At 48.5% G+C, this 70,502-nt stretch overlaps 4 protein-coding genes across 4 annotated transcripts; 2 read left to right on the plus strand and 2 right to left on the minus strand.

The window, feature by feature from the left end:
• Positions 1 to 16,643: 16,643 nt before the first annotated feature.
• On the plus strand, positions 16,644 to 20,165 carry LOC136521043 (uncharacterized). The gene is made up of 9 exons (XM_066514760.1): positions 16,644 to 16,890; positions 17,467 to 17,515; positions 17,769 to 17,857; positions 17,965 to 18,021; positions 18,114 to 18,176; positions 18,265 to 18,330; positions 18,865 to 18,951; positions 19,050 to 19,143; positions 19,502 to 20,165. The coding sequence occupies exons 1-9, from the start codon at positions 16,786 to 16,788 to the stop codon at positions 19,960 to 19,962; spliced, it is 1,071 nt and encodes a 356-aa protein (XP_066370857.1). The 5' UTR covers positions 16,644 to 16,785; the 3' UTR covers positions 19,963 to 20,165.
• Positions 20,166 to 20,612: 447 nt separating this feature from the next.
• Positions 20,613 to 27,192, minus strand: LOC136521032 (probable pectate lyase 5). Its single transcript, XM_066514753.1, has 4 exons — positions 26,703 to 27,192; positions 25,682 to 26,585; positions 24,535 to 24,740; positions 20,613 to 21,119 (listed from the first exon to the last, which is right to left on the minus strand). The coding sequence occupies exons 1-4, from the start codon at positions 26,834 to 26,836 to the stop codon at positions 20,918 to 20,920; spliced, it is 1,446 nt and encodes a 481-aa protein (XP_066370850.1). The 5' UTR covers positions 26,837 to 27,192; the 3' UTR covers positions 20,613 to 20,917.
• Positions 27,193 to 46,493: 19,301 nt separating this feature from the next.
• Positions 46,494 to 48,561, plus strand: LOC136538336 (SHUGOSHIN 2-like). The gene is made up of 8 exons (XM_066530316.1): positions 46,494 to 46,901; positions 47,000 to 47,037; positions 47,158 to 47,245; positions 47,387 to 47,410; positions 47,501 to 47,569; positions 47,689 to 47,875; positions 47,970 to 48,039; positions 48,119 to 48,561. Exons 1-8 carry the CDS (start codon positions 46,638 to 46,640, stop codon positions 48,351 to 48,353), a joined length of 975 nt encoding a protein of 324 aa, XP_066386413.1. The 5' UTR covers positions 46,494 to 46,637; the 3' UTR covers positions 48,354 to 48,561.
• Positions 48,562 to 49,096: 535 nt separating this feature from the next.
• LOC136538337 (inosine triphosphate pyrophosphatase) lies at positions 49,097 to 52,347 on the minus strand. The gene is made up of 8 exons (XM_066530317.1): positions 52,055 to 52,347; positions 50,589 to 50,653; positions 50,420 to 50,483; positions 50,328 to 50,337; positions 50,120 to 50,151; positions 49,920 to 50,032; positions 49,468 to 49,544; positions 49,097 to 49,390 (listed from the first exon to the last, which is right to left on the minus strand). Exons 1-8 carry the CDS (start codon positions 52,176 to 52,178, stop codon positions 49,270 to 49,272), a joined length of 606 nt encoding a protein of 201 aa, XP_066386414.1. The 5' UTR covers positions 52,179 to 52,347; the 3' UTR covers positions 49,097 to 49,269.
• Between the last annotated feature and the right edge of the window lie 18,155 nt (positions 52,348 to 70,502).

Here is a 70,502-nt window from a genome sequence, read left to right on the forward strand (position 1 = left end):
TTCGTCTACCGTGCGGCCCGCACTGTGTGGTCCACGGTGAACTCAGGTTCACGGTCCATGGACTGTTGGTAGGCCTACGGTGGACCGAGTCCACTGTCTTTTCCTTTCGGCTCGGCTCACATGCACCGAGTGCAGGCGCATGCGGCCGGCGAGAGGAGGCCCTCTGCTTCCCTCCCGGCGTATTCCCACTGGTGGTGTGCTCACCGGCGAGTCTTCCACAGCGGTGATGGCGTCCAATTAAGGTGGGGGAAAGCTCCCCCAGGCCATGGCGAACATGATGGTGGGGTCTAGGTGGCGACCGGGGCTTTCTAGGGCGCTGGCCACAGCGGTCGGCAGCTCGAGCACGACGGTGTACGGGGATGGCGTAGTTGCAGCAGCCAAAAGCCGGTCATGTGGTGCGCATGAGCGTCATGGTGCTCTAGCGGGCTCGTCGGGCAGGCCAAGGGGATTTCTAGAGCCTACGGTGGCCTTGGCCACGGTGGCGGCTTGATTCGGCCATGGCGGCGGTCCAGTGGTGAATGGTGCAGGCACGCAGGAGCACTATGGGGCTCCGATGGGGTGGTCACGGCGTGGTCGCAGATGTGCGCGTGAGTGCGTGTGTACCCAGAGGCCAGAGATGGCCCTAGCCTACGCGCTCCTGGTGTGGAGCGCCATGGCCAACACAGTGAGGTCCAGCGGCAAGCAAGGGAAGGCTGGGGCTCACCTTTGGTGTCGTGGAAGATAGGATGGTGACACAGAGGTGAGTTGCGGCCATGTAGCTCCAGAAGCAGCACAGTGCAGTGCAGTGCAGCGCAGCGTCGACATGCTTGATCGGGGCGACGTCCTCTCCTCCGGCGACACCGGCGACGTCACGCGGCTTTAGCGCTCCCCCCTTCTTCCTCCTCTTCTCCCTCTTCTCTCTTGGCTCAGGTGCACAGTGGATGGCCACACAGTGGCGGTAGGGCAATGAGAGAGCTCAGGGCTCCCAGGGTCGGGGCTTTTATAGCCGAAGCTCCGCCATGGAGCTCGGTGAACGGTGGATGGAGATCGAGGGGCGGAGGTGCATGCATCGCATCCAATGGCCCGCGCGTGGTTGCGTGGGCACGGCGCCAAGGGGACAAGGCCATGCCCTAGGCGTGACCCCCCTGGCCCACTCCTGCCAGCGCTGTCGGCCTCTGGTCACACGAGCAGTTGAGGCGTGGGCGGAGAAGATGAACTAGAAGGCTAACGGGTGGGGTCCAGTGGCAGCGGCAGTAAGCAAGGCAGACGGCGTGCGGGCGTGAGCGGTGTGCTGGGCTGGCTCGTGGGCCGCGTGTGCGCACGCTGAGTGGAAGGCGGGGCGCGGTTGGGCTGGCTGGGCCGCGAAGCCGAGCAGGCCTGGCTACTATGAGGCTTCCTTCTTCTGGTGTATGACACTTATCAACACATGGGAGTTTTTGAGAAAAAATTTGTAGTTGGTATTTTTGGTGTATGGATTTTTGGGTTGTTACAGTCCTACCCCCTTAACAGAATCTCATCCCCAAGATTAAAGCGTAACGTACTCTTCGAAAAGATAAGGATAGTGTAGCCGGAGGTCAGACTCTTTCTCCCATGTTGCTTCTCTCTCTGTGTGATTGCTCCATTGGATCTTGCACATAGGAATAGTTTTGCTTTGGGTCTCTTTGGTATCTCTGCCTAGAATTCTAATAGGATATTCTTTATACTCAAGTGTATCTTGAATGTCAAGTGTATTAGTTGGAACTACTTCATCAGGCACTCTCAAACACTTGCGTAGCTGTAAGACATGGAATACGGGATGTACACCCATTAATTCCTCAGGTAGCTCAAGTTTGTAGGCGAGCTTTCCAATCCTCTTGCAAATCTTGTATGGGCCAACAAATCTAGGGGCAAGCTTTCCTTTCACATGGAATCTAACAGTTCCACGTAGCGGGGATACCTTGAGATAGACAAAATCTCCCACATTGAACTCAAGTTCTCTTCTCCTTTTGTCAGCATAGCTCTTGTATCGACTTTGAGCAATTCTCAAATTCTCCTTTACTTGCGCAACTCCTCCTTCTGCATCTTGAATCTTAGCGGAGTCAAAGAATGATCTTTCTCCTGGTTGAGACCACATCAAAGGTGTCTTACACGGTCTGCCATACAAAGCTTCGAATGGCGACATCTTGATACTGGCTTGGTAGCTGTTGTTGTAAGAGAATTCTACATAGGGTAGACATTTCTCCTAATCAGAGCCATAATTCAGTACACTAGCGCGAAGCATGTCTTCTAAGATCTGATTCACTCATTCAGTCTGTCCATCTGTCTGTGGGTGATAAGCAGTACTGAAATCAAGTTTGGTTCCAATGGACTTGTGCAGAGCTTCCTAGAATTGGGACACAAACTAAGGACCATGATCAGATACGATACTAGAGAGAGCTCCATGCAGTCTAAGAATATGCTCAACATATAGATCTGCTAATTTTTCGGCATTGGTCTTGGTCTTAACTGATACAAAGTGAGCAATCTTGGTCAAACGATCAACAATCACCCAGATGGAATCATTGCCTTTCTGCGAACGGGGCAATCCAACTATGAAATCCATGGATATGCTCTCCCACTTCCACTCGGGAACGTCAAGAGGCTTTAGCAAACCTATAGGCCTTTGATGTTCAGCCTTGACTCTATTACAGGTGTCACATCGTGCCACATGTCCTGCAATGTCTATCTTCATGCCATTCCACCAAAAGTGTTTCTTCAAGTCTTGATACATCTTTGAACCTCTAGGGTGAATACAGTACTTGGAATCATGAGCTTCTGATAGAATTTCCCCTCATAGGGCTAGATCGAAAGGGACACAGATTCTATCCTTGAACCAGATGGTTCCTTGTTCATCTTCTTGGTGGTTGGTCTTGTAGCCTAGTTTCATCAGACCACAGAGATATTCGATCTCTTCACAACTTTTCTGAGCTTGACGGATGCGATCTGTGAGATCATATTGTATGCGGAGCTTATTCAACAAGCCATTCGGTAGTATCTCTAGTTGGAAATCATCAATCTCTTCCTTAAGCTCAGGTGGTACAGATTCAGTGATCAAGGTGTGATAGTAACTCTTGCGAATGAGAGCATCTGCGACTACATTAGCTTTTCCCAGATGATAGTGAATTTCTTGGTCATAGTCCTTGATCAACTCTAGCCATCGGCGTTGCCTCATATTTAGATCTTCCTGAGTGAAAAAGTACTTCAAGTTCTTGTGATCGGTATAGATATCACAATTGTTGCCTATCAAGTAGTGCCTCTAGATCTTCAAAGCATGCACAACTGCTGCTAACTCAAGATCATGGGTTGGGTAACGATTCTCGTGTTCTTTTAACTGTCAAGACGCATATGCTATCACTCTTCCATCTTGCATCAGTACACAACTAAGTCCTTGATGGGATGCATCACAATAGACCATGAAATCTTTGCTGATATCAGGCAATGCTAGCATAGGAGTTGTGGTAAGCTTTTGTTTCAATTCCTGGAAGCTTTGTTCACACTCAGGCGTCCATTCAAACTCCTTAGTCTTCTTCAGAAGGTTGGTCATTGGACGGGCTATCTTAGAGAAGTTTTTGATGAATCAGCGATAATATCCAGCCAATCCCAAGAAGCTTCTGACTTCTGTCATGTTACGGGGTTGATCCTACTCTTTCACAGCTTCAATCTTGGTTGGGTCAACTGCGACACCTTCAGCTTATAGTACATAGCCTAAGAAGGCAACTTCCTGTAGCCAAAATTCGCATTTACTAAACTTTGTGTAGAGCTGATGTTGGGCTAGTTTCTCAAGCACCGTTCTCAGATGATGTTCATGTTCTTCAGCGGTGGATGAATAGACAAGGATGTCATCAATGAATACTACCACGAACTTATCCAGATCGTCCATGAAAACCTTATTCATCATGTTCATGAAGTAGGCGGGAGCATTCGTGAGTCCAAAGGACACCACGGTGAACTCAAACTGCCCATACCTCATCACGAAAGCTATTTTCGGAATGTCACTCTCTTGAATCTTCATCTGATGATAGCCAGATCTGAGATCAATCTTAGAGAAATACTTAGCACCTCGAAGCTGATCAAGCAGATCATCGATTCTTGGCAGAGGTACTTGTTCTTGATGGTGACTACGTTCAAGTTCCAGTAATCAATGCACATTCTCATCGAACCATCCTTCTTCTTAACAAACAGAATAGGGGATCCCTAGGGTGAAGCACTGGATCTGATATATCCCTTCGAGATGAGCTCATCAAGCTGTTTCTTGAGCTCGGTCAGTTCATCAACTAACATGCGATAGGGTCTCTTGGCAATAGGTCCTGTTCCCGGCAAAAGATCAATGATGAACTCTACATCATGGTCTGGTGGCATACCCGGTAATTCATTAGGGAATACATCGGGATAGTCTCTGACCACAGGCACATCATGTATTGTCTTCTCCTCTTTCTTTGATTCTGAACTGGCTTTAAGGGCACATAGGATAGAGGTGGACTTTTTGGACTAGGGTTCACATCTAATGACTTGGCCTGATGGGTGGGTCACTTGGACATATCTAGGTGAACATGATATGATACCTCGGTGAATGGTTAACCAATCCATACCTAAGATGACATCTAGGTTTGTGGAAGGTAATAGGGTTAGGTCGGCTTTAAAGGTAAGACCCTCAATGGCAAGACTCACTCCCTTATAGATGTGGGTGCACTTTAGGTCTCCTAAAGGTGAGCTGGTGATGATAGGCTTTCCACGTGGGGTTATAGGTAGGTCATGCTCTCATGCAAACTTGGATGATATGTAAGAACAAGTTGCTCCAGAGTCAAATAGAACTGATGCAATATTGCCATTAACTAAAAATATACCATACACAACATCAGGGGCAGCCTGTGCTTCCTCGGCGTCCAAATGGTTGAGACGTCCACGAGTAGCAGATCCCTTGAACTAAGACTTCTGAGCAGCTGAGGTCTGTGGGCACTAAGCGGCTTTGTGACCTAGTTGGCCACAAGCAAAGTAGGTGAAAGGTGCACCGCCTGTAGGGGTTGGCCCGGGTGCCTTCCAGTTTCCCGTGCTTGGTGCGGAGCGGTTCTGTGTTGGGCATTCATTCACCGAGCGGGAACAATTGAAATGGTCCTGAGTGTTGCGGTCCTGAGCATAACGGTCCTAGGTGTAATGATCCTGAGAAGGGCGGGAGTATTTGGCAGTGTAGCCTCCACTACCCCTACTCGATCCAGGGTTGTCATCCCTATTGTGGCGAGAGCGTTCCCTAGATGGTGCATCTCTACGGAACCTCTTACGATCACGGCCATGGAAGGACTCCTTAGGCTTACGCTTCCTCTCCCTATACTCCTCTCTAGCTTCAGCACGATCTTTCTCGATCTGGATGCAGTGATCCACCAGAGCACACAACGTGTTACTCTCAATACCGCCAAACTTTAGCTTGATGTGTGGGTTAAGTCCCTTGCGGTAATAGTACAGCTTCTCCTTCTCAGAGTTCACAACGTAGGAAGGTGAATAGTGCAGAAGGTTGGTGAAATGAGTAGTGTACTCAGTCACCCTATCCTTTCCCATCTTGATGTTGCAGAACTCCTCGGCTTTGGCCTCCATGATACCCTTGGGAATGTGGTACTTAGTGAATGCTTCAACGAACTCATCCCACGAGATGTTGGCAGGGTCCTCATGGGAATCACTGAAACTATCCCACCAGGCGCGTGCTGCACCTGTGAGCTGGTGTGTGGCAGCTCCAACACACTCATCGTCGGTGAAAGTAGTGAGGTCAAGCTTCTTCTCCATCTCCTTGAGCCAGTCATCGGCTACAAGCAGGTTAAGGTCGGTGCCATCATAGGTAGGTGGCCTTAGCTTCAGAAATCCTTCCAGCTTCCTCTAGAAGTCATTCTGCTGACCTCCCTGGCGCTGGTTTGCTCCGTCAACAAGAGCTGCGAGAAGCTGAGTCTGTTGCGCCATCACCTCTGCTAGGTTCGGTGGAGGTGGTGGCAGAATGTTTTCCTCAGGCGGTGGGGTATTCTCCAGGTTGAAGGGTATCCCTCCACGTCCATGGCCACGGCCACGGCCACGGTTGTTGCCACCATGCCCCCCATTTGGTTTGACTGGTTTGGGGGTGGGCGCACGTCCATGATTCATTAGACGATTAGATCGGCGGTTCGGCATCTGCAATACAGATCATAGGAATTTTAGTGCTTATGCCATAAGTGCTTATAATTTAGTATGATTACATGATTTTGATGATTTAAAGAAAAACATTTATACTATCCAACACTCATTATAAAGAAGCAATAAGATCCATAAGATGCAATAAGATCCAAAACATTCATTACATGGGTTTTATTACATAGCATCATCTCTAGTAGCTACACCTGAAGACTTGTGAGAATCATACTATGCATAGTGTCTCATATTACATCTCATAAGGGGTACATCATGGGGTACAACTTACGAAAGCTACTGACATGACTCATGACCACGTAGGGTCATTCTACTCTAACTCGTACACCGTAGCTGGGATACGACTGTTCTCGATCTCGATCTCCTCGTCAGACTTGTGAAGTCAGGACACGTACTTCAAGGCCTCGGTGAGCTCCTCAGTAGGCTTGGCTTCAGGTAGGGTAGGGCAGGCATCTAGGTTGAGGCGAGTCGGGGCTAACTCGAACTCCTCTATCCTAGGCTTCGTCTTGCTGCGAATCTCCTTGGGTAGCTGATCCCACATTCCCTTCATCTCCCTGAGGCGCTTCCTGTCAGACTTCTACCAAGCCTGCCATGTCCTCTCACACTTGTCTTGTAGGTACTCGATCTGCCTGAGTGCCTCGATCAGGTGACCCTGGTTGCGAATGACCTTCTTCCTGAACTCCTCTAGCTCTTGAGTCATGGTCTTGTTCTGAGATTGGATTTTCAGCATATCAATCCCCTTGGATCTCTCTCTATCTCCTCTGCGGTTGAACTTGGTCTTCTTGTCATCCAACTCTCTCTGCAACTCCAAGACCTTGCTGTCGAGGTAGCAGTTCCTATTGCCTAGGTCGGCGGCTTTGTCCTGTAAGTCTGCGACCTCGGTTCTGTAGACTTCTTCATGACGATTGAGCTCACCCTGTAGCTTGGCAACTGTCTTAAGTAGACTAGCTCGCTCCTGTGCTCCCTGCGAGTCTCGCTCTTGGTACTCCCACAGAAGGGCTTGGTCCTGACGTCTCCTCTGCTCCAGCTGGGTCACGTACCTATCCTGCTCTAGTAAGTGAATAGCCGAGACACGAAGGCATCTGTCCTCCTCAGCAAAGATAACTCTACCGGCTGTGAAGCTCTGCTCACTAGGGGTAAGGCTGAGGTCGAGGGCCTAGGGAAGTAGATGGAACTCTGTCACCTTTAGGTGCTCGTAGTGGTGCCTCATCACTCTACGAAGTGCCTTATGTGAGATAGCTTGCAGTCCCTCCTCGATTGTGTCCTTTATAGTCAACTCGGTGAAAGCTAGGATAGAAGGTAAGATAGTGCTAGCTGGGAACTCGATTGAGGTGACAACCGGTCCTTCGATTCTTCCTTCCTGAGCTGGCTTCCTGGTGCAGGTGACCTTGACAAGCTCGTCGGGGACTCCTAACGTGACGAGAGCTCGGCAGAGGGTCTGTGCAAAACCCCCGAGCTCACGTAGGTCGAAGGAGAGCTTGGCATGGTCCAGAGGTAGCGGTCCTAGAGGCGGCCAGTCGACGTTCGTTGCCATCTGGATGTTTTAAGGAACAGGTGTTAGCAGGTCAATAATAGATAAGCCTTGCATAAAAGTAAATGCAGGGTCGGTATATAACCGAAAGAAGGGCTGTTCATGTCCTATTCTATTGTCCATTTCCAAGGGTTTCGTCCTATGGTCAAGTATGGCTCTGATACCAACTGAAACGACCTAATTTCCGTGAAGGGAAATCCACAGAGTCGAAGTGTAATAAGACCGTTATAGATCATATTACCCAATTTTCCAGTCGAATACCACATCCATACAACGTTAATATCAGAGTACAAATAGTGCGGAATTACATAATTTATTACATCGCCGCATTAGCGGAATCAAAAGTAGCATTCATTCAGAACAGCTTGAAGGTAAGATCACCAAACTCGAGCATAGGCACGAACCCCTCAACCGTCAAACTCCTCGGAGCTATACTCCTCAGCAGAACCTGTGTGCCAAAATTTATCAGTACGATTTGTACTGGCCACTCCCACCCTATGAGCATTGCTTTATGGAAATTGGATGCAAGTTGGATATATTCAAAAGGAACCTATAAGGCTGGGGTTTCCTAGGTCTTAGCATGTCAAGTATATAATAATAGTTGGTCAAGTTTTAACACCATTCCCACACACATTCCACCCTATTCCCTTTCCAGAGCCAGGTTTTGATCCTAGGATCGATATACCACCATCCACACCAACACCATACCATCGCTCAGTCGACAGGCTAACTCCCTCTCGGCACTGTCTCAAGGCCCGTAGCCCCTAGCTACGACCGACACTCTCTCACGGGGGAAGAAGAGAAGGACTCATCTCGTTATCTAGTTTAAGCGAAACCCAGGAAAGGTCCATAGCCGACAAGTCGGCACATGTATCGATCGATCAACCATACACTCTGCAGAGGTTTTACATAACCACAAGATCCGCCTTCTTCGCTGACCGACGTCAACTAGGCTGATTCCGGCCGCTTGCTAGCCTAGGATAATGCCACTCTACCATTCAACCCTGGTACACCCTAAGTCTAGTCTGGGGTGGCTGAAACTATGAGTCATGAGCCGGGTCCACAAGGTCTCCATGAAGTCTCGGAAGGGTGTGGGGGAAATCCTCTATGCCCTGTACCTTCTTACACTGTCCGCTATCAACCTAGCAGTAGTGGCAATATCCTACCAAGTAGTCCGGCCGTCCCGCACCATATAGGGCGAGTGGTACGTAAGGCTTCCTGGTGAATCTGAGTACTAGTAAGTCCTTAGGGATGACCAAGCTAGAATGTCTCTATCAGGGTTTCCATTTACTGTGCCACCATAGCACCCTTCATCCCGGGCTCCTCCCATCACAGGTTCACACCCAGGACCACCTCATATACCATTTTACCCACCACAGGTATCCATTCTAGGGGTGCCCAGGTAGCACCCCATTTCAAGACTTGCCCCAGGCTCATCGCATACTCCAACTTGGTCGACACGACCCTCACCCTCCACACACCCAAGTCACACACGCCGCACTCTCCCCATAGTCTGGATAACACCAGTTTCCACCATGCATTTAATATAGTATAAGCGTAGTAGAAGTATAAGCAACGAAATATAGCAGTGAGCGTGTGTCTAGCCTAATAACAGGGTATGTAGGGGTAGGGTTGCGTTAAGGTAAAGGCCATCAAGTAAGCATGCTACCATGCAAGTCCTATCTTAGTATGATTATAACAGTAAAGTAAAGCAATAGCAGTTCTATATTAGCCATGCATAATAGGTGCTACAATATTGGGTGGGATGTGGCACCTTCAGTGTAGTCATCTCTATACTCCTCACGGTACTCACGATCCTCGTCCGTCTGGTTCTCCTCCGAGTCTACAACGATCGCATTATAGTCGCGTTAGCGACGTTTATAGAATAGCACAAAGAAGCAATGAAAATTCAAAAGAGCCAAATGCACTCAAACATAGGTTCATTGTGTAGAGCTCGATTTTAGATGAATTTTGGTCCTGGTTTCATATTTTTCTGAGATCATATGAATTAGTTATGAATTTCCAAAGATTAAATCATCTCTGAAAATGGAAAAGGCTGAATTAATCCTGGGTTGACACGTGTCACGCTGTGACTGGTCCATGTGGCATGCTGACGTCAGCATGACGTCATTGGCTCAGCTCTGAGCTGACAAGTGGGGTCCTACTGACGTTAGCATGACTTCAGCAACATCATCGTTCTAACAGGTGGGTCCAGAGGCTCTTGAGTCACTGACATGTGGGTCCGGTCAAAGTCAACGTCAAGTCCACAGGCGAGTCAACGGTCAACGGGTAGGGTCACTGACATGTGGGGCCAGTGCTGCTGACGTCAGCAGCTGACGTCATCGTGACGTCAGCATGACGTCACCGTGGCTGTGCTGTTACTAACAGGTGGGACCCGCGTGATGTAGTCATGACGTCAGCATGACGTCACTCACCGACATGTGGGTCCTGAGTCTTTGTGACACTGACATGTGGGTCCGGTCAACTGTGAACATTGACCAGTCAACGGTCAACTCGGACTGGGTCTCAAACGGGCTCTGGCGGGCTCACGTTGGGCCGGTCTGGGCCGGGCCGACCCAGACACGTGGCATGCTGTGGCGCTGCCACGTCGTTGCCATGGGCTCCCACTGGGCTTCGTCTACCGTGTGGCCCGCACTATGTGGTCCACGGTGAACTCAGGTTCACGGTCCATGGATCGTTGGCAGGCCTACGGTGGACTGAGTCCACCGTCTTTTCCTTTTGGCTCGGCTCACATGCACCGAGTGCAGGCGCGTGCGGCCGGCGAGAGGAGGCCCTCTGCTTCCCTCTCGGCGTGTTCCCGTCGGTGGTGTGCTCACCGGTGAGTCTTCCACAGCGGCGATGGCATCCAATTAAGGTGGGGGAAAGCTCCACCAGGCCATGGCGAACATGATGGTGGGGTCTAGGTGGCGGCCGGGGCTTTCCAGGGCACTGGCCACGGCGGTCGGCGGCTCGAGCATGACGGTGTACGGGGACAGCACGGTGGTAGTGGCCAAAAGCCGGTCATGTGGTGCGCGTGAGCGTCACGGTGCTCCAGCGGGCTCATCGGGTAGGTCGAGGGGACTTCTGGAGCCTCCAGTGGCCTTGGCCACGGTGGCGGCTTGATTCGGCCATGGCGGCGGTCTGGTGGTGAACGGTGCAGGCACGCAGGAGCACTACGGGGCTCCGGTGGGGCGGTCACAGCGTGGCCGTGGATGTGCGCATGAGTGCGTGTGTACCCAGAGACCGGAGACGGCCCTGGCCTACGTGCTCCCGGTGTGGAGCGCCATGGCCGACACAGTGAGGTCCGACGGCGAGCAGGGGAAGGCCGAGGCTCACCTTTGGTGTCGTGGAAGATAGGATGGTGACGTAGTGGTGAGTTGCAGCCGTGTAGCTCCAGAAGCAGCGCAGTGCAGTGCAGTGCAGCGCAGCGTCGACGTGCTTGATCGGGGCGACGTCCTCTGCTCCGGCGACACCGGCAACGTCGCACGGCTTTAGCGCTCCCCCCTTCTTCCTCCTCTTCTCCCTCTTCTCTCTTGGCTCGGGTGCGCAGTGGATGGCCACACAGTGGCGGCGGGGTGATGAGAGAGCTCAGGGCTCCCGGGGCCGGGGCTTTTATAGCCGAAGCTCGGCCATGGAGCTCGGTGAACGGCGGATGGAGATCGAGGGGCGGAGGCGCATGCATCGCATCCAACGGCCTACGCGTGGTTGCGTGAGCGTGGCGCCAAGGGGACAAGGCCATGCCCCGGGCGTGACCCCCCTGGCCTGCTCCTGCCAGCGCTGTCGGCCTCCGGTCGCGCAGGCAGTTGAGGCGTGGGCGGAGAAGATGAGCAGGAAGGCTGACGGGTGGGGTCCAGTGGCAGCGGCAGCAAGCAAGGCAAACGGGCGCGCGGGCGTGAGCGGCGTGCTGGGCCGGCTCATGGGCCGTGTGTGCGCGCGCTGAGTGGAAGGTGGGCGCGGTTGGGCTGGCTGGGCCGTGAAGCCGAGCTGGCCTAGCTGCTGTGAGGCTTCCTTCTTCCTTTTCTTTTTCTATTTTGTTTTTCTTCTTCTTTGTTTTGAATTCAAATTTAGTTTGAAATTTGAATTCCAAATTGGTGTACCTTTTAGATATGATGCCCATATCATTATTATATATATTAGGAATTTATTTAGCTATTTTGTATAACAAAAATAGGTGTAGTTTTGTTATACACAAATGAAAATAGTTTTGTTTTTAAACATTTATTCTTTGATTTGAGTAATAATTACTTTATGGTGTGTTTCTTTAAAGGAGTTTTTTATGCATTACATAAAATAGATGAAAATCCAAATCACCATTTTAGTTAACATTATATGCTATGTTTCTTTTGTCAGCATTTAGATAAACATGATTTAACATATGGCATGCCATGCTTATATGTTGACTTGGGTTGGGGTTAGACCTAATGCATCTCTTTGGTTGGGTTTCTATACATGACACTTATCAACATATGGGAGTTTTTGAGAAAAAAATTGTAGTTGGTATTTTTGGTGTATGGATTTTTGGGTTGTTACAGGGCCCACACTGACGCACCTCCTTACAGGTGCTAAGTGACTATTTGCTTGAAAGGACAAGAAGACAGTATGACGTGCTATACCTGTCTACTTTTTTGACCAGACGTGTCAGATTGGACTTGACAGAGTAAGAAGATAAATAAATACACCAAATAATAGTACAAGTGGCATTTGGTTCTTTGCTGCACGTCTCGTGCTCAGGGATGGTCTAGACCACTATCGTGTTCGGGGGCTGCCCAGACCACTACCGTGCTCGGGGACTGTTCAGACCACTACCGTGCTCGGGGACTTTTCAGACCACTACCGTACTTGGGGATTGCTCCGACCACTACCGTGCTAGAGGACTTTTTAGACCACTACCGTGCTCGGGGACTGCTCCGACCACTACCGTGCTCGGGGACTGTTCCGACCACTGCTCGGAGACCGCTCTCCTCGGCTACATGTGATTTGTACTCACATACAGTCGAGAGGCATTTATTTGGACCTTGCTACAAGGCTTATACTTCGTCTTCCAGCAAGCTCAGGGACTACATCGGTACGATGCACCTGCCGGTGCATCTCGTATTGCTTGTACGACTATTGGATTCTTAACTTTAGTGGAAATTCTTTTTAGACCCTGGCACCACGTGCCTACGTCACCTACTACCAGGCTCGGGGACTAAGTGGGCATACTTCACCTTGCGGTGAATGTGTTTATCTTATCGACCCTTACGCTTTGACAGATTGCCAGAATTACTATTGTCCAAGGGTCACTTACATTTATTTTCAGAAATACAAGTGGGCACACTTGATAAGAAAAGAAATCTTTTTCTTTTCTCTTTAAGAGCACCATGCATTCTTTAGACAACCGGAATCTTCGACTATAATCGTGGTCTACTGCTCTCTGTTCTGACCAGAATGCTGACACATTCGATTGGTCAATGTTTCAATCAGTTGGAGATGATATGAAGACGGATCGCATTAGTCGAAGGAGATCGAACGGTGTGTCGCAGCATAATACATGGTGCTCGGGGACTAGCTGTGGGGGTATTAACCCCTATACCCTTACGGCTAGGCTTGGGCCGGCCCGGATCAGGGGGTCCGATCCACTAGAAGACGACGCGCGGCCCGGCCAACCTGTTTGGAATCCCGCGCAAGGAATCAAGACAGATTTGGAGATCAAGCAAGATCCTGGTCGGTTATAATAGGAATCCTTATCCGGCCACCTAAGGCAATTGTAACTGGCTAGGATTAGTTTCCAGATCTGTAACCCTGCCCCTCGGACTATATAAGGCGGACAGGGGACCCCTCTAAAAAACATCTCTCATTGACATACAGCAATACAATAAGACGCATGACGTAGGTATTACGCCTCTACGGCGGCCGAACCTAGATAAAATCTTGTGTCTGTCTTGCGTCAACATCTTGTTTGTAGCTTGCGCATCTGTCTACAGATAATCTAATACCTTGGGCATACCCCTAGGTAGACTGCCGACCATATTTCGTCGACAGGGTGGCAGTGCCCCAGAGGCAACACCTCGTCCCCTTCTTCGTCTCATTTGCTCCATTTGTAAATGTGCCAACACCACAAGTGTTTCACCATCACGTGTAAGTGTGCTAGCATTTTCATAATCATTTTTCAAAGGTTAATCACTTCTCATCGATTGTGCAGCAGGTCTAAAATGCATATGCAAGTTTTTCAACACATAGTGGCACTAGATGATCGAGTTATCCGATAAGAGCTCCTCTCTCAATAGTACGACCATCTATTCTAAATGTGATCACACTCTTTATAGTGTCTTGATCATCAAAACAAAATGGTCATATAGATATCACCTTTACCTTGAGCCTATTTTATTTTTCTCTTTCTTCTTTTCTAAGTCTGAAACACTTAATCATCACCATGGCCTCCACCATCATCTTGATCATCAGCCTTTGCTCCACCACTTAGAATGTACTACCCTATCTCATATTCACTTAGAGTAAATGGGTTAGTACATAGGATCTCATTAATTCACCAAAGCTAAACTAGAGCTTTCACCAACCCAGCGTGTGCTGCTTGGCAGCTGTAACAGAGAGTATTAAAAGAGGGGAGGAGAAGAGCAGGAACTTGACTTGGTTGGCGTCGGAACTGGCGTTGAGCTACGGCTCGAGAATTGCCGGCGACTACCAATTCCGCCGTAGTTTGTATCCACGTACATATTTTCAGGCCTTGTTTAGATTACAAGTTTTTTCACCCTCTCTCCATCACATCAAATCTTTGAACACATGCATGGAGTATTAAATGTAGATAAAAAAATAACTAATTACACAGTTTGATTGTAAATTACGAGACGAATCTTTTGAGCCTAGTTAGGCCGTGATTGAATAATAATTGTCAAATACAAACGAAAGTACTACAGTGCCAAATACTGATTCCTAACCCCTATCTAAACAAAGCCTCAGTTCTAAAGTGATCTCGTAGCACTAGTATCAATCAGAGGAGGATGGACCTGCCTCGTATACTGTATACTTAAGTCAACCACGGTGGGAAATTGATCTACTCAATGGCCCCGTTCGCTGGTCTGAACTTTGGCTGAAACTGGCTGAAAAACACTGTTCCGGCTGAATTGTTGTGAGAGAAAAACACTATTCCAGCTGAAAAAACAAGCCGAACAAGCCAAATTTAAGACAAGCGAACGGGGCCAACTGTGAGCGCACCTACACTAATGTATAGCTTCGCCACTATGGTTGGCCAAGGAACTTCGTTATTTTTTCCTTTAACCAGGGGTATATTTGCTATCCTCTCCATTTATCAATTTTACAAGTATCTCTACATTCTATGAACACACAGAAATTAAATAAAAAATCAGTTCTTGTTTCAAATAAAATATCATGCATACCAAATGAAAGGTCCATGGCAATGTCTAGAAATCACCGTGCCTTGAATTAATCCGTGATTATAGGTATATTCATGGGCGGAGCCACGTGAGGGCCATAGGGGGCTACGCCCCCCCCCCCCCCCCTTGGTCAAGGGAGTTTTCTGAAGATCGAAACGTGAGCAGCTGTGACGTACATTATTAAGTGCAATACGCTTGAGTGAATTCTTCGTCTAGTGCTATCCCAGCACCTCTTGCCGAACTCAGCACATGGTGCTTCGATTAAAAAATTAACTTGCACTGCTATATATGCACCTGAAGTCTTTGAACTGCTCTCCTCCCTCCCTCCTTCCCTCCCTAGTCTACGTGTAGGAAGGTGAAAAGTGACTTTTTATTTGTTACTAATGCTTGATACTTGATATGTTGGACTTCATGCTAGCTTGGTGCAATATGCTGGACTGAAATTTACTAAGATATATAGCCTCTTTGACGTGGACTGTGGCTAGCAATACCTTCTATTCTAAACGTTACAACTGCTATTACGCACTATAGATTTTTTTTTAGCTCCCATGACAGTTGGCTGCTGCTGCCTACAACAATTGCTATACTACGTAAAGACAATATATGTTTCGCAAGCATTTCTCTTCTTAAAGCATTGGCAGGCATTGTATTGAATGATGTTGGAGCTCATCCACGATGTCATCAAACGAGTTTTACATATGCACAAGCACTTCATCTCGTTTTTCATCTTACTTCTTGGCTTCGCTTGTTCATAGCATCTAGTTAGGTGTGGCATGAGCTTATGGAATTGGCCCCATCTTGATTTTAGCTCAGGCTCGGCCACTGGGTATATTAACCTCTGGCAGGTAAAGCCACATTTTAGTGTAAGCTTAAAATCAAAATTGAAGAATCATCGATTCATTATATATTTCAAGCATTCAAGACCACTGTATATATAATATAAGAGCAAGTTAGCCTACTAGTTTTTTTGTTGTTGCAAAACACAGAGAAAAAGCAAGACACACTAACTATTTGTAAGCCGCATATTTTATAGCATAAAAATATAGGATAAAATGATGGAAATAAGATATCTGGATCTAACATATGCAATAAAAATCACATTAAAAGAATATTTAAATGCATAAGAGGACTCTAAAACTGTCACGAGGTAACACTTAGGTCCATAAACTTTGATAAATGTATTTCTATGTTATTAAACTTGCTAAATGGTGCTCCGAAGATTCGTACTAGCCCCTTTCGTTAAACTAAACCACCTCACCGCATGCAACTATTGTAGCCATTATGCAAATGAATTGGGAGTGCTACTTCTCTTAACTTGTTTTTTTTATCTTTCAGCCAAATATTTTAGGTTTTCAAATTGAAATCTACTGTGTAGGTTAGTTGGTGATCTTTTTTTTTTTTTTTTTGCTTTATCTTTTTTCAGAGCTGCAAAGTTTTTATCTTCTTCATTTCGGGTCGTCTTTAAACATTTGGAAGGCCCATGGACCACGGTGCTAACAGCCTGGCCCAAAATCACTTACCGCCTTCTCCGCACCGACTCGAGGTGGAAACTGGGCCAGTAATCAAGGGACTCAGGCCCGACACGAGAACCTCAACCAAAACCTCACCTCGGCACCGCCGCGACGCTCCGCGCCCCGTCCAGCTCCGCCGCCATCCAGTGACCCCGCCGCTCCTTGCAGCGGCGACGGAGGGGCCAGCCAGCCAGCCATGACGACCCGCATAGCGCCGGGCGTGGGCGCGAACCTGCTCGGGCAGCACTCGGCGGAGCGCAACCAGGACGCCACCACCTACGTCGGCAACCTCGACCCTCAGGTTAGGGTTCCCCACAACCTCTCGCTATTGCGACGCTTAGTAGATCCCCGCCCACGATAAAATATCCCTAAAGCACATAATTACTTGTGTGAACTGGTGACCGGATGAGTAAGTCGCTGCTCCTTAATCGAAGGTACAGTGGCGGTGGCGCAACCATTTTGCAAGGACAGCGTGAGTGACGGCAGACGCTAGATGTTAACAAGTAATGAGACTGCGATTGAACGGTCGCTGGGAAAATTGTGCGTGTTTTGCTAGGTGGTAATGTTACAATCGTTGTTGTTAAAGTACATTTCATCTAGACTATATGTGAAGTGTACTGCTTATTTGTTAGGTTGGGATGAACATTGCTGTTTACTCTTTCAGATTCATATCAATTTCTCTGTACGCTCTATACAAATAGAACCATAGATTCGGAATACACATAGTAATTACATTGACAGTTACCTGATGGAGCACACCTTTGCTCCTTCTCCTGTATAGGAAACAATGAACATCCTGTAGTATATGGTCATATATTGTTTCTCCGGTTTCTGTAAATTCATGAACTGATGCTGATAGTTCTTCCATATCTGATAGGTTTCCGAGGAGCTTCTATGGGAATTGTTTGTCCAAGCAGGCCCTGTTGGTAAGTGGACTTTTTATGTATATATTTTTCTGTAGTGAGATGAGAGTTTTTCTGTATGTAACACTTTTGTCTTGCCCTATAATAGCATTTGTGTGTTTTGTTGCATAATTGCCTTTCAGCATTTCTTATTCTTGGTTTCTTTTGGTTTTTGACAGTCTATATTATTATGTAATTGAAGTTTTTTATTTTGGATATCAAACAAATACATTTGTTTTTGGTTTTATTAACAGAATTAACATTCTTCCATTTGTAGTTAATGTGTATGTCCCAAAAGACAGAGTTACGAATTTACACCAGGGATATGGATTTGTAGAATTCAGGAGTGAGGAAGATGCAGATTATGTAAGTCTATTATTTTGCGAAGTCATAGTTGACCTCTTATATTTCCTCTAGCAGATCACCACATCCATATTTAGTTACCCTTTTATCTAATTGTTTGCTTTCCACAGGCCATTAAGATTTTGAACATGATCAAACTATATGGTAAGCCCATAAGAGTAAACAAGGTATTTTCCCTTCATCTGTAGTACTTTATCATTATGGCTTTGAAAAAACAAGTATCATTTGAACATAAAATGATTGTGTTTTCTTATTCCAGGCTTCCCAGGATAAGAAGAGCTTGGACGTTGGAGCAAATCTGTTTATTGGCAATCTTGATCCGGTGAAGGCCTAAATCCTACTTTCTTTATTATCCGCTCTTCAATTCATCTGAATACTGAGTAATATTTTCATGTTTGCTTTGTTAACAGGATGTTGATGAGAAGCTGCTATATGATACCTTCAGTGCATTTGGAGTGATTGTTACTAATCCTAAGGTGACACACAGCAACTTTTATCTTCATGCAAAGTTATATTGATTTGTTGTTTTCTGCTAATGATCTAGCAGCCAAGCATAATATCTGATTTACGAGCAGCAGTCTTATATAAACGCCTGAAGCAAATACAAGTGATAGTTTATGCATAGAATAAAATGAATTCACTATAGTCATTTCATAATTCAATTACTTTCAAGGTCTTGTGTCACTGGAACTTCTGTGTAACAGTGTTTAGTCAATTTGAAATTATTAAGCGCTCATCAGATGATAGCACTATCTGCTTTCATTTGTACAAAATACAATAATAGCTGAGAGATTATCCCGTTTGATATTGCTCATAGATCTTTTTGGGTATTCTGTGCATGTCCCTGAGATAAACTCATCTAACCAGTCGTCTTGTAAGATGTCATGTGTCTATTATAAAATTGATGGTTTTAGGAGTAACACATCATCTGTATGCAGTGTCTGTTATTTTCTGATGAAACTAGTTGTCACCTGCAGTAATTTATTGATCTTCTTTTTCTTTTGTCAAAGATAATGCGAGATCCTGAAACTGGAAATTCTAGAGGCTTTGGTTTTGTGAGCTATGACTCCTTTGAATCATCTGATCAAGCAATAGAGGTAATGTATCCATCACACTGATTTCCTGTATTTCAATTTGCAGTGGTTCTGGCTGTCTGGCATTTGTTTCATGCTACTTTCTCTGCTATATTTTTCAGGCCATGAACAACCAACATTTATGCAACCGGCCAATCACTGTCTCTTATGCTTACAAGAAAGACACGAAAGGAGAGCGCCATGGCACACCAGCAGGTAATGTGTGGTCTAATTGATCCAGTTGATTCCCTGGCTACCAGCACATGGGTTACTCTTCAGTTCACTTCAATACTTATATTTCATCCTAGTCCAAACAGTCTCCAAGCAAATCGTATTATATGTATATCCAAGACAAATTTCCATTCTTGGTCTTGAGATCTGCTTGGTTCAGCTTTAAAAAAAAATTGAGCTGAAGCTCCGCCAAACAGGAGCTAGTTCGCGAAGAAGTTATTTTAGCTCTTAAAAACCGGATACATATGAAATTCTTCAACTGAATTATCCTTTTACATTCTAGAGTTCCTTCATGAATATTTTTACACTCACAATGATCTAATATGTTGTTTACCATTGGCAGAGCGACTGCTGGCAGCAAACAATCCAGGATCTCAGAAGAATAGGCCACACACAATGTTTGCAAGTGGTCCGCCGACCCAAGGTCTTCCAAATGGTGGTCCCCCTGTGCCACGGCCTTATGGCAATGGCACAATTCCGGGACAGATTCAACACATTCGACAACCACCTCCACCTGTTGGACAATTCCCCCCTCCAATGCAGATGCACGGGCAACCTGCTTGGCCCGCTCCTCAACAATCTATGCCGCCCCCCATGACATCGCAACTCCAGTACAGGCTCCCAGTGAGGCCACCACCACCAAATATGATGCCCCCTCCGGTTGGCATGGTAAGGCTGCCACCTCCTCCCACTGGTATGTCAGCACCACCTATGTGGATTCCACCCCCACCCCCGCCACAACAAGGTGGAATGCCTCCGCCTCCCATGTCTATGCCGCCACCGCCTCCACCACCATCTGGTTAAGCACATGCAAAGGAAAGTACTGTCTGGTCAATGTGCAAGCTGTAACTGTAGACTAAGGATGCTGGTTCCTTTCATATATCTTCCCTGTAACTTGTCAACACTGGGTGAAAATGAGATTTCAGAGTTTACCTGACAGATACAACCTCAAGATTAACAACTATTTATGTTATGTTGAAGATGAATGAATTGTGATTGTCTACTCACTTTTTGTGTTCTCGGATGCCATGATACGTTTAGAATGACCACGACGCATGTTCTGTTGCCACTGAATTATTGAAGGTGGGAATTTCAAACAAAGCTATTTGGGTCATGATTTTAGCCAACTTTTAGCTCTTAGATTAGATCGTGGTTGTGATGCACTTGATGGGAGGGTAGAAAGGTGGTTCCAGATGCTTCAGCGCTGCTAGATATGATCGGTATCACCAGTGGTGCAAGCGGCAATAGAAACTCTGTTTGAATTTATAGTCCTGATCTGATTTAGATGCTCTGTTGCTATTTTTATATTATTCATATGCCATGGCTTTTATATAGTCGACGAAGCAGTGAGTTTTGGAAATTTTGAACAAGTGTTGTAGTGTTATAGTGTTATTATGTGGCTAACCATGATTTAATCATGGTGCTACTTCTCTGTCACCTTTTTGTTGGTTGAACTTGCTTTTCCATTTCATTTTTATTCCCAGAATTATAATGTCTTAGATATCACAGAGAGACCAGAGACCAGAGGTAGAATGAATCGTCCATTTCTCCTTGTAAGAAGTACAGTGACTAGCCTGGCAATATCCTCCCACCCATGTGCAACTTTACACATGGTTTCTGTTGCCTGCCTACCTCCCTACTAGGCTGCTGCTACTACTACTACCACCCCACTGCTACAAACTTTCCCTTCTCCCATTTTGCTACTACCTTTCCAATTGAGAATCATAGTGATGCTTCAGCGCTGCTAGATATATATATGTTACAACAAGCGCAAGCAGCATCCGAGCGCAATGAGGGTGATAACTGAAGAAATCAATGACAGCGCCGAGTGTGATCTGCACCTCTGATCGCCGCCGCCGTTGGCGTAGACCATCCCGAGGTAGCCGTAGCCGTTGCCGCCACCGCCAGTCCCCACGCCGGCGTAGTTGACGCCCCTGTACCCGGTTTCTTCGGCGTCGTTCCTGCCAAAACAGAATGAGTAACTCACTGCTCGTTACAAAAACAAAACACATGCATAAACAAATATACACCGCGAGAATAGCATCTACAAGTGCAAACTGAACGTGACAGTGCGTTTAAGTGCTGGTGAAGCTTAGATATCTACCACAGCTGTCACGAGCGCGCAAGGAATAGGAATTCGATTCCGAGGAACGTGGTCTCTAGGACTGGGAGAGGGAGGGTGGTGGAATAGAACGTCCGAAAAAGCCAAAAGCCACAAGTTTTTCGCTGGGCTGGACATGGACTCTCGCCATTGGGAGACAGTGGGGGCAGGAGTGAACCATTCGGTCGTTCTGGTTGGACCGTTCCTAAAAGGCCACTTGTACTAGGATAACAATGATGCTAGCAGCAAGATTCACTATTTTAGCAAAGGACACTATTGGGATCAAGAACGCTAAAAGTGTATAGGGAAAAAGTGTACTTAACCCCCCACCTTTCATATTTGGTCTACTTCACCGTCTGTTTTACCTCCTGAACTTTCTAAAACCCTCTATTTTACCCCTGGACGGTTTTCAGCACGGGTTTGCTACAGTAACAGCGGGTCTGCTACAGCGACGGTGGGTTTGCTACAGTGGCGATGGTTTTGGATTTTCTTTTTTTATTTTCGGTGACTTTTTGCAAAATCATAGTAAATCATAGAAAAATCATAAAATAAAAAATCTAATTTTATTGGACTCCACATGAGTAGATCTACACAGTGAATATATAATACGGTATGTTTTAGTACAAATTTTTTTTGTACCTTTAGATTAATTGGAAAATCCAATTTTGTCTGTAATTAATTAGAATTTATCTATAACTAAATTATACATAGTCCAATGAGTACAAAATTTTTACTATAGTTCAAGCATACAATAATTAGCATACCATAAAAATTTCACCACAATTGGACCATAAAAGCTGCAGCTATGAATTATTCCAATTAATTACAGACAAAATTAGATTTTCCAATTAATCTAAGACTACAGTAAAAATTTTGTACTAAAGCATACCGTATTATATATTCACTATATAGATCTACTCATGTGGAGTCCAACAAAATTAGATTTTTTATTTTATGATTTTTCTATGATTTACTGTGATTTTTCAAAGATTCACCGAAAATTAAAAAGGAAATTCAGACCACCATTACTGTAGCAACTCACCGTTTCTGTAGCGAACCCGCTGTTACTGTAGCAAACCGGTGTCAAAAAAACGGCCGGGGGTTAAAATAGACGGTTTTGAAAAATTCATGATGTAAAACAGACGGTTTCATAGTTGGGGGTGAAGTAGACAATGTATGAAAGTTTGGGGGCTAAGTAGACTTTTTCCAAGTGTATAGCATCCCAGTACCAGTAGAAGGATAATTGCTATATTCTAGGCCATGTGCATGGACTCGTTGCTTGTTCAGATGACAGGTCTGAGTGGTCTGGAATCAAAGTGACCATCGGAGCCCGGAATCATCATAGCCAGTCATACCGCCGAGAGCAGCCTCTCCCCAACCCCAAGCGGCGACGGTGCTGGTCCACATTCCACAGCACAAGGTCACTCACACACACTAACAGGACAAGGGTGAGTGGACAAGTTAACAAAAGGGCATTATTAATTTGATTATATATGCAAAACAGCGCAGGATCCGGGGGACAAAACCAAAACCATCGACCAGTGGCGCGCATGTGGAGGCGCAGAGTGACTACGACTGCCTACCGCCGCACTCGATGTCCCATGCATACTACCCGGCGGCGGCGGGGACTATTTCGTCCTCGCTTCCCGGCAAAATAGCAGCAGATGCTCTTGAGCGTGCAAGGATCTTTTTGTCTAGGGCACGGTTTAGGCCCCGTTTACGTCTAAGCCAAAAACAAAAAATTTTCAAGATTTTTCGTCACATCAAATCTTACGGTATATGCATGGAGTACTAAATGTAGACGAAAAAAAAACTAATTACACAGTTAGCTGAGAAATCGTGAGACGAATCTTTTAAGCCTAAATAGTCTATAATCGGATAATTTTTGCCAAATACAAACGAAAATGCTACAGTAGCAAAAAAACCAAAAAAATTCGGAACTAAACGGGGCCTTAGTCCCCTCCAAAACGTCAAATTTTTCAAGATTCTCCGTCACATCGAATCTTTGAACGCATGCATGAAGCATTAAATATAAATAAAAAATAAAACTAATTACATAGTTTAGACGAAATCCACGAGACGAATCTTTTAAGTCTAATTAGACTATGATTGGACACTAATTGTCAAATAACAACGAAAACGCTACCGTAGCGTTTTGCCAAATTTTTTGCCAACCGAACTGGCCCTAGGTATATGTTTTTTTTAGAAGGGGAGGGGGCCACAGGTGTGCAGAGAGAAAGGTGCAAAGAAAGGAAAACTAGCCCTCGTTTAGTTCGGCGCGGAATCGGTGCCGCCAGAACTGTAGCCACAGTAGCTACTGTATCATTTCGTTTGTATTTGGTAATAATTGTCCAAACGTTGATTAATTAGGCTCAAAACGTTCGTCTCGTAAAGTACAACCAAACTGTGCAATTAGTTTTTGATTTCGTCAACATTTAATACTCCATACATGTACCGCAAGTTTAATGTGACGAGAATCTTCTTTTTGTATAGTGCCAAATTCTGAAAATTGGGGGAACTAAACACCCCCCTAGAAGAAATGTGAAGGACACGAGGATCGGAGTCGGAACATCTGGCATCCCTTGGAAGTCTAATGCTCTGCCAAGCCTGATGTATCTTGACTCCGACAGTAGTAGCACGGCCAGGCAAACTACTCTACTACCGGCCATGCACCAAGGACCCAGGTTTGTCGTCTGGTACTCTGGTCTGGAGGAATGCGGTGGCCGGTAGGGACGTAGGGTGCCGATGGATTTGCGTCCTCTGCAGTGAACTGCACTGCTCGAACTGGTGTACTGGATCGGCAGGATTTTGATGGATCAGGGAAAGCCATAAACGAGGGGAAGGGTTTTGTTTCCAGCTTTCCACCACGCGGACGGCACACGCGGGAGCCGGAACGGCGAATTCCGCCGGAGAGTTCTCTCGCCCAGAGGCCAGAGCGTCTATATATGTAGAACAAAGGACCGATGATCCGGGCCGCCGTGAAGCGCGCGGAGCAGTCTGTCGAGCACTAGCATTAGCAGGGCCCCAGTCCGGGCGTCAGACCGATGGCCGTTGGAGGAAGTTAACGAAAGTCAAAAGCGCCGCGTATAAAAAGACGCGCGGGGGCGTCCTTACGCGGGCCCACATACCAGTGGTGGCGGGGTCCACCCGTCCGAGAGATATTTCCGAATTCCAGCAAGGAGAGGAGGGTCAGAGGGAGAGAGAGAGCTCCCTCGGCAGTCACGAAGAACAAGAAGAGTTCACGGGGTGACGGTGACGTGATCCGGCGTACGTACCTGGGATCGCCGAGGACGCCGGCGTTCTGCGTGAGCACGTCGACGAGCGCCGACGACTTGGGGTCGGTGCTGGACGCCTTGTCGTAGATGTCCTCCAGCCCCTCGCCGGACGGCACGAAGAAGGCGCCGTTCACCATCATGTCGCCCTCCGTCCGCCAGTTCCACCCCGCCCACTGCCCCTCCGCCGTGTCCACCCGCTTCGTCACCTGCCATAGTGCCATGCCACACACACAGACATTGCACATCACGTACCGTCGCATTCATCAACTTCCAACTCTCCCGTGCTGCTTGCTGCCCGCGCGCACGGGCGACGGGAACACTGCCAGCTGCACGCGTGACGCGCCTCGGGTGCTGCTGCTGGGGACGGGGACACTGGCAGACTGGCCGGGACCCCCGATTGGGCAATTGGGGAAAACATGATGCGAGGTGGTGTTTGTATCAAAAAAGGGATGAGGAAGAGGAAGATGCGCCACCAAACATTCCCCACAGCCCCAGGCAACAACAACGGCCTCTTTCAATCCGGATCGAACAAACAGGTCAAAATGCTGCAAACATGCCTAGAAATGCCTCTCTCTCTCTCTCAACTCGACTTTGAGTTGGAAAACACAAACAAAACAAGGTCCTTGTTTAGATCACCTCCAAATTTCAAGTTTTTTCACTCTCTCTGTCACATCAATTTTTGGACACATGTATGGAGTATGAAATGTAGGTAAAAAAAATAACTAATTGCACAATTTGGTTGTAAATCACGAGACCAATCTTTTGAGCCTAGTTAATCCATGATCGGACAAAGTTTATCAAATACAAACGAAACGTGCTACAGTATCCATATTGCAAAAATTTGCAAGGCCCGGTTTGGGACTTGGGACAGTGGTCACGATCCAAAATAAAAGAATGAAAACCAAGCCCAAAAAAAAACATTGGAAAGACACAGGCAGGGGAAGGCAACGCGAGGAAAGTCGTGCGTGCTTGCTGCCCGTGCTCTGCGCCTCTGCCCCCCAAGCGGAGCAAAGAACAGAGCAGCGCGTAGGTAACCCAGAAGGCCAGAACGGCAACGGCCAAAGCAGCACGAGCACACGGCACGGCATGACGGCAAGAAGCCAGCAGCAGCTCTGATGGCGAGGGCGAAGGGGCATGGCATGCTCACCTCCTTGGCGTTTGGGTCGGCGGGAGCGATGTAGCGGTTGCCCTGGCTGTTGATGGTGGGGGTGGCGCTGCCGCCGATGGCGTACATCTCCCACGACGTGTAGTCGTTGTTGACGATGTGGAAGTACCCCCGGCGGCAGCGGGGCATCCGCTGCACCAGCCCGGGGCCGAAGCGGTTGAAGGCGATGGTGACCTGCATCCCGGAGTCCGGGAGGTACGCGTCGCTGGCGCCCAGCAGCATTACCTCGTCGTGGTGCGCGAAGTAGCTGTTGGACACGGTGATGGCCGTGGATCCCATGATGGCGTCCACCAGCCCGTCGGCGCACCGCCACAGCGCGCAGTGGTCCACCCACACGTCCCGGGCGCCGAACAGCGAGATGCCGTCGCCGTCCGACCGCGTGCGCCACCCGTAGTGCGTCGGCGACGACCGCACGTTGGCGTTCCCGGCGGGGACGCAGTCGTGGACGTGCACGTTGTGGATGATGACGTTGGACACGTACTGCAGCGTGATGCACGCGCCGCCGCCGCCGATGTGCACGTTGGCGCCGCGCCCGTCGATGGTCTTGTAGCTGTTCATCAGCAGCTCCTCGTTCAGGCGGATGGCCATGTCCGACGCGAACACGATCCACAGCGGGCCTTCCTGGATGGCGGCGTGGCGGAGCGTGCCCGGGACCGGGTTCACGGGGTCGCGGTCGGAGGAGTCCGTCACCACGTACACCGGCCCGCCCTTGCCGCCCAGCGCGTTGCGCCCGAACCCGATGCCGCAGTCCGCCAGGCGCTGCCGGTCCTGGCGCCAGTCCGTCCCCGCGCACCGCCAGCAGTCGTCGATTGGGTTGCCCGTCATGCACCCGCCGCCGCCGGCAGCCCCGGCCTCCTGCATCCGCCGCCGCGACGTCGCCACCTTGCTGCCGGAGATAGACGACAGGGCATCGCATTCAGCATCAGCGGAACCCACCTTTTATAAAGGCTGCAGCTTTGCAGCAGCAACGGCTTGAAAAAGACTGAATTTGGGTGAACTGTACCTGTGGAAGTCGGCGACGACGGCAGCGGGGTCGGGGAGCGACGAGTTGAGGAGAGGGAGGGCCGAGGCGGTGGCGGCGGCTGCCAGCAGGAGGAGGGAGAGGGCAATGCCGGTGGATTTGGGAGCTCGGGCCATGGTTCCTTGGCGGATTAGATGGGCCAGAGCCAAGATGCAGTGGAATTTATAGCAATGCAGGGGAGTGGCAGCGGGGTGAGGCTAGTGGGGGCATGGATTCAGGGCCCGGGACGAAGCTCCTGAGATTTGGAGCTTGGGACTGGGGCACCAATGGCAGCGGGGGCAAGTGGTTATGGGAGCAGCGAGTGTGAATGGGGAAGGGGATGAACGAACCGAGGTCTGTCTGAGGCGCAGACACGGGAGGGGAGGGAGAAACCTGAAACCGGGGGAAGAGAGAGAAAGAGGGAGGTGGTGATTTGGAATCACCTTGGGGAGATTGCTTGCTTGCTTGTTAAAAGACGTAAAGGGAAGGGTTTGAGGATGAGAGAGTTGCGTGGGGCGGAGATGCTAGCACCAAAACGGTAGATAAATGCAAAATTGAGTGCTTCTTTGTTTCTCTACTCTTCTTTTTGAATGACGCGATCCATTCCGTAGTGTGGTATAATTGTTGTTTCCGATTTCTCGTGTCTTGTTGAGTGGAGCGAAGGAAAGTATAATCTGGAGGTGCAAGATCTTTACGTGCCAAAACCCAAAACCCGTTTCCCTTGCATCCACCGAGGGCCAAGAATGGACGGCGCGTAAGCTACAAAATCCTTTGCTTCCGTAGATTCATTCACCATACCAACACAAAAAAGGAGATATCCATCCATGGCTTGGGATAAGATAATCATGTTCGTTGCTTTTCTTTGGAGGCTTGGCCGGCGGAGCTCGTCAATTTTGACGGCTTAGGCCACTGTACAAGCGTATATATAGCATTCATATAGAGTCAAAATACAAGTTCTAATAACGATAGATAACAAAACAGCTCATAAATACATAAGTTTAAATATTATCATAATTCCATACTTGAATCCATAGTATAAGTGGTGGAAACGTGAAAATACCTAACTAATAATGGTCTGGTTTGCCCTTGTCTCTTCATTCTGCAACTCTAAAAAATGATATAATCAATTAATCATTGGAATTTCTACTAGATCGGAAAGAGAACATTAAAATAGCACTTAAATTTGAGAATGTGCTATTACCCAGCTTCAGTCGGTGTTCTTCGATTGCATAATTGCATTGGCAATGAACAGAGCCACAGAGAGCAGAGTCGCAGAGACAACAACATGATTCACAAACTCACAATCAGGCAGTAAGGACCAAGGATGCCGCCTAGAGAGGGTAAATAGGTGTTTCTAAAAATTCAACTTTTTAAAATGCGGAAACCATTAGTGTTGGACTTGAAAACTCCTGATCAGAGAAATAAACCACTCATGAGTTAACCAACAGAGTAAACAAGGTATATAGAGTATATCTAGGAGCTACAACCATGTAACACAAAGTTAGAGGAGTGAATAAACAAATTCAGCGCTGGGGTGAAATACCGGACACGTCCGGTATGGATAGTCACGTGCCGGGCGCGTTAGCCCCCGAAATGCTCCTTTTGGTTCCTCCTTGCTTCCAAGCTGCAGGCACTATCTAGCAACCTGTATACAAGTTTAAGCAACACACACAAGGATCTCAAATGCCAAATGAAAAAGAAGATTGAGACACAGTGTTTGTTTTACCGAAGTTCGGACTTCGTCGAGTCCTACTCTCTGTTGAGGGGGCTACGAGCGATCCAGTGAAGGTCAGTTTTAGAGGACCACGAAGGTCACTCTAGCCAGAGTCTTTTCCAACTCATTTTTCCTCCTTCCATTAGCTTGATTCCTTCCCTTGCGGTGGTGGAATCGAACCGGTACAAACTTTTCGAGGCACACCAGAATATCTTGGGTGCCCTCCAGCGACGCCTAGCCGTCTAGGACCGAAGATCCAAGAGTAACAAATGCAAATCACGAGATCGATAATATGCACAAGTGCTCAAGGGTGGCTTGCTCTCAAATTTGAATCTCACTCAACCCACATGATGGATTTTGCAATTTTGAATCAATCACTCACTAAGAGAGGGTTGGAGAGTGTTCTCAAGGATCAAAAACATGGGAGAGACTCAGTAGAATCAGCAGCCTACAAAGGTGGAGGCTAAGGGGTACTTATAGCCCCTTTGAAAAATTGGCTGTTATGTAGCCATTGGCGAATACCAGACACGTTCGGTATCAATACCGGACACGTCTAGTATTGGTCGTACAGCCCCAACGGACACAATGTTAGTAAAGTTGCGAGGCATCAGAACTCCTGACGATTGCCGGGACTTCTGACTCCCGAAACTCCCAACTTGTGTCGGAACTCCCGACGAACCAACCTGAGAAAACCGAGAAGATCACTGTGCCTGGGCAAATACCGGACACGTCTGGTATTAACAGACTCAGCAAGACGAGTTAGTTCTTTTGGCTCACAAAAACACTCACATGGATTGGCCTAAGCACTTGTGAATAAATATCTATCAACATGATGCATCCCTCCTAATAGTAAGCATACCTATAAACTCAAGATCAAATGAAAACAAAATTTAAAGCACTTGAGTTGATTTCCCTTGAACCGAAATGCCATATACTTCAATGATCATCAAGTGAGGGTGCCAATCATGTCGATCTTGATTTTCTCCTTGAGCATAGCCATCTTGAGCATGTGACTTGGTTGCATTCAATAAATGTGAGTTGACTCCAAATGTATCAAGTCACTTTACACTAATACATTCAAGATTTGATTCTCCACTTTAATGTGTCCGTCATGATTTGATTGGTACAACCTAAATGCAAGTACTTCCTTTTTTACACTTGCTAGGTTCCTCGGTCGTCAAGCCATCACTTGCCCTTCACCCTTGCTTAGTACCTTGAAGCCTTTTCTTGCTATTTGCCCCATCTCAAGCCATCAAGTCACACTTAGTGTTGAATCATCCAATTAGATCATTTGTATAAATATCTTTCAAAGTAGCAAGCTTTAGAATGTGAGACCATTCCATATGCAATCCCTTATGTCTCATTAATAAGTTCTTCAACATGCTTGCTTTCACATAAGCCATAGAAATTCCACAATTGAGTAAGCCTTGCATGAACTATATTTGCATTGTTGTCTTATGTTTGAACTAGATTGTTTCCAACAATACATCATTTTTTGCTTTCATTAAGTTGCATGCTATTGACGCCATGCAGTTGCATGCGCGTGGGGCGGCTACCTACTTCGCCAGCGCGTCAGTGTCCGCTGCCATGCTACGCCATTGTCTCCTTTGCCATGCCAGCCTTTGTGGTGATAGCGCCAAGCCGTCGTGCCTACGTTCCCCTATTCCACCATCGCCGGGCCACGCCGAGACAGCACAGCGAAACACGAACACCAAGTGCCTCTAGATGCAATCCCTCAAGCAATGCACTTGGATTCACTCTCAATCTCATAAAGATGATGAATCAATGATGGAGATGAGTGGGAGGACTTTGGCTAAGCTCACAAGGTTGCTATGTCAATGCAAATGGCCAAAGGTGTGAGCTTCAACCGGCCATGGGGCTTAAATAGAAGCCCCCACAAAATAGAGCCGTTGTACCCCTTCACTGAGCACAATGCGGGGTGATCGGACGCTCCAGTCTGATCGACCAGACGCTGGCCCTCAGCGTCCGGTCACGTGATTCACGCCACGTGTCCCCTGCTTCAAATAGTGTTCGTTAGATTTCAACGGTCATCTGTTGACCAGACACAGCGCACAAACTGACCGGACGCTCAGCCTCTAGCGTTCGGTCATTTCTAGTAAGGTTCTAGAAACAGATTTCTTCGACTGAACGCGTCCGGTCAAGCTTGATCGGACCCTGACAGTGTCTGGTCACACAATGACTTTCCTCAACGCTGTCCGACAATGGGACTGGACCCTGGAACTCAGCGTCTAGTCAATCCAAGACCCAGCGTCCGATCGTTTGACCGATGCCAGCGTCTTTGCTGCCACACTTGACCGGACGCACCGGTCCTTCTGAGACCAGCGTCCGGTCACTCAGTGACCAGCAAGACCTACTCCTTTTCACCTCTAACTTCTTCACCCTTGCTCAAATATACCAACAACTAAGTGTATCACCTTATGCACATGTGTTAGCATATTTTCACAAATATTTTCAAGGATGTTAGTATTCCACTAGATCCTAAATGCATATGCAATGAGTTAGAGCATCTAGTGGCACTTTGATAACTGCATTCCGATATGAGTTTCACTCCTCTTAATAGTACGGCTATCAAACCTAAATGTGATCACACTCTCTAAGTGTCTTGATCACCAAAACAAAATAGTTCCTATGATTTATACCTTTGCTTTATGCTTTTTGTTTTTCTCTTTCTTCTTTCCAAGTCCAAGCACTTGATCATCATCATGGCATTATCATCATCATGCTATGATCTTCATTTGCTTCACCACTTGGAGTGTGCTACCTATCTCATGCTCACTTGATAAACTAGGTTAGCACTTAGGGTTTCATCAATTTACCAAAACCAAACTAGAGCTTTCACCAGCCTTTGCCATGCTTAGTTGGACCGTTCCATCATCGTCGGTCGTTTTAAGACCCACAGCCGTGCTATGAAATTCCCTTACCCACGTCCACCACTGTCTAGTTGGTTGTCACCGCACCTTCATCCTGCTCCACTCTACCGTGTGCTCGCCCTAGTTCGCCCTACCGTGGCCTGCCCAGCACTGCCACCGTAGTCTCGCCATAGCCACCGCCGCAAGGCCCACCGGGTGCACGTGGCCAAGCCCACTAGAGCCGTCTTCGGTCAAGCCATCACGACCGGTGAGCACGGGGTGAGTCTCTATTGCCTACCCATGAGTTGGTTCACACTGTTGAGGTTGTGGCTCACGGGAACACATCCGTTGTTGCAGGGAAAGGGCCATCGCCGGGGAAGGAGCTCAGGACAGCATCCCCGTTCACTGTATCACCTCCAATCATTGCACATTGAAGTCAAGGTGAGCATCGACTCCTTAGGTTGGGATTGGGGAGTCGAGTGTGGCTGGCATGGCTGCCCGATGCCGCGCCATCGCGTCGATGCGCACACGGGTGTCGGGGGACGTCGCCGCGGCGAAGAAGGGAAAGGAGGGGGTGGCAGTTGAAAAATATGTGACTCAGTGTAATAGTGCTCATGTTAGTTTTGAGAATAGGGTAAAGAACGGGGGCTTATTCGCTAAATGCGCCAGCCACGCGTGGCTCCGCTGTGGGCCGTCTGCGTTGGGCCGCGTCAAGCGACGCCGAGCGGGCTACGCCAGTCTCTGCGCCTGTGCGTGGGCGAGAAGCCGGGGTGGGCTGAGCCAAACTGAGTGGGCCACGCAATAGAATTGCGTTTTCCAATTTCCAGTAAAATAGGAAGTGTTTATTCAATAAAGATTTTAGCTAAACTTTGGTAATTTGTAGTAAATTGTGTAGTGGTCCAAAAATAGTGAGACTAATTTTGTTAGGTTCACAAAAATACCATCTACTTGTTAGTACAGTTAGATTGCAGTTAGCTATGATAAGGGTTGGGTCATAAATTCAAAACTAGAGAGCTAATATTATGTAGGTTAATAATTATAGGAATATTTGTGGAAGATTGGTGATAACTATAGATATAAGAATTTTACAGTAGGCTTGCTAGGTTGGTAGGTACTCGCTGTAAAAATTTGTAGCCCTAGGGTAGGTTGATAAGTAGAGTAGCTATTATCCTTGCTTTACTGTATATAGCGTAAATCAGCATTAGGAGTAAGGATAGTTGTAGTTGCGATAATGATAAATGTCATGCTTCATACTTGTTGTTGATAGCAATAGATAACTTAATATCGTGGTCGGTAGCACTAGCGTAGTAGTTAGACAGAGGTACTTTATTGTAAGAGCTATTGTGGCTAGATTACTAAGTATTGCATCATCACTTCATGCATGTAGATCACGAGCTGGTAGAAGTCGTGTCCATCGATGAACAGGAGTACGATGAGGTCATTGAGGAGTATGAGGAGGAGATCCTCAAGCAGGAAGGAGCCCCAGAGCCATTTGGTGCTGGCCCTACTGACCCATCGCCTGCCCAAGGCAAGCCCTGGTGCATAACCCCTATTTTTAATGATCACTGAATATATATATGTGATGTGCATTTAAGTTGCAGGCATTTTATGGGAAACTACTTGCATAAGTATATCTACCCATGAGTCCTACTAGTACAGGTCGAGTAGCTGCTATGCTCAGGATATCAGTAGCGTGAGTAACCTGCCGTTACTCGCAAATAGGTGATAAAATATGATCACTCATGATAAAATGGTGGAAAGAAAAATGGTGACCGGACATGGATATGGTTTGGATACTGGTAGGTGTAAGGGGTTATGTCCTACGGCCAACAGGGCATGACTTGGTTACACTTTTTCCCTATCCGTGTTGATTAAGGACCGGTCGTTGCAATGGATGCTAGGCAAGTCACAGATCTATTGTCCCAAGCGCATACTTGGGTATGGGCGCAGAGAAGACTTGTTGCTCTCTTGTCACAGATCCAGCTCTTTCTAGACCAACTAATTGGAGGCAGAGATGGTGGAGGTCCTGGCACCACCCTAAGTCTAGGAATCAGGAGTGGGGGCTTGGAGTCCAAGTTTGGATGGGGACCTGGACACCTGGGATAGGAGAGTGATGGGTTAGCCCTGCTTGTGCCTTGGGTACAAGCGGGGCATGTGTTTTCGGGGCACCTAGCTGGGCACATTGGTTAATGAATCGCCACCGAGTCGGTACGACTTGTCTTAACTCTAGCATCGTAGTAAGAACTGAAAGATGGAAGGTGATGAAATGGAACTGATTACTCAACTCTTGCTTGAAAGTAGAATAAGTGCTTATATAGATTGCATAGATAATAACTTAACGCGGCTAATAATAACAACCTAAATAAGGACTCACTATTAATATTGCTTTCTGCTAAAAATAAACCAGCAAGCCATAAAGCTTCTCATATTCCTTGGAGTCGGAAAATTATCCCACTAGTCGGGTAAGTCTTGCGAGTACATTGTGTACTCAGGGTTTATTTACCCCTGTTGCAGGTGATGCATGAGATGTACCTTGTGTGGAGGATGCTTCTAGTGGGCTTAGACAGATCCTCGTCCCTATCACTAGATGTTTATTTTTAAATTCCATTGTTTATCATTCCGCACTCTGATATTTGGTATTGTAATAATGTACTTTTTAAGAAACTCTGATGTATGAAATGGACTAGTATTGTAACTCGTTCTCATTATTGAATCCTTGGGAAAAATGTGGATCTTTCGGGTTCTCCCTTGAGGTGTGCCCGATGGATACCGCCCGTTGTAGCTTGCTTTCAAGGTGCTTAGTGTCTGGTGGAAGATGAGCGCCTCCGTAAGTATGCTATTCCGGATGGTTCTACCACATAATACTTCTTGTGTATACCTGCATCTCAACAAATAAATTGCTCTACAAGAGAGCCATTAAAAGCACCGTACAACAAGCACTAGGATTCTCAAATAGATCTAATTAGCCACTTTCAATATTTCACAAATATGCCTATTTGTGAGCTATTGAGCAAGTTCTACACAAAGTGGCTATCTTATAAGGTTTAGGTAATTATTACCAATAGTGAATGATGAAGCAAAGGATATGATCAATTATTGTTCTTCGGATCAACCATATAAGAGGTTATGATTAGGATTGGTTGATAGATTGAGTGAATATTTCCAATTTGATCGCTCAACCACCCCGAAGGCTTCATCTCACCACTAAGTACCTACATCAACATTCTAAGCACACTTTGGTACCCAACTCTTGTTGGGTCCTTTTGAGTTAGTCAACAAGTGCTTAGGTATCCAAATGGCCTTAGTACTAGCTAGTGGTGAACATATCACCTTGCTAGTGTTAACTCCATTTGTAGCCATCCTAAGCATATTATCATAACCAAATGTGTTCAGCTTAGGAATGTTACCATTTGGGCAATCATAGCTTAGATGCCCCTTTCTCCTACAAGCATAGCATATGCAGCCTTGATTTGCTCTATGCTTATTTTGCTTGTTGTGACACCTATCAATCATGTGCCCTATCTCATTGCATCCATATCATCTTCTTGTTGTAACTTGGGCCTTCTTTCTTGCCTCTTTGTACAAGGGCCAATGCTTGGTAGGATGGCCCAACTTCTTGCACATGAGACAAGCACTTGGCTCATTGATCTTTACTTGCTTGGCCACCTTGGTAGAAGCCCTTTGATCGGCGACTTCAATCTTGTCGGCCCAACTCTTATGTGCACATATAGTCCACTCATGTCCATACAATCCACAACCATAGCATAATTTTTTTTCATGTTTCTTGCTCTTAGTTGCTTTGACATTACTTGAGTTGTGATTCTTTTGTTGGGTTTTGGAGGGAGCAAGGTTTGAACTCTTCTCAAGCTTCTTCACCATGTTTTCATGGTTATCTTGAGAAGGTTGTGCTTCCTCCTTATCCTTCAACCGAATCACATCCTTTCTTAGCCTTTCCTACTTTTTCTTTGAGCTCATTATTTTCTAAGAGATTTTGCTCAATCAAAGATTGGCTTGCTTGAGAAGCACACTCATTAGTACAAGGAATATTTAATTGAGAGGGTGTGCAAGTGAGTGTGTGGGTGGAAGGTTGAGATGATTTTACCGATGTGATCACAACCTCCTGAGCCACCTCAAGCATGAAATGTGATTCCACTAACTTTTCATGTGAGCACTTGAGATGAACATGGTTGGCTTGGAGAACATTGTATTTGCTTGAAAGTTCATCTAATCTTATCTCGAGCTCAAAGTTTCCCTTTTCTAGTTGTGTCACACTAGAAGAGGAGTTAGTAACTAAAGCATGCTCAATTAATAATTATGCATACCTTTCATTTAATGCCTTTAGTTCTTCCAACTTGGAGATGAGAAACTTTTCCTGCTTTTAAAGTGATTGTTCTTGTTTCTCATTCTCTTCTTCAAGTTCATTATTCTTTTCAACTATCTTCATGATGATGAACTTGTCTTTGCGGTTGAGATGATCAAGGTTGTAGTTGTCTTCTACTTCTACATCACTTTCATCTTGATCATCTACTTGTGATTTCTCCTTCACTTGATCTTTCTTGGAGGCTTTCTTCTTGCTTTTCTTGGTCATGAAACACAAGTGATGAGTGTCTTGAGATACTAAACATGATTCATCACTTGGCCTCCATTGAGCTTGATCATCGTTGCAAGAGTCTGTTGTCTGCCTGCTGTCTCAGCAATACCGGACACATCTGGTATAGATACCAGACACGTCTGGTATGCATAGCCAGATAGCATAGCATCTGCTGGTTGCACTTCTTGCTCTGGCTTGGTGTGCTTGAGGTCTTGTGGGGCCTTTTCACTGCATGAGGACACAATGGACATACTTTCCATTGACTCGAGCTCATATGCATCATCATATTTGGATTTTCCATACAAATCAATGAGTCTAATCCAAATGAGATGAGCACTCTCCAGAGGTGTTTGTCCATTGAAGATTGTCTCATCTAGAACCTCTGCACTCAATGTATTCAACATGATATTAATTGCTTGAGCATTAAGTTGCACGCATCTCTCTTCCTCTTTTGGAATATTTTTGTAGTTGCTCCAATCAACTATCAGAAGAGGGATGCTTGCATCCATAATATGCTCAACAAGAGGACTAATATCCCTAAAAGCATTGAGTACATGAATTGACCAAGATAGAAAGTTTGAACCATCATTTTAGAGAAGCACCGGCTCTGACTCATTAGGCGTCGATATCCTTTTCTCACGGCGGTGAAGCTTTTAGTGAGTCCTTGCTTTGATACCAATTGAAAGGACCGAGCATGCCACCTAGAGGGGGGGTGAATAGGTGTTTCTAAAAATTTAACCCTTCAAAATGCAGAAACTATTAGTGTTGAAGTTTCCAAACACTTGGAAACTCCTGATTAGAGAAATAAACCCCTCACGATTTAGCCAACAGAGTAAACAAGGTATATAAAGTATATCTAGGAGCTACAACCCTACAATACAAAGTTTGAGCAGTGAATAAACAAATTCAGCGGGATGAAATACTGGACACGTCCGGTATGGATATTCATGGGCTGGGCGCGTTAGCCCCTGAAATGCTCCTTTTGGTTCCTCCTTGCTTCCAAGCTATAGGCACTATCTAGAAACCTATATACAAGCTTAAGCAACACACACAAGGATCACAAATACCAAATGAAAAAGAAGATTGAGACACGGTATTTGTTTTACCAAAGTTCGGACTCCATCGAGTCCTAATCTCCGTTGAGGGGGCTACGAGCGACCCAGTGAAGGTCAGCTCTAGAGGACCACAAAGGTCACTCTAGCTAGAGTCTTTTCCAACCCCTTTTTCCTCCTTCCATTAGCTTGATTCCTTCCCATGCGGCGATGGAATCGAACCGGTACAAACTTTTCGAGGCACACCATAATATCTTGGATGCTCTCTGGTGACGCCTAGCTGTCTAGAATTGAAGAGTCCAAGAGTAACAAATGTAAATCACGAGATCGACAATATGCATAAGTGCTCAAGGGTGGCTTGCTCTCAAATTTGAATCTCACTCAACCCACAAGATGGATTTTGTAATTTTAAATCAATCACTCACTAAGAGAGGGTTGGAGAGTGTTCTCAAGGCTCAAAAACATGGGAGAGAGTCAACAGATTCAGCAGCCTCCATAGGTGGAGGCTAAGGGTTATTTATAGCCCCTTTGAAAAACTGGCCGTTATGTAGCCATTGGCGAATACCGGACACATCTGGTATGAATACCGGACACATCCATTATTGGTCGTACAACCCCAACGGACACAATGTCAGTAAAGCTACGAGGCATTGGAACTCCCGACGATTGCTGGGACTTTTGACTCCTGAAACTCCCGACTTGTGTCAGAACTCCCGATGAACTAACCTAAGAAAACCGAGAAGATCACTGTGCCTGGGCAAATACCGGACACGTCTGGTATTGACAGACTCAGCAAGACGGGTTAGTTCTTTTGGCTCTCAAAAACACTCACATGGGTTGGCTTGAGCACTTGTGAATAAATATCTATCAACATGATGTATCCCTCCTAATAGTAGGCATACCTATAAACTCAAGATCAAATGAAAATGAAATTTAAAGCGCTTAAGTTGATTTCCCTTGAACCGAAATGCCATATACTTCAATGATCATCAAGTGAGGATGTCAATCATGTCAATCTTGATTTTCTCCTTGAGCATAGCCATCTTGAGCATGTGACTTGGTTGCATTCAATAAATGTGAGTTGACTCCAAATGTTTCAAGTCACTTTACACTAATACGTTCAAGATTTGATTCTCCACTTTAATGTGTCCAACATGATTTGATTGGTACCAACTAAATGCAAGTACTTCCTTCTTCACCCTAGCTAGGTTCCTCGGTCATTAAGCCGTCACTTGCCCTTCAACCTTGCTTAGTACCTCGAAGCCTTTCCTTGCTATTTGCACCATCTCTAGTCATCAAGTCACACTTAGTGTTGAATCATTGTGGCAGAACTACCCAAAATAACACATTTTCAGAGGCGCTTATCTTCCACTAGACACTAAGCACCCTAGAAGTGGCTAAACCGAACAGTTCTATCGAGCCTACCCCAAAGAAGAACTCGAAACAATCCATCTTTTACCTCTAGAATCCAATAATGAGTACGAGCTTCCATCACTTAATCCATTTCATACAACATAGAGTTCTTAAAAATTATTTATTACAATACCAGAGTTCAGAGTGCGATAATTAAACAACGGAATTAAAATAAACATCTAGCATAAACGATACAAGGATCCATCTGTACCCACCAAAAGAATCCTCCACATAAGGCTACTCCTCAATCTGCACCTACAATAGGGGTAAAATAAACCCTGAGTACACAATGTACTCGTAAGACTTACCCGACTCGTGGAAATACTTTCCCAACTCTCAAGGATACAATAGGCAGTATGGTTTGTTGTTTTCTTTTGTTTGCGAAAAGCATTACTAATAGTACATCCTTAAGGTCAAGTTTTATTAGCAGTCATGATTACTACATTAGCTAACCATTCTAGGTAAGCACCTGTTCTACTTTCAAGCAAGGGGGGGCAATCAAAACTATTTTGCCATCTTTCATCTTCAAGTTCTTACTGTGGTGCTAGACCATAGCCAAGTCGTATTGTCTCACAAAAATGGCGATTTGCGAACCAATGTATCCCAGCTGGGTGCCTCGAAACACATGCCCCACTTGTACCCTAGGCACAAACATAACCAACCCATTCCACTCCTGTCGAGGGGTCTAGGTCCCTATCTAAACTTGGACTCCAAGCCCCCACACTTGAGACCTAGTCTCGGTGTAGTGCTTAGACCTCCACCTTTTTCCGCCTCCAATCAGTTGGTCCAGAAAGAGCCGGAACCCACGACAAGAGCGCAATGAGCCTTCCCGCTCTCATAAGCAAGTATGTGCTCAGGATAATAAGTCTATGACTTGACTACCATCCACAGCACCGGACGGTCCTCAATCGACACGGATAGGGAAAACAGCTTAACCAAGCTAAGCCCCATGACTACGGGACATAACTTGTTACACCCACCAATACCCATACCATATCTCTTCTCGGTCTCCATTTTTATCTTCATCATTTTATTATGAGAGTAATAATGTTCACCTATTGTGAGTAACGATAGGTTACTCACGCTACCGACACCCTAAGCATAGTAGCTACTCGAACCTATATTAGTGGGACTCATAGGGTATATATATATATATATATGCATGTGGTTTCCATAAAATTCCTACAACGTAAATACACAACACATATATACGGTGAATATGAAAAATAGGAACTATGCATCGGGGCTTGCCTTGGGCAGGCGCGGTGTCAGCTAAGTTAGTCAGTGGCAGCTCCGGGACCTCCTCCTCGTATTCCTCGATGATCTTCTCGAACTCATGCTCGCCGGTGGTCACAATCTCCGCCGACTCGTTCTCTATATGCATGCGATTATAGTAATACAGCTATTTAGTATTTAGGCAACAGCACCTCTTAAAATAAGAATACACCTATTAAGCTACTAAGTTAGCTCTAATGACTAAGATACTAAGCTAACTATCATCTTCACCAAGCAAAATGTTGGGTTCACTAACAAATACTTAGCTTTGCAAATTAAGGGTATATCTTTATTTCTACTAAAGATTTAATGTATTTTGAAACAAAGAACATTTAACTACCCCAATGCTTAGTCTATTCTAACACCACAAAAATTACAGTGAGCACATAATAATACAATGAAGCTACCATAAATATTTTAGGACAAAAGCTATCACCAATTTACGACAAAAAATCCTACAATGATTAACTTAATAATATGAAGCACTTTTAAAAGATTTAATAGCTTCTAGTGTCAACACATATAAATATGAACTAAATACACCAACAGATAGATCATAATTTTAGAAACCTAACAAAATTTGTCTCATAATTTTTGGACACCTACATGATTTTCTATTAATTACTAAAGATCACTTCAGAAATTAAATTAGAAAACTCTTACTAATTCCCTAGAAAAAAGAAAAGAAAATTTCCCGCGAGGCCCGTGCGACGCGGCCCACGCACACGAGGTGGCCCACGGTAGGGAAGTCCACGCGTGCTGGCGCTTTTGCAACAAGGTCCTTGGTTTCCTTCTGAATCACACCTAAGTCCTAACACTATTTCCCCCTCTCTCAGACCCTCTCACTTAACCCCCTGACCTTTCTAGAATTCCCCCGCATGCACCCCTAGACTCAGCGCACGGCGGCGCGGCCGACGATGACACAGCGTGGTCGCGTCGGCCACCTGGGACATGCGTCGGCCCACCTATTGGGTCAGTCACCATCCTCGACCATGGTGGCTACACTAGACGGCGGTGAGGGGTGGCGGGACTCATCGAGGAAGGCTGTAACTGCTCCGGTGAGCTCAAGCAACTATAGGACTAGACAGTTGGCGAGCGAACATCAGGAAACTACCACGGGTCTGCCCGAGGTGATGGTTGGAGTGGAGGATGACAGAGGAGGGCTGGCCACATGCAGCCGAGCCGGCGGCGACGCACCGTGGCGGCACGGTCACATCAGCGACACCGTGGAAGTAGTAGAGGTTTGGCTAAGACGCGTAGGGTAAAGAGAGGATGGAAGCAAAGCTAGCGGTGCACTGGAATTGGTTCAGGACGGACAGGTAGAGGACTGCCCTCGGCTATGGCCGAGCGCGGCCTTATCGGCACGATGGCGGGGAAGACTCCAAATTGGAGCTTGGCCGTGCATGCTTCAAGGCTAGGTGGGGTCAGGAAGCAAGAGGGCTTGGTGATGGAACTATGGACGCGCTGAATTGGATTAAGGTGATCTCTCGCTGGCTAATTGCGTGGGGCATGGCTCCGACAACGGAAGCGGTAAGGATAGGAGATGGGTCCGAGCTCTGGTCGTCCTTGGCTTGGTGGCAAGAGGTCGGCCGAACCCGAGGTAGCATCCACGCACTCACTACCCGACAACATGGCTAGACCACGTACGTGCGCGAGGAGGCAGGTGGGGGCACGGCCTATGCGGCCGCAGTGCCATTAAGGTAAGGCGATGACGCGAGCAGTCGAGATAGCCCATGTGCGCACGGTGGCAAGGCAAGTAGCAGCAGCGTAGCATGGCGTCATGGTGGCAGCAGCATCGCGCGGCAGCGGCCGAGTACAGCAATGAGTGTGCCCTGGTAGCTCGGCAAGGCAACAATGGCGGTGACGATTGCATGGTGGCGAGTGGAGCAGCAACGTAGCGGCCCATAGCGCTCGGCTATAGCCAGGCCATGGCTAGGCCAGAGGCGGCCTTGGCCCACCACATGTGGCAGCGCACGTGCGCACACAGGGCGAGCCAGCGTGGCGACGTCGCGCCCCCAGGACGTGGTAACCGCGCCCACCTGGCCAACTAGCCCAAAATCTTGTCGTGCACGAATTTTAAAGCGTCTATAAAAACTAAACTGTTGCTCTTGGAACCAAACCACCTTCACCATGCTCAAAAGGGCATATCAGGCTACCAACCCGAGCTAAAATATGACACCACCTCTTAACTCAATTCCACAAAATAAATTCCCAACTATGGCATTGTCTTGCTGTCTATATACTTAAAAATCTTCCAAGTCTTTGAGCTGAATTTTGATTCCAAGTTCCATTTCTAGGTTGTTAGAAGTATTGGCTAGCAATGTTATTTTTTTACAGTAAAGGTTGCATTGCCATCTACAAAGTTTGTACATTAAGCTTTATTTAGGTACCACACACATGTTCTATAATATTTTTGCTCAATAAAAATTGGTTTTCAACCCTACATGATATACACGAGCTATTGAATCAACTTTCATTTAATATTTTTATTATTCATTTTAGGTTACAAGAAATTTATCTACACACTTTATCACATGTATTACCACATAAATATGATGCTCATGACATGGTTAAGTAGGTTATTATGGTGTAACACCGAGGGTGTTACAATCATCCATTTAGAACGTTTATATAAATGTTTTTCAAAGTAGCAAGCTTTAGAATGTGAGACCATTCCATATGCAATCATTTATGTCTCATTAATTAGTTTTTCAACGTGCTTGCTTTCACATAAGCCATAAAAATCCCACAATTAAGTAAGCCTTGCATGAATAACATTTGCATTGTTGTCTTATGTTTGAACTAGATTGTTTCCAATAATAGATCATTTTTTGCTTTTATTAAGTACCTGTGATATAATCTATTTCCTGTCCACACTTAGCAAACTGGTTAGACCTTTAATCGTGTTGTCATTCAATCATCCAAAACCCACTAAAAAGCTAGATGCACTTTGATAGAGGCACGGACACAGAGCCTGGCTACGGTGTGTGGCCTACCTCCTGCAGCCAGCCCACGCGGTGGTCACGCCGAGATGCAGATGCTAGCCTGCTGGCACCGGGTCGCCGCGCCCAGTCGGCTAGCGCTGTCAGCTGCGTCCAACGGCTAGGCCTTGGCAGGCGTCGGGCGGCAGTGGCTAACTGGCGTCACCGCATCAGCCTTCAGGGGCTCTGGGCGGCGGGCGGCGCTCAACGAGGTAGAGGACCGGCGGAGGATGGCGGTTGGCGGTAGGGTTAGCAGCGGCGAGCCCTAGTGCCCGATGGAGAGAGCGGACTCCGGAGAGAAGCAGGAACGAGGAGTCCTAGGGCGCGGCACTCACGATCGCGAATCACTATGGCTGCTCTCTGCCTGTGTTCCTCTCTGTGCTGGGCCAGAGGATCTAAAACATTTGGCCCAGCGTCTAGGGCTAGGCCAGAAAACAACATTTACACAATATCAAGAAGTAAGGAAAATTTACAGCAAATATAATATACAAATCATACATGCCCAGATTTTCCTCCACGGTGAAAAATAATTTATGCTATGTTTCAGTTGGTCAGGAAAAAGATCGCACTAACCCTACGTTGATGTTTGCATTTTTTTCTCCTAGAGTTGATGGTTACATTCATGGGAGTACTACATGTACTCTGCGTTACAACGACTTCAAAAACAATTCTACTTTAGATAACATTAACCTCTCAATTTATAGCAAATTATATTATTATAATATGATATATTCTTTAATGTTGTTTATTACCTACAATTTTTAAATATCCATGACATCCCATCAGATTGCTGACAGCAGTAGCTTTACTTAGGGGGTGTTCGGATCCGGTGACTAAAATTTAGGAGGTGTTACGTGAGGGTATCGTATGAGGTGTTCGGATACTAATAAAAAATAATTTACAGAATCCGTCAGTACTCCACGAGACGAATTTATTAAGCCTAATTAATCCGTCATTAGCACATGTTTACTGTAGCACTACATTATCAAATCATGGACTAATTAGGCTTAAAAGATTCGTCTCGTAAATTAGTCGCAAGCGGTGCAATTAGTCTTGTAATTAATCTATATTTAATACTCCATGCATATGTCAAACATTCGATGAAACAACGAGTAAAATTTAAGAGGAGAAACCAAATACCTCCTAGTCATCCCGCAGTAGATCAGCAGCTACCAAGTTACAGAGGTCATGTGCGGTTGATCATGGACTTTGAATCTTTGCTAGATGGTTGGATCGGGTGCTACTGCAACGCTAGATGGTTGGATCGGGTGCTACTGCTAAAGTTGCAGTGGCAGTTGTAACTGCACCTGATCAAGTCCCATCTTTACGTGCCAAAACCCAAAACCCGTTTCCCTTGCATCCACCGAGGACCAAGAATGGGCGGCACGTAAGCTACAAAATCCTTTGCTTCCGTAGATTCATTCACCACACCAACACAAAAAAGGAGGTATCCATCCATGGCTTGGGATAAGATAATCGTGTTCGTTGCTTTTCTTTGGAGGCTTGGCTGAGCCTTGGCATGGGCATGACGCGCACGGGTTCGGACTGATCAGGCCGACCCGGATCAACATGGTGAGGATGTGCTGGCTTCGACACTTGAGCTGATTGGTGATGGATTTATCGTAAGTTTATTATAATTGATGGCTATAGATACTCCCTTCGTTCTAAATTATAAGTCGCTTTGACTTTTTTTTTGTTATAGATTTTATTATGTATTTAGACATATATTATATCTAGAGATAACAAAATTGATATACAAAAGGTGAAAGTGACATATAATTTGCAACAAATGGGGTAGATTTGTAGCAATCATGATAATAACTACGATTACTAGTAACTATTTTGGTTACTGGTAAAAGATAAACGCTTTCATAACATTTAGGTTCATTCTCCTCTTTTTGTCTTCCACCTTTAGCTCCTATACGAGTGGTGGTCATCTTCAGTTTCACGCATGAAACCCAAAATGTCGTCCACCTTTAGCTCCTATACGAGTGGTGGTCATCTTCCAGTTTCACGCACGAAACCCAAAAGCACCTACTCAACATAGTTCTTTCATTGCTTTTGTTTTCTGCTTTTCTCGTCCCAGCTCTTGCGCGCGGAGGCATTGAGAGGGTAGGCCTCCGTAATCACCATGCATTTGGACATCTACACGAGTGTTCGGCTGATTAGATTTTGTAGGAGCGCACCAAGTGAGTAGTCGCACCTCCGTTTCTGGCAAGAACGGCTACATCCCGGTGTCTCGTGTTTGTAGGAGATATAAATCTTGTAATCCAAAATGGGGAGCTTGTTGGATAATCCGAGAGTAGATTAGGGTTTGTTTGGATCACCAGACTAATGTTTAGGCTAAACATGGACTAATTAAAACTCTTTTTTTAATGTGTTCTACTCGTCAATTAGTCTCTATTAGTTTTTGTTAAACCATGATTATTTAAGGTTTAGGCCTTCTAATTGGCATCCAAAACATGGACTAAACTTCCATCCAAACAGTCCTTTAGTGCTGTACTAAGAGGTATTTAGGCATAGAATAGAGTGGTCATGCCTAGGGTTCAAGAGTTTGTAGCATAAAATATTCATGATTATTTTCTAGAGAGTCTGGTGTGCTGTAGGATAGTCTGCGGGTGTATTTCCAAAGAGGGTTTTTTCTTCTTGGTTGGGGTCACATTGTTCCCACGGATAGTACGAGGGGGAGGGACGGCGAAAAGTTCAGGATAACAGTTTGTGGGTGAACCTAAGGTTGCATCGGCTCTAAGTGATCTCGCGGATAGTCTGGGTGTTCCTCCGAACAGTCCATGCAAACATCAACAGAACCAGGCACGGAGCCAGCGGTGGGGCTAGGGGGGCTCCAGCCCCCCTACCGCTCGCGAGCAAGCGAAGCCCCGTAGAGCCGTCGTCTAAAATTTCAGCTGTAGATGTACATGTAGGAGGGGCTGAGATTTGCTGAACCTCTTTTCTTGCTAATTGCCGTTGTTTAGCCCCTCCTAAAATTTTTCCTAGCTTCGTCACTGAACATAACCTATGTAGATTGTTGTCCTTAGTATTATTGGGATTTGTTCTTAGGGATGATGCTTCCTAGGGGTGTTTGGTGATTATCTAGGAGTGTCAAGGTGAGGTGTTGGTGTTGGTGTTGTGTAGTGGCCTTGCATAAAGAGGTTTAAGCTAGTCATTGGACTTTGAGCAAAACATGAATAAAGAGAGATAAATCATGGAATTGAACTTGCTAGACTTAACTTTCGTGGTATGGTGACCTTGTGTCACCAAGCTCAAGCTTGTGCCTTGCTTCTTCTTAGATCCAAGTGAGGGAGAAGGATTTGAGTAGAATTGGCCTTTCTCTTGCATAAACACATATTTCCATTTGGAGAGAAAACACATAACTGTCTAGATGTTGTCTGGAGTGCATTTGTGCTTGAGCCAGGCGAGGGCACCCTCCGCTAGGCCACCGAAAATGACCACCTGGCTGCAGCACGCTGCTGCCCGGGTTGTGTGTGTGTGTTTTTTTGCTTTTTTCTGTAGTCATTTAATCTTGTTCTTTTTCTGTTTGTCTCAACATCAGGATATAAAGGTGTGGTCAAAACACCTTTCTTTGTTTCCTTATATATCCATTCCTTAATTATATGTATAAATAGTTATCAAGTAAAACAATAAAATTATTTTTATTTTTTTTGTATATTATTGATTCATAAAAGCGTTTGATTTATTTTTGCCTTTACTTTAATTATGTATATTACTCATGATATTAAGTAAGATTATATACACAAGAAAACATATTCTCTCTCTATTAAATTTCTTTCAAGACAGTTTTTATTAAAATTTCAGACAACACTTTTACCGGGTAGCCGGCTTACCAAACAGCCCAAGGACCCTGACGTCCGATCTCCGCACACCCTGCCTCAAACAGGGCGCTGCCTTCCGACTAGCCGTTGCGCCGCCCCTCTTCCGTCTTCAACCCCGCAAAACGGCCCCCAAAGGCTCCCCTAATCTCAGGATCTCCACCCGCCGCCTCTCTCTCTCCGATTTGTTCATCGATTGGTGCGCCCCCATCACCATGATTGACGGACAGCCCATGGAGGTGGAGGCGCCGGTCCTCGCGCCCCAACAGGCCGTCTCGCCCCCAGCGGCCGCGCTGTCCAAGAAGACGCTGGCGTCGACCCCCAAGCGCAGGGCCGCGAGGAGGAAGACGCTCTGCGACATCACCAACCTGAGCAAGCGCGACCCGGCCGACGTGCCGGTACCGGACGAGTCGGCGTGCCCGGCGGCGCCGGCACCGGCGAGCGCGGGCGGTGTTGAGGAGCTTGCGCAGCTAGCCAAGGTAAGATCGCCCTTCCATAATCCCGTCTTCTTCTTCCTGATAGTTGTCTTGGCGTGTATGGCTAACGTGGCTCTTCTTTTTCTCTTTCACCGGAACAGAAGAACATGGAACTCGTGAGGCTCCTCGCGGAGAGAGAGTAAGTCTCTGCGCGCTCTGCTCCGCCGAATTATTCTACCGGTCATGGTTCTTGGGCAGTGATCTTGGGGTGTCCCCTTTTGGTCTGACTCCATTGGGTTTGGTTTGGGTGTCTGTGCAGCGAGATCATACAGTTGAGCGGGGCAGAGATTCAGAAGCTGCGCCTTGCCAACTGGGAGCTTGCCCGGGCCAATTCCCAGATGTTGGCGGTATGTTGCTCTGCTTCGTCCTCCAATTATCGCCAAGAAAGCTTAGAATGTTCAGTTCTTGTTGACGTCTTTGCAGCTAAGCATATTTAGTCGCCATGTGGCGTATTTAGTCGCTCATCGTTTTGTTTATTAATTTTGCAGGAGGTTAACCTTGGAAAAAACAGGGTAAGTACAGTTTGACATCGTCAGACACGGTAGATTTCTTCATAGCATGTTCAGCAAGAATCTGAGCCTTCATTTCTTTTCTCACTGAAGTTGAAAGCGTTGCAACATGAGCTTGCGTGCTCAAGAGCCAGCCTTAAAGCGAAAACATCTGAACTGGAGGTACACCGGATCCAGGACACTATTTTTTCTCCCTATAATCAGTTCATTTCCATGTCCGATCATTTTTCCTTTTTGATGAACAACGGTGTGCGATGCCGGCTCTTGTGTTCTTGCTACAGGATGTAAAGAAGACGATGCAGCGGCGCAACGCACCTGTGCAAAGGACGCAGCATCTGGGTCCTGACAGAGCTGCGCAGACCAAGGATGGAGATGTGGTCGATGCAGAGCCCGCTTCGGACGCATCGCGTGCGAGGAGCATCCAGAGGTCCGGGAACGCCAGCAGGAAACGGGTGCTGAGATCTCGATGTAATAATCCCCAATCCTCAGTTACCCGATTATCCCACATGACCTTGGTATCGACTTCGTCTGAATGTCTGACCGAATGCCCAATGTTTTTCAGCTCTAGGACCTACGACATCGGCGAAACTGGCGCTTCCGAAGGATAAGGATAGGGATGCCTCTCAGAGACGGTAAAACACCAAAGCTGAAAACCCTTGCCAAAGTTTTGACAGTTGAGTTTTGCTAAAGATCGTTGGTCTTCTTCTGCAGAAAGTCCATGAGAATACCTCAGCCAAGCAACCGCACGGAGGACTTGTTCGAGATAGAGGACGTCCAGCTCGCCATCAGCAGCTGCAAGATCGATCCAGAGAGTGCTTCTGGCAGTGAGAAGCCTGGGCACCAGTTCTTGCGCAGATCATCTCTTGGAAGGCCGCTGCGGCAGGCCAAGGGACGAGTCACCACCTACAAGGAGATGCCTCTCCACGTTAAGCTCAGGAGGCCCTAGAGAGTAGTTGGTTTTTAGGCTTCGAGTTGCAACGATTCTTTTGATGTCTTCTGCAGCTGCTGAAGTGCAGAAGATAGTGTGTAGTCTCTCTTGTGAAAATCTGGGTGTGCATTTGGCTTATCGGCGTTGGTACTGAAGGTTGCTAAGATAATTTGTTTATCCAGGTTGTGACTTTGGTTCTTTTGCAATGCATAATCGAGGGCAGAAGATGTATTCCTTCAGATTCTAATGTTTCTATTTTTAGTAGGGTTCAGCCAACGTTTTTTTTTCTCTTTCAATTTTTGACCCTACAGAGAAAACTAATGAGTCACACACTAAGCATAGCAATTATATTATTTATTAAATCTTATAGAAATAGAGTAAAAGATAATAGAATAGTGGAGTTAACCATATTATCAAAGTGGCTAACTCCTTCAATAAACTTGTTCTAGGAAAATTCTAATTCTTCCATAAATTTGTATGAATTTCTCACTAATGCAATTTCTTCTGTAAGTTTAGCAATTTTTGGTCTATTCATAGCATATATCTTTTATGGATCTGCTAATTCTTTTTTTTTAGAATTTGAATTTTCAAAATTCCCTTGTAAAAAAGAATCCAAAAAGGAGCTTTTTGGATGAAGTAAAAAAAAAAGATATACAACTGGTCATATAATTGTGGTTATATAGATTTTTTTCTGTACTAGGCTTTTTGTCCTAGGTATAAGAAGATTAGCCAAACTAATGCATTTTTGTATAAAGGTGTCATTGATCCAGTGAAGAAATATCGTAAGTTGATAATAGGCACCAAGTATATTACAATCAAACAAACTATAGTACAGCTATGAATAAACTTAACAGTAGACCACAGTATCCACTAAAACTAGTTCAGTTTACATTCCAGAATGTGACGTTCATTCGTCTGGGAACCAAAGTCAAACTTAAGCTGAGTCATCGCTCTGAACTGTATAGCTAGCAGATGCAAAGTGTTCTTTCACCAGAGCAAGAGCTTTCCCTCTGTGAGATATTTCATTCTTCACTGACTTGGGCATCTCAGCATATCTGCATTACATGTAATGCAATCAGTGTGAAGAAGGATGCAGGAGGAGTGTGAACTGTCAGGAAAATACTGTACTCACGTTTGTTCAAAACCAACTGGCTGGAATACAGGATCCCATCCAAAATCATTAGGACCTCTAGCAGGTACAATCTTTCCCTGCACAAAGAGAGCCAGTCTCAAAACATGACATTCCAAAATAAATATGTTGCGGCATTCATCAAAATGCTATGATACAATTAAATTATCTGGGTGAAATAAGGCAAGCATGCTGTTGGAACAAGGCTAACTAACAATCTGATAGAGTTAATGGTTCATTATTTTTCTCTTTATGCTCCCAATAGAAAATTTGTATACATGTTACAAAATTATAGTTCCACTGTGGTTTGCTACTAAAACAAAAAGAAGTTACTAAAATATACACCCAAGATACAGGTTTGCCAACAGCAGCATTGTAGCAAGGATTTTAATAAATCAGTTCATCCACAGCTGCATCGGACTTCAAAACTCCAGAAACAGAAAATGACATCTTACCGCAGTTTTTCCAACAAATGTGATTGGTTCCTCTCCAGGTCCAAGAGCAAGAGAAAAGATGCACATTGCAAACGCTGATTTATCTTCGTAAGCTTTTAACAGATTGTTCAGACCTATAAAAAAAATGGTGCACAAGGTTATTTAGTCAAAACACAAAAGAACCAGGAACACAAGAGATGAGAATCAGTTGGCTCTATAACCTTCATGCCCAATCTTCTCAAGAAACCACTTTCTGTTCATTCATGTATGCAAGATATCCAAACAAAGAGCAGATACATTAGTAATGGCATTGAAGGCTCCAAGATTAAGATACAGTCTGTCAATGAGTTATGTTGGAAAAGGATGTTTATTAAGTGACTTAGGGATAAGATTGTACGGTTAGAATGCTTGAGCAATAAAAGGACTTACATGTAGGGTCCTGCAGCAGAAAGATGTGCATGTCAAATTCTGCATAATCAATTTACAAGAACTCAAAGGGAAGAACAATGCAAATAAATCACCTGGTAGGCCTTTGAGTGCATTAAAACATAGGCAGGTGTCCTCCACCAGTACAGGCCCATTCACCTATATGATTATATGAAGAACAAGATGGCAGATTTCAATCAGACCTGAAAGTTATTTCATTGGATGTATATCCCAATATGCGAGCGGTCAGAAACATGGAAGTACCTGAGATGCAGCCATTCGTGCTTTCTCTTTGGATATGTCCTCTGGCTCCCCTTGCAGTTCTGGCACTGCCAAATACAAATTTAACAGAAAGAGTACAAAGAGATCATATGTTTTGTATTAAGAAAGAAAATAATAGCAATACATGAAGTAATATGAAGCAATCCCTCCATTCCAAATTATAGTTCATTTTGGCTTTGTCCTAAATCAAACTTCTTTAATTTTGACTGAGTTTATAGAAAAAAAACATGAAGGGCGGGCCTGGTGCAAGCGGTAGAGTCTTACCGCCTGTGACCGGAAGGCCCCGGGTTCGAGTCGTGGTCTCCTCGCATTGCACAGGCGAGGGTAAGGCTTGCCACTGACACCCCCAGACCCTGCACAGAGCGGGAGTTCTCTGCACTGGGTACGCCCTTTTTTATAGAAAAAAGCATCATCTACTATATCAAGTTAGTTTTCAAAAATTCTCCATGAAATCCATTTTGATGGTGCATTTATTTGATTTTGTAAATGTTAATATATTTTCTAAAACTTGATCAAAGTTAGAAAAAATTTAGGACAGAACCAAAGTGAACTATTTGGAATGGAGGAAGTAAAGGCATGATATAACATCAGAAGTTTTAGATGTAGTGGTTGTAGTGAACTTGTATGAGTTCCATCAGTTTTTTTTTAAAAAAAAATATTGTTGTGACATTTGATAAGATGTGTTTGGCTATTCTGGGGCATTTGGCAATACACTGGAGATGCAATGTCAATTCTCAGTGTAGGATGTCAGAATCTGAATTTTCAAATGTGGGTAGCCCGGACTTCCATTTCAATGCACCAAACTACATATGATTCGTGTACCTGTGTCCACCACTGATAACCCCAACTATTAACAAATTCTTAGTCAGTATTAATCTCAGGACAGCAAAAGAAAAGAATCACAAGGCTCCGTTTAGAATTCTGGTCATCAGTAACTAAACAACACATTGGCTACAAGGCTATTTAACCCGGAACGCCTGATGCAGTCCACCTGCACCTATATATCTGTATTTTTCCAATGTTTGCTACCTAACTGTTGCATGAATTTCCTGATTATAACACACAGCAAGATGAGAAACTTCAGCGAAGCTTTGCTATCAAATTACTGACACCCTGACGATATGACTGATCAGAGAAAAGGGAACGTGGTGTTATCTGTCCTGAATCTCCAGTTACTAAAAATCAGAATTCGGTACCATCAGCGATATCAGCTAATCAGATATAACAAGACCCTGGAGTATCTCAAATCCTCAATTCCGCGATTGGCAGATAACCACAAGCCCAAAGGCCACAACTCAGCGATGCCACCCCCTTCAGCCACCGAGTCATGGTGGCGCGCACTTGAACCGCTAGCGCTAAAACCCTCTCTGCTAGGCTGCTACTCGTGTAAGGTTGCAGATGCGGGGGCGACAAAGATGGATTGGGGAAGAGAGAGAGGAGGCACTCACGGTCGAGCTTCAGCGACTGGAAGGGGATGGAAGAGCCGAGGATGGCGCGGACCTCCTCCAGCTTCTTGGCGTTGCCCGTCACGAAGGTCACCGCCTTCGGCAGCACCCGCGCCGCTGCCGACATGGTGCAGTGGTGGGGTGTAGCCCGTTAAACACTTCTTCCGCAGGATACGGCGCGGGGAGCCGCAGATACGAGCGCGGCGGCGACGACGGCGGCGATGGGTGAAGGGACGGGGACGTCGGGGAGAGATGTCGTTTGCTGGTTTCTGTTCCGAGTGGACCTGAGCGAACGTGGGCCGGCCCAGCCTGAGCCCTACGGCTAGGTCTGGCCCGTGTCTGTTTAGGACTTTTTTTTTTATCAGATACAATTATTAGACGCAAAAAGGCCACCCACTTCACACTCATATCACACACATATGTATGCCTTACTTTTCTAAAAACAATCCAGAAAAAAGTGTGAAACCAGAGTTTAAACCCTGTTGGGTAGCGTCCCACTGGATTGCCTTACCACTGGATTAAAGATCATTTTCGTGCGTCTATTTATGACTTTAGGCCATATTTGATAGAGATGATCAACCCAGAAAGATCGGCCCCGTCAGATTGAATTGTCTAAATCATTTTGATGTAAGGAAAAGGTGGCGTCTGTACCTCTCTCGATTATTGTTAGAGTCCAGATTTCCTCCTCTAACTAAAAAAGAGCGGTTAGTTCTCTAAAATTTCTGGCCTTTCATTAGCCCTTCACAAAATGCTCAGGTCCAATGGCGGAGGGTGAGGGGAAATTAGGGGGGGATTTTTAGTGTTACACAACATAAATGATCATTAAAAGAAACTTTATAATTGCTATGTTTTGTGAAGCTAAATTGTACATTGTCTGATTGTAATGGGCCTAAGAAGAATGAAAAGTTTGTATCAACAGGCTAGCTTGCAGCTTATCAAAGCTCAGCATAGATATTGCCTATTGGTGAACACTTCCTGGGATCCGGGTGCACACTTGCATGTCTGAGAGTGAGAATGGGTACTCTAAAAAAACGGTACTTGCTCATATAGAATTTGAAATGAGCTAAACATGATTATTAACATACCCGTTTGGATCCTTGAAATTGAATTTATTTTAATAATCATAATTCAGACACATATTAATTAAGCTAATATAGTTGTATATGGATTATATTTGTATATCATTGTTGGTTAGAGATATTTATGTGTTGCACTTAGGGGAGAAAGTTGAAGAGCGTGTTATAAGTTGCAAAATAGAAACATAACATGATGATCTATAGAATCAGTTTTCATCTCCCACCCTATGAATTTGAGATAGGCTATATATGTGAACTTTGAAAAGGGTGGAATGTCAAATTCAAAGCCAAATAGTCTAATTTATTAAGTAGATTTCAATTTCTCCAACTAAAATGATCCAAACAGCCTCTAATAGTATTTAGTTATCAAATTATACCACCGTCTCATATTGCATTAATTCTCAGAGTGCAGAGGGTAGAGGCAACATACTCCCATACTAAATTTAAGAGTAATCAATAGGGGCTAGTGTGGGGAGGCGGTGCATTTGGTGTGCTTGTAACAAGCTTGAAAACTGTCATGGAGAATGGGGAGGGCGGAGTCCAGTTTGTCCTCCACAAGGCTCCGCCTTTGCTCAGGTCTAAATAAAGAGGGCACGTAGACCTTATTTGAATTCATAGAGCTAATAGTTAGTCGCTAATAGCTTATTTGATTCGTCTACCTAAATGTTAGCTAATACCCATTTAACAACTACCTTACTAGGACCAAACTAGCTAATAACCGGCTAATATAAGCTATGAGATATTATAACTAGCTAACTATTAACAACTAATGATCCAAACAAGGCATGTGTCATGACCTTTCGTTTTCCATCCTCCTTAGTAATTGGGTGCTTTTGTCTAATATATTCGAAGGTTGTCTAAAGTGTAGTTATCTTGAGAATGTCGTATCAGCAAGTGGCTCAAACAGTGCTTGTGGTTCAAGGACCGAAAGGCGTTGGTGGATAACTCACATATAGGATTGGGGCAGATGTGATTGTAGCCGCCAAGAGCAATGGCACTGGACGTGGACAGTGCCATGGGCTGCTGACAGGGATAGCATGAGGGGTAGTAGAAGATATATGGATACAGATAAGGAGTGGAGGATCGAGAGGTGGGGCCTATGCGTCATAGGCTCAACCACAGTAACTCTTGTACCCTCTAATCATGCTCGAAAATAATACGCGCCATGCACAGGCCGAAGAGTCTCTCGTATTGGGAGGTGGGGCCTATGCGTCATAGGCTCAACCACGGTAAATCTTGTATTCTTATAAGCACGCTTAAAAATAATTGATATAACATCCGGGTCGAATGAGTACTGTAGAGACATCTCTTAAAAAACTCGCTCTTTCGTATTGTAATGATACGTTAAATAGAAACCACGGGAAGAAGCATGAATATGAGAAGTTTTGGGGGAAAAAAACATTTAACTGGTTGCTGTAACTACGAGGCCCAGATTATAATTTTGGTTGGAGCTATTTGCTGTGTAACAACTAACTAGTAGCGGCCACAACACATCTTGCCCACTGTCGGGGACCAATAGTAGGGTATCCCAGAAGGTGGAACCGATAACCACCGAACGTGAAAAACTTCTGGACGCATAAGGGCGCCATGTCATCCCTTGTTCGAGTGACAGGAGTTCGGTTCCGCCTCGCCCGACACCTTTGGGACGGGCTCGGTCTCGCCCGAGGGCCGAGGGATAAACTCCGTCTCGCCCGACGCCTTGAGGGCGGGCTCGGTCTCGCCCGAGGGCTGAGGGATGAATTCCGTCTCGCCCGATCCCGGAGGGGCAGGGTCAGCCTCACCCGACGCCTTTGTGGGATAACCCTGCCTCGCCCAAAGGCTCAAGGCTAATCTCCGTCTCGCCCGACGCCTATAGGGCGGGCTCGGTCTCGCCCGAAGGCTAAGGGATGGATTCCGCCTCGCCCGATCCCGGAGGGATAGGTTTAGTCTCGCCCAAGAGATAGGGATTGGTCTCCGTCTCACCCGACGGCCCAGAACGAGCCTCGCCCTGATCGATATCTATCCCTCATAATGATGGGTACAGGACGAGACAAGACGTTCGGGTCAACCATGACTCCAACGACCATACCCTGCGCCCTGGCAGGAAAAAGACTGCCAGGGAACGACAGGACTGATGCTTTAGACCCTTCCGGGCGCCGCAGAGCCCAAAAGGTATTACAGGTGCGTGCACCTCACCCTGTAGAGTTGTAGGCGCCGCCTTCAGCTCTGGGACACGGAACCCAACGAAGATATACGACAACCGCTACGCTCCAAGAACGGATTTGCTATCTCCACGAACGACGGATATTCCGTCACCACGCTGTGGACCCGAGGGAGCGGCGCCCTCTTCCCGACCCCTCAGGTCCTCCCAGTCAGAAGGCCTTGGCCACGGCGCTACACCGGACCCCGACCCCGAATTCTCCCAACAAGGAATCATGGGAACCAGAAGGCGTGCGGAGCGAGGCTGGGGGGAGGCTCATAAGTCAAAACCACTGTACTACAGCCCATACCCTGCGCAGGGCAGCATTCTGTGACTAACCTGACATCCTACAGAGACATCGACAACATGGTAAGCACTTATCTTCCTTCGCACTCATCAGAATTGAGGACCTGGCCAGGTAGACGTGAGCCACAAGACTAAGTAGAGTACGCATCCTGGAACCCTCACCCTTGTAAAGCCAGCCCCTTCATCTATAAAAGGGGATGCGCTTCCTCCATCAAAGAGACGGAAAAAAGAGGACCGAACAATAGAACGCACTCATACACACATTCAAGCAGCTACGAAGCTCCTGACCACCTTTCAATCCTTCCATCAGAGACTTGGGACCAGTCCCTCTCTCGGCAGTTTGTATCCCTTACTACAGACCGTTCACGGTGCTAATAACACAAGCAGCAACAAATTGGACGTAGGGACGTTCCGCCCAAACCAGTATAAATCCTGTGTCCTTTAGCGCACCATCCGAGCCTAACGCGCATTACTATAAATTTACTTGCCGGTGCTTGTACAAAACACCGACAGTTGGCGCGCCAGGTAGGGGCTTTGCGCGTTCCAAATCAGGTCTCGGATGGCCACCCACGCAATCACCTGGGCCCCGGGCGCACACGTGCGTTTCGGTGACCTGGATTTCATCATCACATTAGGAGGAGAGCTGGCGCTGACTCACTCAGCCGCCCCATCTCCCCCTTCCATCAACCTCAGCCGTCTCAGGCTTGAGGGCCCACCGGGCAACTCCCGGGGAGTCCCGTCACCCAAGGAGGCCTCTCACAACGCCACCATGTGTCCGGAAGGGTCCGTATGGAGCGCCCCGACAGCATTTCCGTTCGGTCTCCGCAACGTTGCGGCAACCGCTGGCCGCCTTCTGGCGCTACGTGTGGTTCAACCACCCACGGACATCGAGTTCGTGGGGGCGATTGAACGGGATACGGAGACCCTCTACGGGCTCCTCAACGAGGAGCCTGTATTGCTCTCCAGCTCAGATTCCAGTAGGGGGAGACACCACCCTTCCCGGGAATGCTACATGATGCAGACCCCCGAGGGTCATGTCGAAAGCGCCTCCAGGGAAGAGGCCACCCCTACAAACAATCCTGACAGCAGATCCGGGGAAGGGGGGACAGCCCCATCTCACCTGAGGATGGAGCAGCTAAGGGCTCGTCAGCAAGAGATCGATGAGGCCGGGCAAGGGCTCGCACGGGAATACGCGGACATCAATCGCGAGATTGAACGCCGCAAAGACGGGGGGCGCGCGCGCGCCACAGCCCGCACCGTACATCAAAGGATCCTCACCGACGATGGGGCCTTTCCTCACTTTGCTCGAGCCAGCCAGAACATCGCCGCAGCAACCGCCTTGCTGCATGGCCTCCCGGAGGCCGCGACGTCCGAGGATCGACGCGCTTATCGGGAGATTCGCACGTTGCTCGAGCGTGCAGCAGCGCAGCAGGCGGAAAGTTCGTTGTCTCGACGACGCGAACCCGACACCAGCCAGCGCGCGCCCTCAGTGCGTCCCACCAAGGACGCATCCGTACACCAAACGCCGCCAGCCGGCGGGCAGCCCTCCGTCGTCCCTGTACATCAACGCCTCGGCCGTGGCCGCGACGTACGCAGCATCATCGACGCCCGAAGATGTGCCCACGACGACGAGGGAGAAGCAGCGCGCCGCGGCTATCATCCCCGACGTGGCGGGCGCTACGACAGCAACGAGGACCGAAGCCCGAGCCCCGTCCTGCCAGGCCCTCAGGCCTTTGGCCGGCACATCCTCAACGCTGCGTTCCCCCTAAGGTATCGACCGCCTACAAACATTCCTAAATATTCTGGCGAAACAAATCCCGGGCTTTGGCTCGAAGACTATCGGCTTGCATGTCAGGCCGGTGGTGCGAGTGATGATAACTTCATTATTCGCAATCTCCCGCTGTTCTTGGCCGACTCGGCACGAGCATGGCTGGAGCACCTACCGTCCAATGCTATTCAGAGTTGGGCGGATCTGACTGAGATCTTCGTGGGTAATTTCCAGGGCACGTACAAACGCCCTGGAAACCCATGGGACCTCAAGAACTGCCGTCAGAAGGCCGATGAAACCCTCCGCGGGTACATCCGGCGCTTTTCCCGACAGTGCAATGAGCTCCCGAACGTCGCCGACGCCGACGTGATAGGAGCCTTTCTGTCCGGAACGACCTGCGAATCCCTGGTCCACAAGCTAGGACGCAGGGGCCCGCGAACTACCAAGGAACTCCTGGACATCGCCACCAGTCACGCCTCTGGAGAAGAGGCGGTCGGAGCCATCTTTGATCGCTCCGACGGAAAGACAAGGCGGGACGAGGACGCCAGCGAAGGCGCCTCCAACCGTCCCGCCAAAGGGAAAAATAAGAAGCAACGGCGCGACAACTCACTCGTGGCCGCTGCCGACCGCAAGGGTGGCCGGAAGCCCACGGAGGGCACTCCGAACCACTTCGAGAAAATGCTCGAGGGGCCATGCCCAAACCACGCCTTCCCGGCCAAGCACCTATACAAGGAATGCGGCCTTATGCGCAAATACTTGGCCGGGGGCCTGAACAAGGAGGAGCAGGGGAAGGAGCCTGTTCCCACCACTAACGACACGGAGGAGAAGGACGACACCTTCCCAACTCCGACCGGTGCCCTCATGATCTTCGGAGGATCAACGGCCTACGACTCCAGGCGCCGCCAGAAGGTCGCACGTCGAGAAGGTCTATACCGCTGGACCGGCCACGCCAGCTTTTCTCCGGTGGTCGGAATCCGCCATAACCTTCGACCGGACCGACCATCCGGATGCCATCCCACACCCGGGAAGGTATCCGCTTGTCGTCGACCCGATCGTCGGTCCAAAGCGGCTCACCAAGGTATTGATGGATGGGGGCAGCGGCCTCAACATCATGTACGCCAAGACGCTCGACGAGATGGGCGTCGACCGAACGCACCTCCGTCCCGTCCGAGCACCTTTCCATGGCGTCGTGCCTGGAAGGCAAGCCGTGCCACTAGGGCAGATTGACCTGCCCGTCACTTTTGGGGATCGATCCAATTACCGGACTGAGACCCTCACCTTCGATGTAGTGGGGTTCCCGGGGACTTTCCACGCCATTCTGGGGCGACCATGTTACGCGAAGTTCATGGCCGTACCCAATTACACATACCTGAAGCTGAAGATGCCGGGCCCCCGTGGGATCATCACCATCGGCACCTCCTTCCAGCGCGCTTACGAGTGCGAGGTCGAATGCTGCGGACACGCATCCGCGGTCATCGCATCCGAAGAGCTCGCCACCCTCAGGGAGGAGGTCATTGAAGGGACACCCGACGCAAAGAAGTCGTCTGGATCGTTCGAATCGGCAGAGGGCTCCAGGGACGTCCTCTTGGATCCCAGTAGCTCCGAGGGCAAAAAAGTCCGAATCGGGACCGCGCTCTCCTCCGCATAGGAAAGCGCGCTCGTCGACTTCCTCCGCGCCAACAAGGACATCTTTGCGTGGAAACCCTCGGATATGCCGGGCATCCCGAGGGAGGTCGCCGAGCATACTCTCCAAATCCTCCCGGGCTCCAAGCCGGTGAAACAACGCCTGCGCCGCTTCGACGAGGAGAAACGCAGGGCCATCGGCGAGGAGATAGCCAAACTACTGGCCACAGGATTCATTAAGGAAGTATACCACCCAGAGTGGTTAGCAAATCATGTTCTTGTCCGAAAAAGAGCGGGAAATGGAGAATGTGTGTTGATTATACTGGCCTCAACAAAGCGTGTCCAAAGGATCCATTTCCTTTGCCACGAATAGACCAAATAGTCGATTCCACCTCGGGGTGCGAAACCCTCTGTTTCCTGGACGCATACTCAGGCTACCATCAAATCGCGATGAAAGAATCCGACCAGCTCGCGACATCTTTTATCACGCCCTTCGGATCATTTTGCTACGTTTCAATGCCGTTTGGTCTGAAGAACGCTGGGGCAACGTACCAGCGCTGTATGCTTAGTTGCTTCGGAGACCTCATCGGGCGAACCGTTGAGGCCTATGTCGACGACATCGTAGTCAAATCCAAGCGGGCTGACCACCTTGTCGCCGACCTTGAACGCACCTTTGCGAAACTCCGGGCGAACGGCATCAAGCTCAATCCCGAAAAATGTGTTTTCGGGGTCCCGAGGGGCATGCTGCTCGGCTTCATCGTCTCCGAGCGTGGCATCGAAGCCAACCCAGAGAAGATATCAGCCATCACGAGGATGGGCCCGATCCAAAACATAAAGGGGGTTCAGCGGATCACCGGGTGCCTTGCCGCCCTCAGCCGATTCATTTCACGCCTCGGCGAACGAGGACTCCCCCTTTATCGACTCCTGAAGAAAACTGACCGCTTCGAGTGGACAGCCGAGGCTCAGGAGGCACTTGACATGGTTAAACGATTTTTAACTAAGCCACCGGTCCTAGTTCCTCCATGCGATGGAGAATCTCTCCTACTATATATATCGGCCACCACCCAAGTGGTTAGCTCCGCCTTAATAGTAGAGCGAGAGGAAGAGGGGCACGCCTTCAAGGTGCAGCGCCCTGTATATTTCATCAGCGAGGTGTTATCCGACTCCAAAACCCGCTACTCCCAGATCCAGAAACTCCTCTACACCGTCCTCATCACCAAAAGGAAGCTACGCCACTACTTCGAGTCACACCCCGTGACAGTAGTGACGTCGTTCCCCCTCGGCGAGGTCGTTCGTAGCCATGACGCTACGGGAAGAACCGCAAAGTGGGCACTCGAGCTGATGGATCAGGGCATTTCTTATGTCCCCCGAACGGCGATCAAATCTCAGGCACTAGCTGACTTCATCGCGGAGTGGACCGAGGTCCAGATGCCACCAGCAGCCGTCGATCAAGAGTACTGGATAATGTACTTCGACGGATCGCTGATGAAGAAGGGCGCCGGAGCAGGACTAGTCTTTGTATCCCCCCTCGGGGTGCACATGAGGTACATGGTTCGGCTTCATTTTCCCTCATCAAACAATACTGCAGAATACGAAGCGCTCATCAACGGCCTACGAATCGCCATCGAGCTGGGCATCCGACGCCTCGACGTCAGGGGCGACTCTCAGCTGATCGTCAACCAGGTCATGAAAGAATCAGGCTGCCACGATACCAAGATGGAGGCGTACTGTCAAGAGGTCCGACGCTTGGAGGACAAATTCGATGGCCTCGAACTCAATCATATCCCCAGGCGCCTCAACGAAGCGGCCGACACACTCGCAAAAGCAGCATCCAGCCGAGAGCCAGTTCCAACAGGCGTCTTCGCCAGTGACCAACACAAACCCTCGGTACACTACGTGGGGTCGGAACAAGCCGACGGTGGCCCTTCTAGTCCGACCCCCAAGGCCGATCCGCCAACTGTTCCTCCCGACCCCGAGGTCATGGAGCTTGAAGAAGACCCAGCAATGGAGTCCGATCCTCCCAATGACTGGAGAACACTTTACCTCGACTATCTCCTCCACGACGTATAACCAATTGACAAGACAGAAGCCCGACGGCTCGCGCGATGTGCCAAATCCTTCGTTCTTGTAGAGGGCGAACTCTACAAACGAAGTCACATCGGAATTTTGCAACTTTGTATCCCTGGCGAACAGGGAAAACTCCTACTGAGCGACATCCACGGTGGAGCATGCGGTCACCATGCCGCACCAAGAACCTTGGTTGGGAAGGCATTCCGACAGGGTTTCTATTGGCCCACCGCAGTAGCCAATGCCGAGCAAATTGTACGCACCTGCGAAGGGTGCTAATACTATGCTCGGCAAACACACCTCCCGGCCCAGGCTCTTCAAATGATCCCCATCACATGGCCCTTCGCGGTCTAGGGGCTTGACCTGGTTGGGCCACTTAAAAAGGCGCCCGGGGGCTTTACCCACCTGCTTGTCACCATAGACAAGTTCACAAAATGGATTGAAGCTCGGCCAATATCCACAATCAAATCCGAGCAAGCTGTGCTGTTCTTTCTCGACATCATCCATCGCTTTGGAGTACCGAACTCCATCATCACAGACAACGGCACGCAGTTCACCGGTAGGAAATTTGTTCGTTTTTATGATAAACAACACATCCGAATCGATTGGGCAGCCGTCGCGCACCCCCGGACGAATGGACAGGTCGAGCGCGCAAACGGCATGCTTCTTCAAGGCCTCAAGCCTAGAATTTTCAACTGGTTGAACAAGTTCAGCGCGCGTTGGCTCACTGAGCTCCCGGCTGTGCTCTGGAGCCTAAGGACGACTCCTAGCCGGGCCACCGGCTACACACCCTTCTTCATTATCTACGGTTCCGAGGCCATTCTCCCGACGGACCTCGACTATGGAGCACCAAGAATCAGAGCATATGACGAACAGGGAGCCGAGGCATCTCACCAAGACGCCATGGACCAGCTGGATGAGGCCCGCGACATCGCCCTCCTCCGTTCAGCTAAGTACCAGCAAGCGTTACGGCGGTACCACAGCCGACGGGTGCGGGGTCGAGCCTTCAACGTCGGAGACCTCGTCCTCCGTCTTGTGCAGAGCAACAAGGATCGCCACAAACTCTCCCCGCCCTGGGAAGGGCCCTACATCGTCGCGGAAATACTTCGCCCAGGCGCCTACCGGTTGAAAACCATCAAAGGCGAGGTCTTCACCAACGCCTGGAACATTGAGCAGCTACGTCGTTTCTATCCTTAAAATAAGCTTACACTTTTCCTTATCAGTTTTTGTCTTAACAGAACCCCGATCCTTAGTGACTTCCGACCCCTGCAAATCGCGAGGGGTCAGACCTCACTCGGGGGCTGGCATGTGATCGTAACATATGTCATGTGTAATACAAGTATTACGCTTGCAAAAAATCCCTGTGTTATACTTACAAACATTCTCTAAGTTTTCCATTCGCCTCGTAAACGAGTCTCGAGGGCTAAGATCTTGGGAACCAATTCTGAATACAACTGGTAGGACTGCGAGACACCCACGCCCCAGCGGCTGCAACCTCTTTGCTCACCAGTTCAATCAGAATTAGTTCGCCCACGTTCCTAGCTTCCTATGACTTAGACCATGAGAAGAGTTGGAAAGCGCTAAAATGACTTGCCATAAGCAAAGGATGTAATTTTGTTCATTTTTTGCACAAATTCACCACTTACAAAGCGATGTCATTACAAAAAGGAACAATATACTCAGAGGACTGTTTACTCGGGGGCTTCCCCACAACGTTATTTCATTACAGTCTCGGCTCAGCTCTACCACAAGTGCTGCTGCGGTCGCCGCGCCACGCTCTCCATCAGTGACGTCCGGGGCGTGTACACGGGCCAGCTCGTCTACTGCGGTCGCCGTGCCACGCTCTCCATCGGCGACATCTTCGCTGGATCCTCGAAGGCGCCACCATCTACGACGCCTCGCCGGAGCGTCCGGGGACTACGCCATCGTCGTCAGCCGCGACCCCGGCAGCGACGCCACCGCCATGACGTCTGGGGACTACGCCATCATCCCCAGCCATAACCCTGACAACGGCGTATGGGCAGGAAATGCCTCCCGCCAAGGGAGGAGCACAGCGAACGACGGCGCAGTCAACGACGTACGACGCCCACCGACTGCCTCCTTTCCTTCAGCAGCAGCGACTCCTCAGCAAGGGCCGCGCGCACCATCTCATCTACGTTGGATAACCTCCGGCTCGACATCACGCACCAGACTCACGAGCAAGTTTGTAAGTTCTCTATCTCTCTCTGGCATTACTCTTCCTCACTCAGGAACTGCCGCGACGCACGGACGCGTTCGGCGGAAAGGAAGAAGAAGGAGAGATAGCGGCTCGGAGGCAGAAGGGGAGGTGGGATGAGAACTCCTCTCCCCCTCCCTATTTAAAGAGGAGGCGCTGTAACTAAGGAAAGGCGAAAGGTCGGACGAAAAACCCTCTCCCTTCCCCTTTTTTAATACGCAATCAATGCTGATTGATATCTGAGGGGACGCGCCAGAAGTGACGGGACGAACCCCGGTCTACGAGGCGTTCCTCTTTGGTCAAACTGAACACTGCCTGGGTATGGCCCGCCACTGACCCGCTCCGGACGCGGCGATTAAGGCACCCACATAGGCAGACAACTTTTCGCCTCCCCATGCAGGACCACGGACGACCCGACGACGGGACCTTTCAGATCTCCTGGGTCGGCCGTTCGGCCCAGAAGACACGACGAACGAACGACCAAAGAAAGATAAGCCTCTCAGCTTTCTCACTTTATGCGCTTAAAATTCGTTCGCAAGATTCCGACCCCGTCAAATAGCAGGGACGCGAACATCACTCGGGGGCTGCCGAGGATGACTACCAGTCTAGACATCCTCTTCACCCGACCCCTCCGTACGCTTGAAACTAAGGGCGCGACATACAGGCACAAAGCTTTGAGTAAAACTGGACGAACTAGCAAAACCCTACGCCCCGATAGCTACGGTGTTTCTGTTCACCAGAAAAATCCTACTCAACGCCCCTCGCGTCTCTAGTTTCGACGTCTGCCTTCTCAAAGAAGGGATCGGAGGGGTCCGCCTATAGAATCTCCCCCAAAGGAGAAGCTGTCAGGCTGCCCAAGTTAATCGAACAGCTCGGATCGTCACCGAGACACGAAAACAAAGAATGGCAATTCTTACGCAGGTTTTTCCAACCTCGTCACAAACGTCAGGGCCCGAACCCATCTGGTAGGAGCTTTTCCGCCACTCATATCACCAAGGTAACGTTACCGACCCCGCCTTTATTTTCAATTAAATCTTGCATTCAAAACATTTCATATGCAAAAAATTGCATCCCAACGATTCGTGTCGCACCACGAAACGGCTGTCGCCTCATTCGATATAGGCAACCATAGGCTGAGGTTCGAAGGTCGGCCCGCGAAGGGCTCGAGGCCGCCTCACGCCGAACAGAGCCAGGGAGAGATAACCGAGACGAGCCCCAGCGGCCCTGCCTGACCCCGCTCAGAAACGAACCGGGACGTCTCGACCTTCTCTCGTTCGATTCTAACCTCGAGCCAAACCCACAGAATCTCCATCGAGGAGAGGCCATCGGGCCCCCTGAGCTTATCGAACGACTCAGGCATCTGCCGGGAGGCGGGTTAAGAAGTTGTGGAGTGCCACCAGAGGGCTCTGCCGACCCCATCAGCAAATGATGGACCCGGATTCTGCACGAACGTACCCGTTAGCGAGCTCGTTGAGCGCGGTACTCAAGCCGTCGAGGCAAGTGTCGTTCACTCAGCCCCTCTGATTGCGAAAACCGAGGATGGGGTAACACGCAAAAAACGGCCGACCCCTATCAGACCCTAACAAGGCTCGGGGGCTCGGGCCAAACAATGCAGGGACATAGGTTCAAAGGCCCCACCTTGCCGAGCCCATAGAGTCCCCAGTTGGGATTTCTGTTGGAAGACAGGGCGGGGATTATTGCGATGACATCCATTGTCACCAAAACCACGATTCCGGTCTCCAGTAACACCCGACCCCAGCAGGTGCGGGGGTCGGACCTTACTCGGGGGCTGTTAAGGTACGGCCACCTCCTTTCCTTCCTTCGGAACAATCTCCTCGCATTATAATCAGCGGCATAATTCAGGGGAACATATTGGTAAGACCGTAAAAAATCAAATCGCAAAAAATCAAACAAAACGAAATTAAGACGCAAAAGCACGAAAGGCGTCCAGACTCGAAAAGTACCGACACTTGTCCACATATTACATATAAGCTGTTCTCAAAATTGTTCGATTAATTACTCCCGCGGAGGGAGAACCATTTCTTTCAGACTGTCTGCCAGGTTCTTCGCAAGGGGAGCGACCATCTTCTCCATTTCCTCCAGCTCTTCATCCTCGTAGGTGGACAGAAAGCCTTCGCTCATCACCTTCAGGTTTATTTCCTTCTCATAATGGGCGTGGGCGACGGTGAAGGCCTGGGTAATCCCGGCGTGAAAGGCACTCTCCTCAAGTTGGCCCACCCGAGCCGTGATACCTCCGACACGAGCCGCGAGCGGGCTGGTCTCCACCGGCTCCGTCACATTCAGGGCGTTAAGGACCACCCCGACCGCAGCTTGTAGAAGATCATGCTCATCGCTCTCAACCTGAAGGGCCCTTCGCGTATAGGCAGCCTCTTTCTCCAGCTTGGTGGTGACGTTCTCAGCACTCAACCTTCCTTCCACCGTGTCACCAAGCTCTGCCCGGAGAGAGCGGACCACCTCGACGTCCTCGTCCACCTTCTGCTGGAGGGCTGTGGCCCTACTCTCAGCCTTCCGCCGGAGGTCCCGCTCCATCTCCAGCTCCTTCAGGACTTCGCCGGCCTTCTCATTGGCCACGGCATTCCTCTGCAGCAGCTCGTCTCGCTCTTTTTGGAGTCTAGCAATCTCCTCTCCATCCAGCTTAGACCTCGCCGACAGGTCCTCGAACATCCCGTGCGCCTCCTTCGCATCCTGACATGCCTGGGCCTCCCGCTCCTGGATAGTAGCAAGCTGGGCGGCCATGTCTGCTCGCAGTCGGGCCTCCTCAGAAAGGCGATCCCACTCCGCCTTCTGTTCGCGGAGGAATTGGGATTTATTCCAGCTACGAGCAACAAGAATCTGAGGAGGAAGAAGACTGATATCAGAAATGCGAGAACACAGAAACACACGAAGAAAGAAGAAAGTCCAGAAAATACCTGAGTGGTAGGGATAACGATCTCACGGAGGGCTCCTCTGGCCTGGTCCAGGGCGTTCAGCATGGTCGAGATCCCGATGTCAAGACCCTCCCGCTCCATGCTCTCGGAATGATCATCGAGCGAGAAAAGAGCCGACGTCGGGTCCTGAGCAGCCATCCACTGGAGCGGCGGCTCCCCCCGCGCAGGGGAGCGGCTTCCTCCCGACAAAGGGGCCGGTGGCGGCTCCCTCCTGACCCTGTGCGGCACCACCGCCGCACTCGAGGACCCTCCGGCTGGACCCTCCTCCTGTCTGGACCGCTTCGGGCGCCACAAGTGGATCCACATGGGCGCCTGGCGGCGCGGATTGCACCACGCCCTCGGGTGCCACCACGACCGCGCCCGGCTGATCCTGGCTTGGCGCAGTCACGATCACCTTCACCGGTGGTATGCGGTCCTCGGCCGGCTGTTCCACGCCCGCCACGGAAGAAACCGCTCGCTCAGTAACCTCCGCGGGCGTGGGAGCCACCATGGACGCCATCGGTTCGGCCAACGCGGCCCCAACGTTGGCACCACTCCTGCCCGAAACAGGGGTGACTCCAGGCGACGCCGTCTGTCCCGCTTGAAGGGCGAGACTCTTCTTGGGCGCCAGCCCCAGAGGGTGACCCGTCCGCAAGAACCTACACAAAGGTAATAACCGTTAAGTCAAAATAAAAATGGAAAAAGGATGAAAACAGAGGAATCAAGAGCTTACATTGACGTCCTCGGCCGACGGAAGTGTTTTGGGGACGGATCCCTAGATCCCTGCCCTGACTCGTCCGGACAGGACCGTTTCGTGCCTGCCCCCTGCTCCAGGGCAGGGGGGTTCATCTCGTCGGGCGTGGCGCCGGAGTCGCTCCCCTCCATCATCTCGTCGGGCGCGGCACCGAAGCCATCCCCCTCCATTGTCTCATGGGGCGCAGCACCGGAGCTGCTCCCCTCCATCACCTCGCAGGGCGCGGCATCAGAGCCGGGCGCGGCTCCGGTGCCACCCTCCTCCACGATCGCCTCAGGGTCGGCGGCAGCAAGCCCAGCGTCCCCCATCCATCGATCCTCGGCTGGCACGCCATGCGAAGCGGCGGACTCGCCGGCCTCCACTGACCTCATCGATTCACTTCCCTCTGCGTGAAAAGCGAAGGGCTCCTGCACGGGTGGGTGGCCACTTGTAAGCGTTTCCTCATCCTCCAGGACGCCCCAATCCACGTCGACGGCTACCTCATCATCGTCGTCGTCATCATCATCATCGTCGTCATCCTCACTGCTCACGTCCTCTCCCCGATCCCGTGCCTCTTGCTTCAGTCGTTTCGCCTTCTTCATCACCTCCTTTGCTTTCTTGTCCCGCTCGGCCGCGAGTCGATTCGCCGCCGCCACAACCCTATCCTTCGGCTGTGGAGCCGGACTATCCTTGAAGACTAGCCCCCTCGGCTAGCCCCAACATCACAAAAGCAAGTATTAAAAAAGGGAGATTCAGGAGAAAAGAAAAGAGTGTGGGAGAAGAGGGCTTACGAATTCGAAGAACCCAGGCTCCGGCCGCATTGGAGGATGCCCGGGCACCGGATACACGATGTCGAGGACCATGCCGGCGGAATCCTTCGTCGGCTCCGTCGCCTCCTTGACATGCTGCACCACTTCCGAATAAGGGAGCGCCTCGTCAACGAGCACCGTCCCCTCGAACGATATCCCGGGCATCATCCGATGCAGGGGAAGCACACACGCCATCAGTGGCGCCACCCTCCTCGCGTGGTAGGCGTGATAATCCCCGTCCCCTTTACACCCCGACCCTTCAGGGCATGGAGGGTGGAGAGAAGGTCGGAGATGTGTTTCTTGTCTTTAGACTGGACGCCCCAGCCCCACGACTCTGGGGCATCCACAATAAGACGTCCGGTGTACTTCGGTAGGGTGGCACTCACGTCATCCCTAACATAAAACCACTGCGAATGCCATCCCTTGTTGGATGTCGCCAGACGCATGTATGGGTAACCCTTCGACCGGGTATGGCGCAGATGAATGCTGGCACACCCCATCGGCGCGTTTACTTCTTTCCCCCCAATCTTTCTCTTCGACAGACTAATGCTAAAGAAATACCGCCACAGATCAAAATGGGGGTCGATCCCCAGGAAACCCTCGCACAGGGCAACAAACGCTGCCATATGCTGAATCCCATTGGGAGTTAGATGCTGCAGCTCTACCTCATAGTAATCTAATAGCCCTCGAAGGAATCTATGCGCGGGTACCCCGAATCCCCGCTCATGGAAGATGGCAAAAGAGACGACATACCCTTCAGGCGGCACCGGCTCACCCTCGTCGCCAGGAAGCAACCACTCCTGGACGGCGGACAAGTGGACGGAGAAGGCCACGGCGGACGAGGCCCTCCAGACGCCGGGAGGTGATGCTTGATCTGCCCCACAACTCCATTAAAGCAGTAGGAGGGAAGGGCAGGCGCGAGCTTGACAGCGGCTGGAACACGAACGCAGGCCGGTCGATGGTGGCGATGCGGGCGCGAGCGGCTGGAAAGATTGGCGGCGGATGTTTCAGAATGCAAAGGAAGGGGAGCGAAATACGGAACCCTAGGGGTGAACTCCGTGGTTTTATAGGGGGCGACGGACGCGAGAAGGGCAACCGTCCGCCTCGATCTCTGGGCCTACCACGCGCGCCACCACGTCACGTCGCGGGACACGCGCCTGCAGTCCCTATCCTCTCACCCTAAAAATCTCGGCGGATGGTTCGCCTTCCCCAAGCGAATCCGGACTCTCTACCCACCGGGGAAACGCAAGCCACAAAGGCCTGTTCTTTTCTCTTTGGCCCACCTAGGGCCCAGAAACTCGCCAGCCCAACTAAGAAGGAATCCACGAACGATCCGCCATCAAGGGCAGAAGCATAGTTAGGACAGCCCCGAATCAGTTCCCAGCGAACGGAACGCCACGACCCACTCGGAAAAACATCCAGTTGATAAAAAACTAAGTCCTTCAGCCTTACCCGCGAAGGGGCCGATACAACCCCCCGGGCGACTCTACTCGAGTCACCCGGGGGCTCGGGGGCTACACCCATCGGGTGCGCTCGCGCGCACCCTCCGGCAAATTAGCTTCGACGAAATCAAAAACACCCTCCAGGCGGTTCTACTCGAATCACCTAGAGTCTCGGGGGCTACTGTCGGGGACCAATAGTAGGGTATCCCAGAAGGTGGAACCGATAACCACCGAACGTGAAAAACTTCTGGACGCATAAGGGCGCCATGTCATCCCTTGTTCGAGTGATAGGAGTTCGGTTCCGCCTCGCCCGACACCTTTGGGACGGGCTCGGTCTCGCCCGAGGGCCGAGGGATAAACTCCGTCTCGCCCGACGCCTTGAGGGCGGGCTCGGTCTCGCCCGAGGGCTGAGGGATGAATTCCGTCTCGCCCGATCCCAGAGGGGCAGGGTCAGCCTCACCCGACGCCTTTGTGGGATAACCCTGCCTCGCCCAAAGGCTCAAGGCTAATCTCCGTCTCGCCCGACGCCTATAGGGCGGGCTCGGTCTCGCCCGAAGGCTAAGGGATGGATTCCGCCTCGCCCGATCCCGGAGGGATAGGTTTAGTCTCGCCCAAGAGATAGGGATTGGTCTCCGTCTCACCCGACGGCCCAGAACGAGCCTCGCCCTGATCGATATCTATCTCTCATAATGATGGGTACAGGACGAGACAAGACATTCGGGTCAACCATGACTCCAACGACCATACCCTGCGCCCTGGCAGGAAAAAGACTGCCAGGGAACGACGTGACTGATGCTTTAGACCCTTCCGGGCGCCGCAGAGCCCAAAAGGTATTACAGGTGCGTGCACCTCACCCTGTAGAGTTATAGGTGCCGCCTTCAGCTCTGGGACACGGAACCCAACGAAGATATACGACAACCGCTACGCTCCAAGAACGGATTTGCTATCTCCACGAACGACGGATATTCCGTCACCACGCTGTGGACCCGAGGGAGCGGCGCCCTCTTCCTGACCCCTCAGGTCCTCCCAGTCAGAAGGCCTTGGCCACGGCGCTACACCGGACCCCGACCCCGAATTCTCCCAACAAGGAATCATGGGAACCAGAAGGCGTGCGGAGCAAGGCTGGGGGGAGGCTCATAAGTCAAAACCACTGTACTACAGCCCATACCCTGCGCAGGGCAGCATTCTAGTGACTAACCTGACATCCTACAGAGACATCGACAACATGGTAAGCACTTATCTTCCTTCGCACTCATCAGAATTGAGGACCTGGCCAGGTAGACGTGAGCCACAAGACTAAGTAGAG

Source organism: Miscanthus floridulus, chromosome 2 (genome assembly GCF_019320115.1).
Source record: "Miscanthus floridulus cultivar M001 chromosome 2, ASM1932011v1, whole genome shotgun sequence".
Classification (NCBI taxonomy): domain Eukaryota; kingdom Viridiplantae; phylum Streptophyta; class Magnoliopsida; order Poales; family Poaceae; genus Miscanthus; species Miscanthus floridulus.

Bases quoted from the DNA above. Each gene is read 5' to 3' on its own strand.
- LOC136521043 (XM_066514760.1), top strand. From the start codon at position 16,786: ATGACGACCCGCATAGCGCCGGGCGTGGGCGCGAACCTGCTCGGGCAG. The intron at 18,022-18,113 runs GTATTTTCCCTT...TTCTTATTCCAG, and splicing joins AGCCCATAAGAGTAAACAAG to GCTTCCCAGGATAAGAAGAG. The intron at 18,952-19,049 runs GTAATGTATCCA...TATATTTTTCAG, and splicing joins CATCTGATCAAGCAATAGAG to GCCATGAACAACCAACATTT.
- LOC136521032 (XM_066514753.1), bottom strand. From the start codon at position 26,836: ATGGCCCGAGCTCCCAAATCCACCGGCATTGCCCTCTCCCTCCTCCTG. The intron at 26,586-26,702 runs GTACAGTTCACC...TATCTCCGGCAG, and splicing joins GTCGTCGCCGACTTCCACAG to CAAGGTGGCGACGTCGCGGC. The intron at 24,741-25,681 runs GTGAGCATGCCA...GCACTATGGCAG, and splicing joins CCGACCCAAACGCCAAGGAG to GTGACGAAGCGGGTGGACAC.
- LOC136538336 (XM_066530316.1), top strand. From the start codon at position 46,638: ATGATTGACGGACAGCCCATGGAGGTGGAGGCGCCGGTCCTCGCGCCC. The intron at 47,246-47,386 runs GTATGTTGCTCT...TTAATTTTGCAG, and splicing joins CCAATTCCCAGATGTTGGCG to GAGGTTAACCTTGGAAAAAA. The intron at 47,570-47,688 runs GTACACCGGATC...TTCTTGCTACAG, and splicing joins CGAAAACATCTGAACTGGAG to GATGTAAAGAAGACGATGCA.
- LOC136538337 (XM_066530317.1), bottom strand. From the start codon at position 52,178: ATGTCGGCAGCGGCGCGGGTGCTGCCGAAGGCGGTGACCTTCGTGACG. The intron at 50,033-50,119 runs GTTATAGAGCCA...TTTTTTTTATAG, and splicing joins TGAGAAGATTGGGCATGAAG to GTCTGAACAATCTGTTAAAA. The intron at 49,545-49,919 runs GTAAGATGTCAT...CTCTTTGTGCAG, and splicing joins CATTTGTTGGAAAAACTGCG to GGAAAGATTGTACCTGCTAG.